At 38.5% G+C, this 72,089-nt stretch overlaps 4 protein-coding genes across 6 annotated transcripts; 3 read left to right on the forward strand and 1 right to left on the reverse strand.

The window, feature by feature from the left end:
- The first annotated feature begins 756 nt into the window (after window positions 1–756).
- On the forward strand, window positions 757–7,701 carry LOC107824781 (PP2A regulatory subunit TAP46-like). Its single transcript, NM_001425950.1, is given in 9 exon segments — window positions 757–1,017; window positions 1,111–1,233; window positions 4,571–4,657; window positions 4,759–4,863; window positions 4,996–5,157; window positions 5,997–6,032; window positions 6,123–6,194; window positions 6,757–7,037; window positions 7,162–7,701. Coding segments are annotated over 9 exon segments (1,212 nt in total). The 5' UTR covers window positions 757–924; the 3' UTR covers window positions 7,415–7,701.
- Window positions 7,702–14,748: 7,047 nt separating this feature from the next.
- On the forward strand, window positions 14,749–23,003 carry LOC107830194 (DNA (cytosine-5)-methyltransferase CMT3-like). 3 transcript variants are annotated; one of them, XM_016657675.2, is made up of 21 exons: window positions 14,749–15,285; window positions 15,504–15,544; window positions 15,671–15,770; window positions 16,144–16,251; window positions 16,333–16,452; window positions 16,540–16,639; window positions 16,998–17,188; window positions 17,575–17,640; window positions 17,717–17,983; window positions 18,152–18,210; window positions 18,296–18,362; window positions 18,469–18,798; window positions 18,877–18,945; window positions 19,027–19,113; window positions 19,220–19,307; window positions 20,628–20,716; window positions 20,801–20,905; window positions 20,984–21,027; window positions 21,124–21,193; window positions 21,288–21,391; window positions 22,640–23,003. In XM_016657675.2, the coding sequence occupies exons 1-21, from the start codon at window positions 14,815–14,817 to the stop codon at window positions 22,803–22,805; spliced, it is 2,742 nt and encodes a 913-aa protein (XP_016513161.1). In that variant the 5' UTR covers window positions 14,749–14,814; the 3' UTR covers window positions 22,806–23,003. The 3 variants fall into 3 exon arrangements, with proteins under 3 accessions (XP_016513161.1, XP_016513163.1, XP_016513164.1); XM_016657677.2 differs by having other exon boundaries at window positions 17,016–17,188; XM_016657678.2 differs by having other exon boundaries at window positions 17,124–17,188.
- A 757-nt stretch (window positions 23,004–23,760) lies between these two features.
- LOC107830196 (putative rRNA-processing protein EBP2 homolog) lies at window positions 23,761–25,945 on the reverse strand. Its single transcript, XM_016657679.2, has 2 exons — window positions 25,856–25,945; window positions 23,761–24,959 (listed from the first exon to the last, which is right to left on the reverse strand). The coding sequence occupies exon 2, from the start codon at window positions 24,944–24,946 to the stop codon at window positions 24,041–24,043; it is 906 nt and encodes a 301-aa protein (XP_016513165.1). The 5' UTR covers window positions 24,947–24,959; window positions 25,856–25,945; the 3' UTR covers window positions 23,761–24,040.
- Window positions 25,946–26,789: 844 nt separating this feature from the next.
- On the forward strand, window positions 26,790–55,247 carry LOC107773377 (uncharacterized). Its single transcript, XM_075236462.1, has 6 exons — window positions 26,790–26,957; window positions 44,313–44,512; window positions 53,847–54,156; window positions 54,368–54,453; window positions 54,711–54,802; window positions 54,991–55,247. The coding sequence occupies exons 1-6, from the start codon at window positions 26,790–26,792 to the stop codon at window positions 55,245–55,247; spliced, it is 1,113 nt and encodes a 370-aa protein (XP_075092563.1).
- The last annotated feature ends 16,842 nt before the right edge of the window (window positions 55,248–72,089 follow it).

The raw sequence follows: 72,089 nt of genomic DNA on the forward strand, positions 1-72,089 counted from the left end.
GTGATGGCAAAATGGTTAAAATAAAATAATTATCCACCCATACTGTCAATTAAAAATGTGTTGGATAATGAACTTTTTTAAAACGAGTCAAATATGAATAAGAATCATATTATACACTTAGAGAATGGATAACTAATAGGTTTAACTTTTACATTCGCAAAACCTCAAATTGGGGGTTCCTTAAGTTTGGGAGACTAGTAATTCTCCCAAAAGTGATCGTATTAAATAAGTCAGGTATAATATGAATATTTATATTATCCACTGATTAACCCGTATTTTATCTATATTAAATATGGGTCGAACCGGATAATTTATCTATTTTTTACATTACTCATTTTCGATCCGCCCATATCCAACCCGCTCGTCGGTTTGCCACCCCTGGTTACTAGATAATTTGAAATATGCAATTGACAAATTGTGCTAACTCTAAGGGTTTATCTAGGTTGGCTCTTAAATTTTCATCTCTTCCATTATTCATTTCATCCAATATGTAATTAACAATACACATATTATCAGAAAACAATAATTTGCCCCACTTAGAAAAGACACTAGTAGCTCATCACCAAACATTTTTTTCGATTAGGTGTAAAAGCATATATTGGGTTTATCCGTTAGGTGTAAAAAGCAATTATCACATTAAAAATTTCAAAATTTAAGTATCTTAAATAAAAAAATGAAATAGTGTAAATCACGATCAAATGTTAAAAAGTTAAAAATAGTGAAACATAGAGAGCATTTCCTTAGCCAGAATCGTACGATTTGCCGCGAAGATTACTCGAGCATCCCATTAGAAACCCGCTTTCTCTACAGATTCAAATCAAACCCTAATTTCAACAATTTCAGATCCCAAATTCAGGCTCAAATCTCACAAATTATTGATTTCTAGGGTTTGGCTATCCAGTTCGAAAGCTTATACAATCAGCAATGGGCGAACTGAGCATGCAAGAGATGCCTTTGCCAGCTCTATTCGAGCAGGGTTCAAAAATCCATGCTTCCGCGGAATCGAGCGTTGATCAAGTAATTTTTATTTATATTTGGGAAATAATACTGAAAGATCTGTTTTTTAGCGTGCTATTTGAATCTGTGTATGTTTTGGCTGTGGATTTGTAGGACACTGTGAGGAAAGGCTGCGAGATTTTGAGACAGTGTGAAGAAATGATCGGTAAATTAGGGTTGTTTTCTGTTAATGAGACTAAAGAGGACATTAGCACAGCTAATCTCAAATATATTCTGGTAAGTACTATCTGTTGTAAGCATTGTTTTTGATGTCTTGAAAGAGCTACACTTTTTTGGAATCGGTGCAGATTTAGCTAAAGATAAGGCACAATGGAAGAAAAATATCTCATTGAGTAACTCTTGGGTAAACTATTAAACTATCCATTTCATCATCAGGGATGGGAAAATATGGTTATGGGAGGTTCCTTAATAGAATTCCTCTAATAAACCATGACTTATTAAAAATCTCAAAGAGATTGCTTAGACAAATCTTTTTATGTGAGGCTCTGGTGTTCCCCACATTTCTTACCCCCTTTTTTTGGGCTTAAAATTCTGTCACTCATAAGCCCTCTCTATCTAAATATAGATGGCTAAAGGGCGGGTACGCAGTTAACTAAGATATTTGCTAGTTGGAAATATGTTTAGGTCTTGTTAGCACATTGATTTTGAACCTATTGCATTTCTAGGAGTAACTTGACCATATATATTTAGCATATTTATCACTTTAATTTTTATTTGGTATGATGATGACATAAGTTGAGCTTAAATGAAGAAACATGGCCAGTGAGGATCCAAATAGTCGATCCCAACTTGTTTGGGATTGAGGCATAGTGATTGTTGTTTACTTTTGTTATCATGGTATCTTATTATTTTTTGCTTTTCTAAAGTTTTAAGCCATGATAGGTACTTGTGGGCACTTTTAGTCCCCCCCCCCCTCAACTTTTGATGCGTAGAGTAATAATAAAATTGCACTGATGAAGCCGTGTATGTATGCTATTAGTAGATTGGGGTATGAATTATGAGCATCTACTTAGAGATAAACTAAAAAAGACAGCTTAAAGCGAAGTGATGAAGCTAAAACAGTTTAGTTTTTGGATTAATGACGTGTATTCTAAATCTCATGCTCCCTCTGAATTGGTTCTTGATAAAATTGGGGGGAGGGGGGTGTGGAAAACTGAAAACTGTGTGAAGTAAACTAAGAGCCCGTTTGGACATACAAATTTTTTGCTTCTTTCAAAAAAAAATTTGAAAACAATGTTTGGTTATCCCATTCTTATCAATTTTTCCTCTTTCACTTGAAAATGAGAATTTCCTAGTTTTTAGTTTTACAAATTTACCCCATATTTTTAAACAATAGCATTTTGATTGTTTATGATATATCTTTTATTGATTTTTTTTGGGCTGCTACTTCTTTTTCTTTGTAACATTTGCATCTTCTTGATGCCTTTGGTTAATAATATTCACTTACTTCATAAAAAAAAATAAAAAGCATTTTGATTGTTTATTTCAAGTAGGATAATCAAATTGAGGTGGTTTTGATATTTTTTACAAGTTGTGGGGTATAAATCATGTTTCATGGTTTTGAAAAAAAAGACATCCAAATATGTTGCAAAAATTATAACCAAACACAACTTCATCTTCAATTCAAATTTTATTGAAATTCCAAATTTGATTTTTTTTTTTTTTTTTTTGGAATTCATGTCCAAACGCCTACTAAAACTTTTCCACAACTTCATTGCTACTACAGAAGGTAAAGAAACTTGTAACTCATAGTAGGCCTTTTGTTCACACTTTCTCAGACTAGGGGTAGGCATCGGTTGGTTCGGTTCGGTTATAAATATTATCGATTTAGCATATCGGTTATCAGTTTATAAATTTGATAAACCAATAACCGAACCGATAATATATGTATTATCCGTTTATCCGTTATCGATCATTATCAGTTTACCCGATAAGATAACTCAATCTAGAGTTGAGCAAAAAAGAGAAAACAATTCCCTGGAGTTAAGCAAAAAAGAGAAGAATTCACATATAGTATACTACTCATTTCTGCGTTCTGTCCAGTGGCCACAACTGGAATAGTATTAATTCTTCAACAACAGTTGTCCAAATACATTAATAATAATACAAAACAGTAGCAATTTCACCTTAAAATTAACAAGTCCAAACATATAGTAATAACAGTCCAAGATAAACTAGACGTTGTTTGTCAAATGTCTAACCTGAAAAAAGAAACCATAGAACAAAACCTTGATCTGTGCATGGGCAATACTAACACAGAAATGAAAAACACCTAGAAGGCAAGAAAATGTTGTCCTGTTATCAAAGCTCAGCGTACTGTACAGAAGAATAATGTTAAAAAATATACCCGAAATTGACGAAGATTGTCGATTGAGAATTGATAAGTGCGAAGAGAAATTGGTAGTAGGTATAGGCTGCACAACGTGAGCTCACAAAATTAAGAAACGAAAAAAAAATAAAAATAAAGAATCATTAACAGTCAAAAATACCAATATGAAGATGAATTTTGTTATAAAAATTAAATGCCTAATGTATAAGACTAAATACTTACGCTAGGAGTAACTAGTAAGGTCTATGAAGAATAAAGATGAAGCAACTGAAGAGTGCGGCTGAGAAAGAATAGGAGAATGAACTGAAGGCCTAACATATGTATATACTTAAGGGTAAAGTCGTAATTTTATTAATTCTTATTGTGTTATCGGTTAATCCATTAACAAAATTGGCAAACCGAGGCTCGAACCGATAACCCAGTAGTGAAAAAATTCTAAACTGTTACCGAACCGTTAACCCAATAACCCGATACTAATAACCCAATAAACAATTAACGGTTCGGGTTATCGATTTTACCCGATATATGCCCAGCCCTATCTCAGACAGTGGAAAGGTTTTCAGCTAAATCATTTTGGTCATGCTGGTTATTGTGATTTTCTTCCATGACCACCCAAGAGTACTTCACCGCCACCTATTTCATCACCATCACCAAGTATTTTCTCCTTCTGTTGATCATGATTTTCTTCCACAACGTGCTTCCCCACACCCTCCTCTTCATTATCACTAGTTCTTTGTTTTTTTCCTCCCTTTTCTCTATCCTACCTGTAACATCATCATCGTCTGTATAAAACACCATCTCTTGTTTCCTCGTCTCTGTCTGGCAGTTTAAGCCTTGGCTTCCTCTGGTTCTTGATATGTGTGCTACCATTGCCCATGGAAATTCTAGTAAATTCGTGATTGTAAGGGAATCAACCTGTGGTTTGTCACTCTGCGGAACATGAACCTATTTTTCATCGGTCAGGGCTCGGAGCTCCTTCCATCAAGTTGTTTTGTGGTTGGAAGTGACTCTTTGGTTTCGATCTAACCTATTTTAAATGTAGGTCCATACGACAATCAGTTGCCTGAACACCTATTAGAATCTGCTAATATCAAACTTGATGTTCTTCCTTTATCCATTTCTACTTTTAGTTTGCTTCAATATTGCATAGAAATTCTACTTGATCTTGTTTTAGTTGGCTGGTTTACTCAATGGGTTATGGAGTCTTATATTGCGTTATTTCAGGTCCCCTATTATCTTGCAGAGCTAACAGAAAAAGTTGCAGACAATGACAGGATAAAAGTACTCAAAGCTTCACAAGCTAAGCTAAAGGTAAAGACTATAAGATGTGTAATAGATTATATCCTATGGAAAATAAAATTTATCTTTTAGTGGTATCTTCTCATTTTAATTTGCCTTTCTTTTATCTCTAGGAATTCATTTCATTTTGTGAAACAATGGAACTTGTTCCTGAAGAGGAGATAGAAACATCTACACAAGGTGGAGCTAATTCTTCTGTAGATCGTAGAGCTAAGAAGGTAGGCTGGATTTAACGGTTGAATTGCTGTATATGACAGTTACTTTTAGGGATTGGAACTTTATCACAAGAAAGCTTTGGTTCTTTTACTTTTTTTTAGTGAGATTGATTTACAAAGTACATGATGTTTTAGATTGCTCGTTTCAAACGGCAAAGAGCTGCTGAGTCGAAACTACTTGAAATTAAGGAGCGGAAAGAGCGTCGTGGACGATCAACTAAAGCAGCTGCATTGTCAAGTCCTGTTGAGACTGAAGAAGATGATGTGTTGGATGATGATGGAGAAGAAGAAAGGGAGGTTAGTTAATTCTCCCCTAGTTATGCATGGACATGAGCATTAGCACAAGCTTCTTTTCTTGTCAGCTGTTTCTTTATCTGGTGTTGCAACTTTTATGACACACTTGCTCTTAATTGGTGATCATCCTTATGGTTCAAGCAATTGCTCAAAACAGTTTTAGAAGCTGGTTAATCTTTAAATATATTATCTGATATAAGTTATAAAAAAAGTTATAGTCTATTGGATGATGTTGGTGAGCATCTAAGTAGTTGCTGCAATGCTCTTTCAGAGGTTGCCAAGTGAAGGTCACAACATTGGAGCCCAGGGGCGGATGTAGAGTTCAACCTACGGGGTCATCCAAACCCAATAGCTTTGGCTCGGACCTTGAATATGTGCTAAAAAATTCATAAATAAGTACAAATAATAGATTTGGAACTTGGTAAATCAAATGAGTTTTTGTAGAATCCCGAACTTGAACCCATAAATTTTAAATCTTGGATCTTCCTTTGTTGGAGCCTATTTTCTGTGGACTCTTGGATAGGCACTCATTATTTGTTTGAGTTATCTGCATGAAATGTTTATCCTCACCCTTTGAACCTAATTTCCTCACAAGATTTTGCTCAAGACATCATTGACTATCAATATTCCATTTTGGATGTGATTTTTTGGAAGAATCTCGTTTTGCTCTTTAGATGCCATTATATTGTTTAAACTAATATTATTCCTCTAAGATACACACACCCTGATTTGTGCAAAATTTTCTACCGCTTCTGTCAAGTTATTTTTAACCTCAAGTTCTGGCTTCTTTGTATTCACTTTTGACTAAATTTCTGATTCTTCAAAACTATTATGCATTGCAGGCATGGCTTACAACTATCTCCTTGGGCCTCTGTAAGGTCTGCTAAGATCTTCTATACTCGTTTTAATTGATCCTTTTTCTGTGTTTGATATCTTATGTTCATAGTTTCCAAAATACTGCCCTGCAGGCCTTTGATCTGCTTGAAATGCTGAAGAAAGAGGAAGAAATACTATCTGCTGTGAAGGAGAAGCAGCTTCAGGTAATGTTAAACAAGCTTAGTTGAATTGGCTTCCTTTCTGTTCTAATTTGTCATTGTTTTCTGGTAGCCTCTGATTATGGCTATTGCTCTTTGAACTTGTGTGTTCCATCCTTAATTATCTCTTCCTTAAATTAGTTCATATCATCGATTCATTTGATCCTGTGGCTCTGCCCCTATGCAATTTAGAGAACGAGGCAATTTTTCTAAGAGAGACCTTGTTAGAACTATTGTTCTGGAGCTTGTTGGGTGTGCAATTATCACACAATGCTAGATCAAGAGGAAGTGATACAGCTTTAAATGACTTCAACACTGCTTCTTGCAGGGTTCATTTTGATTTCCTTAATCTTCTGCCTTAGGGTGGTATCCTTGCCTTGGGTTGTGGGTTGTGGGTGGGTGGGTGGGTGGGGGGCTTTCTTTCCCTCAAGACTACCTAGAAGATCAGCATTAGCTTGCACCACTGTTTTTGACCATAATGATTCCGTATCATGTAAAGACAGATTTGTAGCATTGCTCTCTAAGGTTATGCTTTGCTTAAACATGTATTTTCTTACTTCTTTTGTAGGATGGGGAGAGAGAATTTTCTCAAGCAATACTCGATGAACGCACCAAAAAAGTAGAAACTTGGCATCGCGATGCTGCTGCTCGAGCACACCATACAAAACCTGCAGCACCTATCACCTGTGCCACTTTTGCACAAGATGTCATAGAAGGGAGGGCCAAGGTTTCACAGGCACATGAACATAAACATCAACCTTTAATTTTTGGACCTGCAAGTCTTGTTGGTAGGAACCCAACAACTGAACGGGAAAAAATAGCTGCCCAGGTCTTCCAGCCTCATTATAGGTATGCATCATCTCTTGAATACATCATCTCTTGAATACAAAGTTAATATGGCTACTCCAGTTTTAGATCCTTGATGGACAAGTAAGTTGAAGAACTAACTGTCATATCTTTATTCAAATGCTAGATTGCCAACCATGAGCATAGAAGAAGCTGGATTAACGGAGATGAATATGATGAACGAATGGCAAGAAAGGAATGTTAAGCTCATGGAAGAAGCAAATTCCTCATGGTACAAGGACACCCCCAAGTCGAGGCCAGGTGAAGATGATGAAGAAGATGATGATGACGCCGCCCAGGACAAGGCAAGAGCATGGGATGACTGGAAAGATGACAACCCTCGTGGTGCTGGCAACAAGAAGCTAACTCCTTGTGGTTAAGGAAGTAGTTGCTGCAGAGTCTTAAGAGTTTACAAAAATAACCTTTTTGAGGTAGCCTTCTAAATTAAAACTCATTGTCAATGCTACACCAGTTTGTCACTCAGTTGAAAACTACTATTTTATTGTTGTTTTATTTGTGCTTCATTTTTGTGTTATGTCTAGGTAGATGATGCATTGTAAAGTGGTGGTTATTGAAAGTTGATAATGTTAATTTTTCTAGTAGATGATTGGATTTGGTGTAACAACTGTATCTTGAGAATATGGTAAGAGGAGGATAACTAATTTCAGTACTTAAATTTTGTTCCAATGAATAGTACTACAAGCTAATATTTTAATGAAGCACATTTATAGTAAATGCTTCATTTACATGCCAAAGATTGCATAATCATTCCTTCAAGGGATGTCCACCAAGGGGTTCCATTAAATGCAGAAAATTTCTCACATTTCATGCCATAAAAGAATGAAATACTTCATAAAAGCAAGCCGATATATTTTTTAGCATTTTAGAAACAAATATTACTGATATTACCAGAAAAAATTCCATGATGCCAAATAAAGCGTGGCACACCATGCTTCGGCGTTTGTACCTTTTTTTGCTACTATAAATCAATTCGGCATTATCAATCTTGGAAAAATAATTTAATGTTATTAGGGTGTTTAGAATGATGGAATCATTTTACAGAAATGACTTATTTTCTGTAAACTATTATGATGAGATTCCCCCCCCCCCCCCCCCCGTATTTAGTTAGAGAGTGAAACATATTTTTTTAAGAGAAATCATATATTGGTAAAGACTGATGATAATATTAGCAAACCAAGTAATGTCTTACTGAAAATTTTAAATATTAGAGATTGATAGTTGTATGTCTCAAAATCTGATAAAAAAAAATCTACTTAAGGGAGAACGGCCTGGTGTCGGCCAAGCCGAAGTCACGTTTAGGAAGCAACACACCGGCAAGTAGTCTGGCTATGGTTGAAATCGAGCACTCATGAGGCTCGTACAGCTAGTTCGACACTTAGTCATTTTAAAGGATTATTCCACATGATATTCCAAAGATAAGGGTACACTGGTTAAGGACCGATGGGTAATGAAAGTGTTTTATATAAATACTAGGAGAGAGGGTAAAAAAGGAGGACAGTAAAAAGATCGAAGAAGAACACACCTTTCGGAGAGGAAAGATGGTCCATGACCTCAGACTTATCGCCTAAAGGAGAAAAGAGCTTAGAATCTTGATACTCATCTGTAATTCAACCTTCTCAAGAAAATACAGATCTGCCTAGCCCACAGTCGCGTGAATCGTTTCTGTTGCTATTTCTCTTTTCCATTTGATATTATGTAAATTGTCATTTTTCATTATATTGTGGAGTACAAGCAGGGCTATATTGGCCTTTCACGCTCAACTATAATAGTTTATACTTGTTTGTGATTCCTGATCTAGAAGAGATTGTCTTTGACTAAGATTTACCCTATATCTCCTTATTAAATTCGTTTAACAAAAAGGGCCTAAAACTTTTTGGTCAAACAATTTGGCGTCGTCTGTGGAGATTTCCTGGCCAAAGTTTTAGTTTTCTCTAGATCTAAACTTGGTTCTAGTTCTACTTCCCGTTCGTTGTAGCTTCATCATTTCATTACGAACACAAATTTGAGGAATTTGTAGGCAAGATCTTGAAATAACCAAACCAATTTTTAATCTAGACCCTTGCAGGAAATCGAAATTATGTCTGATATCTATACGAAAACTACGCTTCGACGTAGTTATAGTTTCGGCACGTTGCGAATGCAAGCTGTCAGACTAGGACTGTGGCCGTCACATATTTAGCATGTCCGCAATCCTATCACCATGTTAGCGCTGGATATCAATCTATACCTTGCGCATACATCCCCCTCCCTGTTAGAAAGAAATAATAACCTGTTGTGTAATTTCTTGAAATGACAAAACTCATTCTTGCCTGTGTGCTTGTGGTGTGGCTTATGTTTTCGTATCTTCACGCACTCGGGAGTGGATCGGATTGGGACTTAAACTCGAAGATCCCAACGGGCGAAGTAAGCCATCAGCCCACAAGGTGCCCAGATTCGACTAACACCGAAGCTAAGTACGAGGCGGATATCTGATCTGAAGCTAGCAATCTCAGTTCATTGTCAATCATATATAAGGGACTTGCCAGATCCAAGTAGCGGAGACGGCAAAAACACCAAGCCATAGACCCGCAAGATATCACCCGAGTTCGATGGATATCAGCTTAACCAATAATAGCAGCTACGAAGCATAGCCAAAAAAGGGAACACGGTCGCTCATTTCCACTCGTCAACCAATCAGTCGAGGTAACAAACGATTTCGTTTGCCTTTAACTTGTTATTTCTTTTTAGAGTGGGACAGGAACAAGGGCATCCTTACAAACACACGAACAGGGAACAAACGCCATCAAAATAGCACACCAAGAAAACGCTCTGCGCCATATCATCCTGCAGGTAACGGTCGAGCGAAACCCCTCCCCCCCATTACGCCATAAAGGAAAAATCTGTATAGACTGGGACTAGGTCACCAACCCGGAAAACATACGAACCTCTCCAACACACAAGCAGAACACAAGTGCGTGAACCTCACCCACGCGCTCGCGAAAGCCACCATGCGACTACACAAGTAGCTAAAATTCGATCGCGTACATACATTAAGACGTCCCGAAGCCTGAGCGAGACATTCATCGCCCGACCTATCAACTACCTCTTCAGGTCGAGCGATGAAGGGACTAGATAGACAAGGACTCCTCGAATGTATGTACGGACCATACAACAATATGTAATATTCTTCAGTAAACGAGTAACCGAAGCAACATACGGAATTTTTACGTAACTCCACCAAGTTTACACATCACGCCAACACAGGAAATGTACATTCGACCTCGCTCGAATTGCAAAATAAGACAAATTCGACCACGCTCGAACTGGCAAGTCAAATTCATCATCACTCGAATTAGTAGGACAAATTCGACCTCACTCGAATTAACAAGTCAAAATTCGACCTCGCTCAAACTGGCAAGACAAATTCGACCTCGCTCAAATTAGCAAGACAAATTCGACCTCGCTCGAATTAACAAGTCAAAATTCGACCTCGCTCGAACTGGCAAGTCAAATTCGACCTCGCTCGAATTAGAAAGACCAATTTGACCTCGCTCGAGTTAACAAGTCAAAATTCGACCTCACTCGAACTATCAAGTCAAATTCGACCTCGCTCGAATTAGCAAGACCAATTCGATCTCGCTCAAATTAACAAGTCAAATTCGACCTCGCTCGAATTGGCAAGTCAAATTCGACCTCGCTCGAATTAACAAGACAAATTTTACCTCGCTCGAGTTAACAAGTCAAATTCGACCTCGCTCGAATTAACAAGCTATATTCTACCCGTTCGAATTAACTACCGAAAGTCAGGGACTTATTGCAAGAAGATCCAAGAAATTCGAAAAGAAAAGAAAAGGAAAGGCAAAAGACGTATAATCAAGGACAAATCAACAGTTCCATTCAAAGGAAAAATAGTGTCTTACAAATGGCCAAAAAGGGGGGCCCATCCAACTAACTAAGTACATGAGGAAAAAGTAAGTACAAGAGCTTCACTAAGCATTATCCCCATCCACGCTGTCATCTCTCTCCCCGCTTGGTTCAGCGGCTTCACCTCCACCGTCACCCTCTCCATCAGAATGTTCATCATCAAAGGTAAGCCTGTTCTCGGCCTCATCGTCTCCACCGGCCTCCGGTGTCGCGGGGTCATAGTCGCAGGCAAGCCGGGCCTTACGCGCTTTAACACGAACTTCTTCGAAAGCGGCTTCAGGAACATTCATCGCTGCCAACAAGCCCTTATATATATCCCATTAGGTCTCAGCATGGATCCACATCTCGCACAAAGGGAAAGGAACGTCAACAGAGGCGGACGCAAGAGAAAGATTCGAAGCCAACAATCGCGCCCTCTCGGCCTCGAGAACAATAATTTGATCACCCAAGCTAAAGACATCTCTCTCAAGCCCACCAATTCGCTCATCAAGTCGCGCCTCCCTCAGAGCGGTCGTTTCCATCTCGGTTGTTCGTTCAGACCTGAGAACGCGGTCGTTACCACGCCCTTTGACCTCTCGCTGGCCGAAGAGGGAGCACATACCTGTTGTGAAGTCAATGGACCACTCGAAATGATCGCAGCGACCTCCGAGCTTTGCCCCTACCACGGTAGACTCCCCCAAGCCAGAAACGGGCACCACCTCCACTCCCAAGGGGGATACGGTCTCCTCGTCTAAATTAACATCACCATCAGGCTCGGACACTGCCAATACGGGATCGCCCCTCGAAGGCCCTTCAATCTCGGGTACCATATCAGCCTTTATTCTCCGCCTCTTTAATGGAGCTTCTTCGCCATCGTCCCGAGATGATTCGTCCACCAAATGAACTGCGGGAATCAAAGCTTCCGCCTGACAAAAAACCACCCGACGTCCGAGTCCGGGAGGGGCCGTAGTCTGTAAAGTAGCAGCGGCCTCAACGCTCTCACTTGCAGCCGCAATCGGTGCAGGTCCGATCAAGAAACTCGACTGACGAAAAGCAAGTATGGGAGCCCTCGCCCTCCTCGTGATACTCCAACCTACCAACGAAAAAAGCTTAAACCAAAAAAGAAATAAGGGGGATGAAGATATAGAACAAAGGGCAAAATGACCAAGGGCAAAATGAGATGACTCACCAGCAGAGGGTATACGCCCGAATCTCTCATGAAACGACGACCATTCATGAATCCCCATCGTATGGGGCAAAACCTGACTCACCCACTCACAGATATCAGCGACTAGCGGATGAGGTTCCTTCTCGATTGCAAAATAAAGAAAAAAGGAAAAAGAAGAACAATCAGATCACTGGAAGGGGACAACGAGCAGCCGTCTAAAAAGAAAAAAAACTTACGGGCATAATTCCACTCCTTAGAAAACCTGTTAGGATTTGACACCACGCGATCCGTCCTCACAAAGAAGAAGTTCTTTCAAAAGCGGCGATTGGTTTTATCATCCATATTCACCACCAAGCCCTTGGTCCCGCGGTGACAAAGATGTATCATAGTACCCCTGTAAAAGCTGGGTATGAAGAGGTGAAGCAAGTGATGGAGAAAAATCCCAAGGCAGGCCGGTTCCACGTACTTGGTAAGCATGAGGAAGAGCTTGTATATATATGAAGAGAGCTGAGCCGGACACACCCCATAATAGCGATAAAAGTCCTCCGCCAGGGAAGAAAGGGGAAGTGTGTAACCAATGACGAACGGGTATGCGTAAAACGCGCAATACTCTGGGTGATGTATTTGCACGACGTCGTTGCCCGCATGTATGAGTTCGACGTAGTTAGGATATCCTTGAGTGCAGCGAGCGCCACAACATCCATTTCGGAAACAACGGGTTCAGGCTCACCGTCAGGAAAGTACTTGAAATCAGTCCTGGTCTTCCCCGAACGTGGAATTATTTCATCCACAGTGGGGAAATTCCCATCTTTCGCTATGACTATCCCTTTTTCATGAAATGGTATATCAGTTTCCGATGTAGCGGCGCCGACGGCTTTATCAGAGTTAGAGGATTCACTAGCCATCTCCTTGTTGGTTGCGTAGATGACTAGTGCTGAGAAGAAGAGGGAAATTACGGCAGGAAACTTTATAGAAAGGGAGATGGGAACGCAAGAATCGGTAGAAGGAGGAGAGAAAGCTTGAAGCTCTTTGAAGGATTGAGAAACTCAGTAACCCAAATAAGAAATTTTCTTCTCTATTTATAAGAACACATTCATCTTGAGGGGAAAACCAAATGCCGCCACGTTAACTCCAGAATAGAAAAGGCACAGGTAACGACGCAACGCATCGAAAACGTACGCCATAATGACACAAGACAGATTGACGTCATTTAGAACTAACGTAATGGTCATGATCAACTCTCAAAGCATCACATCATTATCTCGCCATCAAGGGTTCGCACCTCGACCAAGATGCTCAGATTTCTCAACTCACAAATCGGCGGGGTTCGCCCATCAAGCTCGTACGAAGAAGACCTTGACAGGCGGATGGACTAACTATATGAGTCAAAATTTGATCAAAAGAAGTCTACTTAAGGGAGACCAACCTGGGTTCAGCCAAGCCGAAGTCACGTTTAGGAAGCAACACACTGGAAAACAGTCCGGTTATGGCTGAAGTCGAGCATTCATGAGGCTCGTACAACTAGTTCGACACTTAACCATTTTAAATTATTATTCTACAGGATATTCCAAAGATAAGGGTACACTGGTTAAGAACCGATGAGTAATGAAAGTATTTTTTATAAATACTAGGAGGGAGAGTAAAAAAGTAGGACAGTAAAAAGATCCAAGATGAACACACCTTTCGGAGAGGAAAGATGGTCCATGACCTCAGACCCATCGCCAAAAGGAGAAAAGAGCTTAGAATCTTGGCATTAATGTGTAATTCAACCTTCTCAAGAAAATACAGATCTGTCTAGCCTACAATCGGGTGAATCGTTTCTGTTGCTATTTCTCTATTCCATTTGATATTATGTAAATTGCCAGCTTTCATTATATTGTGGAGCACAAGCGGGGCTATATTGGTCTTTCATGCTCAACTATAATGGTTTATACCTGTTTGTGATTTCTGATCTAGAAATGATTGTCTTTAGCTAAGATTTACCCTCTATCTCCTTATTAAATCCGTTTAACAAGAATGGCCCAAAATCTTTTGGTTAAAAAATAGTAATGTCTAAGTGTTGGTTGAAAATTGAAATAGTGATATGAATTAAATAGTCTAAGCGGGACTATATTGGCCTTTTACGCTCAACTATAATGGCTATTATAGCCTGTTTGACCAAACTTTTTTTGGGCCCAAAAAAATAAAATACTTTTGGTAAAAAATTGAGGTGTTTGGCCAAGTTTTTGCAAGGAAAAAAAGTACTTTTGAGGAGAAGTAGAAACAGTTTTGAGAAACAGAAAAAATAGTTTCTCTCCAAAAGCACTTTTCTAAGAAACACTTTTGAGAATGCACTTAGAAGCAATTTTCAAAAGCTTGGCCAAATACTAATTACTGCTCAAAAGTGTTTTTCAAATTAATTAGCCAAACACAAACTACTTATCATTAAAAACACTTTTTTAAAAAGTACTTTTGAGAAAAACGTTTCTCAAAATAAGCTGATTTTAGAAGCTTGGCCAAACGGGCTATAAGACAATTGTGAAGGAAAATGATTTTACCCAAAAGTGATGGAATTAATTTTCCAATTTTTTCTTTCTAACAACCAAATATCACAAAATCAATTGCAATATATTTTCTGAATCAACATATTTCGAAAAATATCACCCATCATATCAAACACACCGGATCACTAACCGGACGTGACCCACAAATTCCAATCCACTTCCGAAAATGCCTACAATTCCGGGTTCCCGCTTTCATCACGACGCTTTAAAATTTTCAATAAGTCCCAAAAACTCTCCACATATATATAAACCCCTTCACACTTTCTCTATTTTTCACACTCTCCAGTCTCCACCCCTACCCCTTTCCTTTGGCGGCACAATGCCAAGCAAACGGAAGGCTTCTACACCGAAGGCTTCTACGGCAGCGGCGACGAATAAGAAGTCAAAGGGACATGCAGTGGAAAAGCAGGATCCAGTAGTAGAACCGGCTTCTTCTACAGTTGAGTGTGACTTCGTTGAAGATGAAGTAGAAGTTGAGGAAACAGAGTGCGAGAGCTCGAACGAAGAATCCTCGTCTGCTCAAAAGGTGAGAAGAGCTACGCAAGCAAATGACGATCAGGAGTGTGAGTTTTCTGGTGATTCTATTTCGCATGCAGAAGCTATGCAGAAATGGCCTCATCGCTACATTAATCACAAGGTTTGCTTTGCTTAATTGCACACTATTTTGCATTTCTTGCATATGATTACTGTTTGAGAAATAGTTAGCATTATAATACATTGATTAAGAAAACATTATGAGTAAATGCGTAATGTTTAGAGTCCATGAGGTCGTTAGTAGTAATATTGTTCTTGTTTATTTTTAGCTGGTATTTAACATTTATGTAATATTTTTTTTTTAAATTTACCAATGAGCAGGATAGGGTGAAAGCAAATGGTAAACCCATGACCTTAAATGAGTAAGTTTGCAAAGGCTACATAAACTTGATCATTGCGCAATAGATTTTGCCTCCTGTCTTTTAGCTTCATCTAGTTTATGTTGGTGACATCTGATCCTCATGTTATATATGTTGAATTTGGTCCAGTCAAGATGATGCTGACCAATTAATCCAGGCTAAGTGTCATTTTGCCCAGGCAGTGGTTGATGGTCAGATTTACAATCTCGGGGATGATGCCTATGTACAGGTAAATACTACAATGCTTAAGTATAGTTTAGTCTTTCAGTTCGGAATTAATTACACCTTTAAAAATTATTATATGTACTAGATACCATTATGTTATTTCGTTTGGAGTTTCTAGATTCTAATTGATTTTCTTACCATTTTGGTAAGAGGTTTTCCTTCACTATTTGTTTGTGAAAAGAAGGAAGAACAGAAAAAGTTGCTTGATTATCCCTTGAACTCTTCGGATTAAGTAATGTTTACATATACCTTAAAGTAGGAAAACAACCTTAATAAGATGCATAATGTTCCTAATATTTCCTTTCTAATTATATGCATACGATCATTTTATGGATCAATATATAGATCAGTCATTATTTGCATTTTTAATTTTATAGGCTTCAAACGATGAAGATGATTATATATGCAAGATTGTTGAATTTTTTCAAGCTGTTGATGGTATGCAGTATTTTACTGCTCAATGGTTTTACAGAGCCAAGGATACTGTAAGAAATTCTTAATTTATGAAGGCTAGTTCTTCTTATCCTTATGATGTTTGATGCTTCTAACCTTTGTTCTTTCATTAGGTAATTAAAGCTCATGACCAGTTTATCAACAACAAACGTGTATTCTTTTCTGAAATCAAGGATGATAATCCTCTTGGTTGCCTTGTAAAGAAAATCAAGATTGTTCCTATACCCTCAAATGTATGTTAGGTTTTGCTTAATAAGAAGATACATTGGCGCTCTTGGTTTTAACAAGCAACACTAATACGTGTTGGATTTTCTTTGTAGGTAAGGCTACCGCTCAAGGAAAGTTTGCGATCAAATTCTGACTATTACTATGACATGATGTACCTGCTTCCATACTCATCATTTGTTAGCTTACCACAAGGTATTTTTCAAGTGTAGTAATTTAAAGGCTTTGTTTGGTTTGTCAACACATTTTCTTGGGCCAAAATCACTTTCCTTTACAAGTATCTCAACTTTTAGTTTTATTTTCTCTGGTCAATACTTAGATATTATCATCAATTTTAAACAACACGCAACAATCAAATCAAATATTTAAAGCAAAGCACTACTTTAATTTGTTGGCATTGTTATCAATCTCTAACAATAGTTTTTCAGAAATTATTTTCTTTCTCCCAACCAAACACTAGAAACTATTTTTCAAGAAAATAATTATTGAAGAAATAATTTTCCTTTATACCAAGCACATAAGATAGATATTTCTCTGATAATATAGACAACAGGGACTGCTATTTTTGCAGATGTTTCAAGCCCCATTAGTGAATCAGATTCTACCATATCTAGCGATAGTGATACTGTAGATGTCAAAGAACAGAAGCTTGAAAAGAACCTCTTGGATCTCTATTCAGGTTGTGGAGCAATGTCCACTGGGTTGTGCCTTGGTGCTGATATTGGTGGTGTTAAGCTTGTTACTGTATGTTTTGTTACCTAATATGGTTGTTCTTGCCCTTCCCTAGTTGTATGTTTGCTTTTGTTGAATTGTGTAACCACCTTATCTAAAAGTTTGAACTATTAAAGATGACACACTTTTATTTACTTGAATGTGCCTTCAACATACCTCTTCACATGCACGCCTACTACTTTAACTAGCCAAGTTTGTGGAAGGACGTAGAGTGGCAGTGAGATTTGAATGCAATACTTTTAATGTTCTGATATCATATTGAAATGTGTGGTTACTTTATATTAAAGGTTAATCTACTTTATCTTAAAGATTAAGCTATAAAAAAAGATGCTTTTATATATTTTGTTATGTCTTCACTATTTTAGGTAGATTTATTTATTTATCTATCTTGACTGCAGAAATGGGCTGTTGACCTAAATCAATATGCCTGTGATAGCTTGAAATGGAACCATCCAGAGACTGCGGTAATGAGTGATAACACATTATGTTTATCTATCTTCCTTTTGTTCTTTAAATGAATATATTATATGTGTTATGCAGGTAAGAAATGAGTCTGCTGATGATTTCTTATTACTTTTGAGGGAGTGGAGGCAGCTTTGTGCATCTTGTTCATTGTTGAGAAATAATACCCCGACACACCCTTTTCTGAAAGTAAGAGATGAGGATGAGGAAGATAACAATGATAATGGAGATGAGGATGAGGGATCTGGTGATGATGAACAAGGTGAAATTTTTGAGGTGGAAGAGCTTTTAGAAATTTGCTATGGAGACCCAAAGGAAATAAATAAGCCTGGCCTTTACTTTAAGGTATTTATTCACCATGTTGGAACTCTTTGCATCCTAACTTGGCTACTTTACAGAGAACTCTTTGTTTATATCTTGTAGACTAATTCCGGTGAACAACTCAAGATTTTGTAGATAAGCTAGTGTGTTTCTGTTGGTTCCTTAAATCACTTTATTACTATTTATGACAAGGTACGTTGGAAGGGTTATGGCCAAGAGGAAGACACTTGGGAGCCAATAGAGGGCTTAGAGTATGAATTCCAAACTAACTACCATATTGTGAATCCATATTTTGAATTATTAATACATTTATCTAAAATTTATATTTACCTATAGTGGTTGCCAAGAGAAAATAAAGGACTTTGTGGCCAAGGGCTTCAAAGCAAGTATTTTGCCATTGCCTGTAAGTTGCCTCTCTCTATCTTTGCCTAGTTTTGGATCTCTACTATATGAATTTATCTTTGTGATTGTAATGCATTGAATCTAACTTTTCTATTGGTTGTACTTAGGGGGAAGTAGAGGTCATATGTGGGGGACCTCCTTGTCAGGGAGTAAGCGGGTTTAATCGCTTTAGGAACTCAAAGAATCCATTAGGAGATTCAAAAAATAAACAACTTGAAACATTCATGGACATTGTGGAGTTCTTGAATCCACGATTCGTATTAATGGAAAACGTAGTAGATTTGGTCAAGTTCGCAGATGGGTTTCTAGGAAGATATGCATTGGGCAGACTTGTTGGAATGAACTACCAAACACGGATGGGAATGATGGTAGCCGGGGCTTATGGACTTCCACAATTTCGTAGGCGTGTCTTCATGTGGGGTGCTCTTCCTTCAGAGGTAAAAGAATAATTAATTTGATATATTTATTTTCTTGTTCTTCCTTGTTCTCACTTTAAATCTCATCTTGTTTTGCAGAAATTGCCACAATATCCATTGCCCACACATAATGTTGTTGTGAGGGGTGGAATGCCCAAAGAATTTGAGGTAGTCTATTGAAATTATTTTAACACCATAGATTCTGTTATATTTGCTCTTTACTGAATATGAATATGTATTTGAATGCAGTTAAATGTCGTAGCATATGATGAGGCCTTGAAAGTCGAGCTAAAGAGAGAACTTTTTCTTAAAGATGCAATTTCAGATCTTCCTCCTGTATGTAATAGATATCAAAGTTGCCTTAAGGACATACTTCCAATTGATTAAGCATATGCCTAACATAATTGTGTTCCTTTCTTTATGGAAATATTTTTGAATTTAGGTGGAAAATGACGAACCAAAGGACGAGATGCCTTATATTGATGAACCCAAATCTGCCTTCCAACATTTCATAAGATCAAGGAGAGATGGTGAGTCCATTTATCTTGGTAGTAGTATGACATAGTCTGGAGTGACTGCTGTAGTGTGATATCATTGTACCCTTCTTGGATAATTATAGTTTCCAGGTCAGCTTGTGGCACATTAACTATTTCACCACCACCCAAGATACTAAGTCTTCCCATCAAAGATTGGGCAAATAAAAAGAAATCACCTAGCCTTTTTTATTTCTATTGGAAGTTGAACTACGGTGTCTCGTTCTTGTCTATTTCGTTGATTGCTAGGCTACAATATCTGCTGATTTTTACATTGGCCATGTTGCTATCCCTACACATTGATCAGTGATATTTGTAGCTTTACCACACGTACCTAAAATTCTATAAGTCAAAATCATTTGATATTTGCGATGCATAATAACCTGGGACGTTTCATTAGTTGTGCCCTTGGACTTGTTAATAAATGTGAAAGCTTGCAACTTTAGCTTATGTATGCCTGTTATGTGATCATGTATGATATCTTATTTTTATTCCTAGATCACCGTTTAAGTTTATTATTCAACTTTATAATTTTCTTCTTGAATTGTGTATTCTTCGAATTTCATTCGTTCCTTCTGTTAACTTTTGAATCTATTCTTGAGTTATCTTTTCTCTATTCGTTCAATAGTTCTTTAGAATCTTTGCTTTCGTTCATGCATGATCGTTGAACTTAATCTATTATAAGAGTAAAGTCATAAAACTAGTTTTTATGACATTAATATAACCGAACTTTACGCACTTTAACAGTAAAGTTGCAAAACTATTTTGTCATATTAAAAATAGTTGACCTTTGCGTGGATCTCTCAGAAAATAAAAATGACCGGAATGTCAAATTTCTAGCACAGAAAATACAAATGACAATAAAAAATTTATCATACAGAAATTTTGACTTCCCATGTTTTATGAAGCAAAAACAAATTAAGAAGGGGGAATCAATAATCAGCGCCGGAAATTTGTCCTATTCATTTGTATTATCCAACCAATTCACACATAGTTTAGTTGCTTTAATGTTACAATAGATAATTTTTTAACTTTCCTGTTATAAGGGGTAAAATTCAGTTATTTTGATGTGCTAAAATATAATTTTGTTATTTAATTTTTATAACGGGTAAAACATGAAATTAATCCTCAAAAAGTCACACCTTTTAGATGTTGGAAACTTTGGCAAAAATAATAACTCTCATTCTGAAATTTTCTATGGCTTAACTAGATTTTACCTGAAATAATTCAGCATTTTACCAAGGCATCTAGACCTTCAGATATGTCGGATGGTGGTGTAAGCCTTTTGTACATTTTGATAGCATTTTTATATTGTAGGGACATTAGGGTCTGTTTTGTATGATCATCGGCCCCTTCGGTTAAATGAAGATGACTATGAGCGTGTATGTCAAATTCCCAAGCGGAAGGTATTACACCTTTTATATCCTGCTATTTGTGGTAGTGATATGAACATGTCCCTAGGTTGTTGATTCCTTCTTCCATGATTATAGGGTGCAAACTTCAGGGACCTGCCTGGGGTTCGTGTTCGTGCTAACAATACTGTTGAATTGGATCCAGATGTAGAAAGAGTAAAAGTTGCTTCGGGAAAGCCTTTGGTATAATTTGCTTTTTGTGGGAGCAGTCTATTTTGACATTTTTTTTCTTCTATTTCTTATGATTTTTCAAACTCACAGGTCCCTGACTATGCGATAACTTTTGTTCGTGGTACTTCCACAAAGTAATGATACAATGTTTTCCTGATTTGATTTAGCTTGCACTACCCCTTACCTATCATAATGACTCTACTATTGTCATGGTATTTGAAATTATGCAGGCCATTTGGTCGTTTATGGTGGGATGAAATTGTTCCAACAGTTGTTACAAGAGCAGAACCCCACAATCAGGTACCTTTGCCTTTGCTAGTTGTCTCAAAATAAAACATGCGCTTCTTCACTTGGTGTGTTCTGATGCCCTTTGTCGTTCTTGATCTCCTTTCAGGTCATATTACATCCAGAGCAGGACAGAGTTCTTACTATCCGTGAAAATGCACGGCTGCAAGGTTTACCTGACTACTACAAACTGACAGGGCCAATAAAAGAAAGGTAACTATTGAATCAAAGTAGTGACCAGTTGGTGTTGTATTTGTGTGATCTACTTTAATGACTCATCTGCAAACACTTTTCAGCTTACTCTTATCTAACAACTGCTCATGCATGTTTTTATGATATGACATGTAGAATATAATCTAGCTCGAGTTGAACTCAGGAAACTAATACTGAATATGCCAAATTTAACTTAGAGATCAGCCTATAGTTTTAAGGGACTGCTCAGATGTAGAGAGATTTATTTGAGCTGTTTTGGTCGAATGCAATTTAGCCTTTGCTATATCAACATATAATTTGGACACGCTAAATTTTGTCCGAAAAATATCCTGCTTGAAGAGTCTAATTTCTAGAGGAATGTTTTTCAGTTATATAATGCGACAAGAAAGTGCCACCGATACTCAAGGGTAAGTTTTATAGAGCTGTGGTTAGACCGGCCATGTTGTATGGGGTGGAGTGTTGGCCGGTTAAGAACTATCATATCCAGAGGATGAAGGTAGCAGAGATGAGGATGCTGAGGTGGATGTGCGGGCACACTACGATAGACAAGATTAGGAATGAAGATATTCGAAACAAGGTGGGCGTGGCCCCTGTGGATGACAAGATGCGGGAAGCGAGGCATAGATGGTTCGGGCACGTGCGGAGAAAAAGCCTTGATGCTCTGGTGAGGAGGTGTGAGCGGTTGGCCGTGGTGGGTATGAGAGGAGGTAGAGGGAGGCTTAAGAAGTATTGGGGAGAGGTTATCAGGCAAGACATGGTACGATTGCAGATTTCCGAGGACGTGACCCTTGATAGGAAGGTCTGAAGGTCAAACATTATGGTTGTAGGTTAGGGGGTAGTAGAGCTTTCCTTACTTTATACCCGGGGTGAAGCGGAGTTGGATTAGGGTTGATCTTAGATGGCTTGCAGTTTATCTTAGCCCCGGGTGTTAGATACTGGTTACTGTTATTGCATGTCATTTATCTTTTGGTTGTTATACTTCTGTTACTACTACGGTTTCTACTGGAGTTACTAATGAATTGTCTTTTCTTGTTTTTTATTTTCATATTTCTGAGCCGAGGGTCTATCGGAAACAGCCTCTCTGCCCAATCAGGGTAGGGGTAAGGTCTACATACACATTACTCTCCCCAGACCCCACTTTGTGAGATTTTATTGGGTAGTTGTTGTTGTATAATGTTGTACTAGGAAATATATAGCAACAACCTTTTAATTGCAGGTTCTGACTTGAATTTGTTTTGTGTTTCATAGGTACATGCAAGTAGGAAATGCAGTTGCAGTACCAGTGGCTCGGGCTTTAGGGTATTCTTTAGCGCTGGCAATGGAAGGATTGTCGGGAGAAAAACCCTTACTGTCATTGCCACCTAATTTTCCATGTCTAGAGGAACTGGGCTCCAATGAGGAATCTATAGATTAAATTTAATTATTTGACCATCACACAAGCTATTCACCCGTAGGAAGATTTTGGGACTGATCATTCCAATATCAATCATTCATTGCAAAATTAGGTCAATGGAGAAGTTGAAAAAGACATTGATTTTTTGTATGTATCACTTACTGCTATATTCGTGATTCACAGTTTAGTTGATTTGGCATAAATGAATGCACAATTTAATGATTTTGATTATTCAACATATATGCACTTATAATGTTAAGATGTAATGATTTAAAGCCTGAAGGGCTGTGACATACATTTTGCTTTGATACTTGGAGAGTAAGGTGGCAACAAAAACCGTGGAGAAGTAAAGATGAGTTTTTGAAAGCTTTTGGTTTTGAATAACTTTTTGTCAGAAATAAAACACCATCTAACTTATCCATAATCCACTTACCTGATCTGCTACTCATAATATTCCCTAGCTGGTAGACAAATTGTTCTCTTGTATGCAATGTCCCAACTTTCTAGAGTGTGGTGTGCTTGCTCAAAGTCTGGAGGCAATGGCAGATGTAACATGTAAGTAACAAGTTAAACTGAATCTAACATTTTCAACATGAAGTATGGACATATAGGTGAAAAATCTCTCAAACTTAAGAAAATATTAAATCTTGAATGCATACTTATAAAGTGGAAGAAACACTATTAGCTTTGAGTGCTATCCATGGATAAAAATGTAGTGAAGGGCAATTAAATTTGGGTGAGTTTAGACAAAAAAAGCTACAATGACAAGATAATCATCGCTATAATGTCCTACTAGTGAAGGGCAATAAATTTGGCTGAGTTTAGAACTCACTGGTCAATCAGATGGCAAAGAACCCAAGGTTTCATCAACTTGTAGCCAGAACTGAAAGCTAAAGTTAATAACCTGAAATGCAATGACGATATAATGAAACCTTAGAGCGGAGACACATAAAGAGAGAAGTAGTACTACTAGAGAGAAAACAAAATAAATGAAATGACATTGAACAATAGACTCCTATCCGGAGGAAAAGTTACACTTCAATATGGTATATAATGCTAAATAAAGAAGACAAAGCTAATACATCATTCAGTTTCCAAGCCACAGTCAGATTGACCAACAATTTGCAAAAACTTTTACCACAAGAGACATTAATTCATTCTGTTTGAAAAGCTCTCAATTAAATCTAAATTTCATCCACATTACAAAGGAATAACTTTAGTCTAGTAGAGCAAACTCTAGCAAGTAATAAGCAGAATCATCTCTTTGCGCGTTTGTTTTTTCCAGAAACTTCACCCTTTTGGAATCCTTTGAAATCATTAGTAGTCTCAGCAGTGTTCTGCTTCTTTAAACCTTTTCTCCCACCAAATCCAAACTTGGAGTCCCTGAATTCCCTGGTTTTCCTCTTCTTGTCTGGACCCTTCCCTTTTCCACCAAACTTTTTCCCACCAAATGTCGCCCTTCCCCCTGAACGATCTCCAGGAGATACACCAGGTCTCTTCTTATTTGATCTCTGAAACGGTTTAGTCCCATCTTCATCAAAAGGCAAATCTAGGCCGGCAGCACCATCCTTATCAAACCCGCTCTGCTGCCTTTGCTTCCTCCACTTTTTAACGGACTCAATATCCTGCTTCTTCTGCTTTGCCCTATCTTTCATCTTCTGTGCTTGTACTTCCTTGGCCAGTTTCTTGTTATCTCTCGCCTTCCTCCTCTCTTCAGACTCCTCCATCTTCCTCTTCTCAGCTAAGAGTCGACCCTTAACTTTCTCCATGTGCGTGTCAGTCTTCACCATTTCCGCATAATAATCAGTGGGCCTCAGAAAAGGTTCACCCTTTGACTGAAAGCTGAGGTACATTTGGCGTGCACCATCCAACGCCTGCGTGAAGAAAGAGTGCTCCCTCGCCAAGTCATCATTCACATCCACCACTTCTTGCTCTTCCCTGTCGATGTTAAGCCTGTGACTCCAATCTACATTATCGGGCCAACTGATATCTGCCAGCCTTTCAAGCAAACCGTCCCTGTTATATACAGCAGTCTTTGAAGGTTCAGCCAACTTCACAACTTGCTGATTTTCTTCTTCTTCATCTTCTTCTTCTGATTCGGTTTCTGGGTCGGAATCCTCATTCTCTGGGTTCATCACGGCCAATTCATCCTCAACCATCATACACTCGCACTTTCTGATAAGAATAAAGAAAAGACAATATTAGAGTTACCAACTAACTCCTGTGTGAGCTTCACATCCTAGCTCAAATTGCCCGTCCCAAGCTCAAATAAAGGGAGGCGGGTTGGGGATGATTTGACAGTAAATGTTTATTCAGATTAAATGGGTTTTTCAAATTCTCATTTATGAAAAGGGTACGATTTGTAACCCATTGTTTAGAAACTAGAATGCTTTTAAGTAAATGAGAGAAATTTACAACTTTCAACCCAAGAACGGAACACTAAAAATCCAACAGAACACTAATAACATAGCAACAAAAAATTATCCTTTTTTTCCTTTGATAAGTAACACAAATGATGCAAATAAAATAGTTATTAGGTGAAGTTGTAGGAGTTAGCCATACTACATGGATACATGAGCTAACAATAATAACCAATTACAATATGAGTTGACTAACTAGATTAGCATTAGTGCTAGCTAATTAGCTAAATATTGGGCCTATAATATACACTCTTGTATTATATGTTGCAGTATGAATTTGCTCGCAACAAAAAACTCATCTTTTTAATAAACCCATATATTTTCTTTGTTTTCATTTTCCCTTTTTCACTCCATATTTGCAAATGATTAAAAATTTTAATATTCAACCAGGGAACTGAACGCTATAAATACACCAACACAAATTGAACTTTACAAATTTCACACAGGAACTGAACACTAACAATACAACAACAAAAAACTAGTTTTTTTTAACAAACCCAGATCTTTTCATTGTTTATTATTCCTTTTTTCACTCTAAATTTGCAAAGATTATTCAGTTTCAAGCCATAACCATAAGAGAAGCAAATAACATACAAATTAAACAGTAAAAATCATCAAAAAAACATAATTAAGGTGAGCGAAAGAACTTACAACAAATGGAAGAATTCGAAAGAGATGAAGAGACAAAGTTCTGAGATTTTTAGAAGGGTTTAGGGTTTAGTCTTAAATACAATTGGTGGGCTGTTTTCTCGATTTTGGATTTTGGGCCAGAAAATAGAGTAAACGGGCTTGAAGGTATTTGGGCTATACATTGAAACTCAAAAGGCCCAGGAATAGGCCCAGATGGCTAGATTCTCTAAATCTGATTCTAACCGTTTTTAATTTTTAATTTTTAGGATAGTTATTGCACATAATTTTATTATTACATATTCTTTTTGCATAAAAACACGTCGAAAAATTAATATTGATTGTCAAATGATATTTAAAAAGAGCTAATCTTTTAGTCGTTGATACATTTTTTAATTATATTTGAAGAGTTATAATTAGAAAAAGATTGTTGAGGCTGTCACTGATGTATGCGTCAAACCAATAGTATATTTTTGTGTCATTTTTTTACATTAATTTTTATCATATAAGTAAGGATAAATAAAAAAATTAAAAGAACTTCAAATATTAGAATAAAATACTTTAAAATTCATAGTAATAAAATGAAAGAAAAACTATAAGAAGAAAAGGCAAAAGAAAAAGAAGCATATATTAAGCTATGGACCATGAAAATGAACGCTAGCTAGACCATAATACATAAAAATAAATATAATAAACAATTATTAGTATTACCAAAAATAATATATTTTAGTTTTTTAATATTAGTTTCTAGAGTTAAATCATCGTATTGGAGTGGGGTGGATGAGATGGAGGCTTGCCTCGAGGGTTTTTGTGTGATAAGAATGAGCCACCTGGACTCAAGGGCAAGTTCTACAGAATGGTTGTTAGACCGACTATGTTGTATGGAACTGAGTCCTAGCTTGTCAAGAAGTCCCATGTCCAGAAGATGAAAGTAGCTGAAATGAGGATGTTGAGATAGATGTGTGGACATACCAGGAAGGACATGATGAAGAATGAAGTTATTTGGGACAAGATAGGAGTGACATCTGTGAAGGACAAGTTGCGGGAATCGAGGCTGAGATGGTTCGGGCATGTGAAGAGGAGAGACATAGATGCTTCGGTCTGGAGGTGTGAGGGGTTCTCCATGGTGGGTCTGAAGAAGGGAAGGGGTAGGCCTAAGAAGTATTGGGGAGAGATAGTTAGGCAAGGCATACCATTGCTCCAGCTTACCGAGGATATGACCTACAATAGAAAGGCGAGGAGGTCGAGGATTAGGGTTGTAGGCTGACAGATAGTAGTATATTCCTCCTAGGCTTACCAGTAGAACTATGACTATTTTGTATTATCTTATTCATGATTCTTTACTATTATTATGCTGCGTCATTCGCACCGTTACCATAATATATTGTTGTTACTATTGTTTGCTACTTGTTGCTTTGTCTCCACTGTTGTTTGAGCCGAGGATCTATCGGAAACAACCTCTCTATCTCTATAAGGTAGGGGTAAGGTCTACGTACACACTACCTGTCAAGACCCTAAAACCGACCCGGTCGTGATGACGCCTATCGTGAAACTAGGCCAGCCGACACAACTTCCAAATTAACCATTTATCAATAAGAATCATGTTTAAGCCTTTAATTTAAACAAATATTTTATAATATAAGTCTAAATGAACAGTGCAGAAATAATATACAAGCCCGACATCGGGGTGTCACAAGTCACAAACATCTACTAAGGTCTGAATACAACGGAAAAGTCTGATCAGTGTACTGAATACAGTCTAACGAAAACAAGAGGGAGAAAAGCGGTGCTGCGAACGTCGGGCAACTACCTTGCTAAACTCTGATGACTCTGCCTTTGAGCAATCAACATCCGCTACTGGGTTCAGAAATACGTGAATCTGCACACAAGGTGCATGAATTAATGTGAGTACTCCAACTCAGTGAGTAATAAAGGTAAATGAAAGCTGAGCAGTAAAAAAGCACGCAAATCACGTCAAAATGTTACAACAAATACATGATATTTCCAACATAATACAGAAATCATTTACTTCGTAAATCATGCTCAGTTTCGGAGAAAACCTTTTAAAAATAATTTTCAATAGTTTCAAATGAGTGATAAAATAGTGAGCAAACATGATAGAAACATAAGCATCCCTTCGGCAAAACATGTACCATAAACCGTCCCTCGGGCATAATATCAATAGAACCAACCCCTTGGGCTACCTCACAATCACTCGTAATCAGCCCTTCGGGCTACCTCACAATCACTCGTGATCAGCCCCTATGGCATAACATAAATCAAGAACTGCCCCTCGGGCAATAACATGGAACAACATCAGCCCCTCAGGTTATATCACATAACACACTAGGTACCCGCGCTCACTGGGGGTGTACATACTTCGGGAGGGCCCCCTTATGGCCCAAGAGCAATATCAAGCCATCTCGTGGCATAATCAATAGGCTGTCGGCCTCATATCAAGCTGCCTCGTGGCATAACAACTCAGGCCCTCGGCCTCATAATCACAAATCAGTACAACACTGCTACGGCGTGCAACCCGATCCCATAATAATCCTCACAACACAGGCCCTCGGCCCTACTCAGTCAGAAATCTCTAAAAGCCACTTGGGCACAGTAAAATATGATGTTCAGCCCAAAATATCATTTAGAATATTAAAACAAAGTAAACATGGTTGAGTTATGAAATAGTATAATATAGCACGACTGAGTACAAATATAAAATCAAAACAATGAGAAAATAGCAGTAAAAATTTCCTAAGGGTCCAAATAGTTGGCACGAGGCCCAAATATGGCATTAAGCCCAAAACATGATGATAGCAAATAATTTTTAATCAAATACGCGGTAAAACAGTCATTCGGGATGGACTAAGTCACAATCTCTAACAGTGCACGACCCCACGCTCGTCATCTAGTATGTGCGTCACTTCAATATAGCACAACGATGTGAAATCCGGGGTTTCATACCCTCAGGACAATATTTACAATCATTACTCACCTCGATCCGGTCCAAACTCTAGCCCGTGATGCCTTTGCCTCTCGAATCAGTCTCCAATTGCTCTGAATCTAACCAAAATCAGATTCATACCATCAAAATATGCTAAAGGAATAAAGCCCACTCGAAAATATCCAATTTACATCAAAAATCCCGAAATTGCTCAAACCTGGCCCCCAGGCCCACGTCTCGAAATTCGATAAAAATCACATCAATAAAATCCTCATCCTCTCACGAGTCTACCCATATAAAAAAACATCAAAATCGGACCTCAAATGGCCCCTTAAATCCCCACTCAAAGGTCTCTTAATCTCAAGCCATAATTACCCATTTTGCACTGATTTTTTCCAAAATTTCACCACTAATTAGGCCTTTAATCACATATAAACGAGTTATGAAGTCAAAAATCTTACCTCCAAGAGATTACCCTTTGGTTTCCTCAAGAATCCCTCTCAAAAGCTTCAATCCCGTTCAAATATGGTGAAAAAATGAAGAAGGGTCGCATATTGGCTATTTAATACTGCCCAGGTTTAACCCTTCGCGAACGCGGCCACACACTCGCGTTCGCGTAGCACAATTTGCTACTGACCAAAGATCCTCCTACGCGGACGCGAGGACCATCTCGCGAACGCGATGCACCACTGAACGAACCTTCGCGATCGCGACTCCCAATTCGCGAACGCGGAGCACAAATCCTCCCTTGCCTCCAGTTCCCCTTCGCGAATGCATAGAACGAAAATCATCATCACACAAAATACCCTTCGCGAGCGCGATGAACAAAAATGTCTGCAACAAAAACCAGCAAAACTGCCAAGTCCAAAGTCCAAAATTTGATCCGTTAACCATCCGAAACTCACCTGAGGTCCTCGAGATCTCAACCAAACATGCCAACATATCCCATAACATCATTCAAACCTGTTTCAACCTTCGGAACACTCAAAACAATATCAAAACACCAAAATTACATCGGATTCAAGCCTAAGAACTCCAAAAACTTCCAAATTCCGCTTTCGATCAAAAAGTCTATCAAAACTCGTCCGAATGACCTGAAATTTGCACACACGTCACAAATGACACAACGGACCTACTCCAACCTCCGGAATTCCATTCCGACCCCTAAATCAAAATGTCACCTATCAACCGGAAAACGCCAAAATTCCAATTTCGCCAATTCAAGCCTAAACCTTCCACGGACCTCCAAAGTACATTCCGATCGCTCCTAAGTCCCAAATCACCTAACAGAGCTAATCAAATTGTAAAAATTCCAATCCGAGATCATATACAAACAAGTCCAAACTTGGTCAAACCTTTCAAATTTTAAGCTTCAAACCGAGAACTATTCCTCCAAATTCATTCCGATTACCTTGAAAACCAAAACCGACGATTTATATAAGTCATAACTCATAATACATCACACGAGACTAGTCATGCCCGAAAACTGGCGAGCGAAGCGCAAAAGCTCAAAACGACCGGTCGGGTCATTACACTACCCTCCCCATACCCCATTTATGAAAATACACTGATTTTGTTGGTACGGCTGGATGAAAACCTAACTAAGCATGTTATAATTGAGAAAGTTTACTTTTTTCATATTTATATAATTTCAAGCCCCCGATAAATATATTATACGATCGTTTATCTTCAAAAGAATAATATACAAAGTTCTTCACCGAGCTTTTTCTTAATAATAGTTCCATAATAAAATATTAATTAAGGAACTATATTTTCAATGACATACATTTTCTCATTTTGACTTGTCACATAATTATCAGTAAATATATCAAAGAAAAGCTAACTCTCACATTAATAATTACGTCTGATTTTGTGAATTCACTCTCGATGTAATTCAGCAAGTATTAAGCCAATGCTAAAACCCATTCACTCTTCTTTTGTGATGACCTTTTGCTTTAAATTAAATTCTGTGTTTCCGAGGCCTTCAAAATCTCATTTAGAGTCACTTCGATTTGCGTACGCAGTCCGGACGCGTAGCCAAAAAGCTTAAATATAAAAATCTGTGAAAAATGATAAGCTTTGAATGTAAAATAAATAAATTTGACTTCGGTCAACGTTTTGGGTAAACGAACCCGGACCCGGACCCGGACCCGTAATTTGACGGTCTCGGAGGGTCCGTAGGAAAATATGGGACTTGGGCGTATGCCCGGAATCGAATTCCGAGGTCCCAAGCCCGAGAAATGAATTTTTAAAGGAAATTGTTTTCTGAAAATTATTTAAGAAAAATTGAAATGAAATTTGCTTAGAACATGATGGTATCGGGCTCGTATTTTGGTTCCTGCACCCGGTACAGGTCTTATATATGATTTAAGACGTTTTTGTGGAATTTGGTGAAAAACGGATGTCATATGACGTGATTCGGACTTAAATTGCAAAGTTGATATTTAAAGAAGTTTTGAGAAAATTTCGTTGATCTCGAGATTTAATTTGATGTTCATAATGTTATTTTGATGATTTGATTACACGAATAAGTACGTGGATGTTTTTGAGGTTTTGTGTGCGCTTGGTTTGGAGTTTCGAGTGCTCGGGTGAGTTTCGGGTAGGTTCCGGGGTGTCTTAGGCTTAAAAACTGAGATGTTGCAGGCTCAGAGAAGTTGCAGGTCTCTGAACCCGCCAGTGCGGTCCGCACAAAAACGTGTGCGACCGCGGAAGGGGGCCAGTACGGTCCGCGGTCGACTTTGCGCGGTGCGCGGTGGAGGCCTGTGCGGCCGCAGTCCATTTCGTGCGGTCCGCACAGGGCACTGGACCGCAGTACCCTTAGGAAGGCCTGTGCGGCCGCAGTCCATTTTGTGTGGTCCGCATAGGGGGTCTGAGAGGGGTATAAATAGACGGAATTTTCAGTCATTTTTCATTTTTCAAAACCCCAAAAACATAAGAAGCCATTTTTCAAACAACCTTTCTTCTGCAAATCAATTGTAAGTCATTTTTAACTAGTTTTCTTCAATCATTAACATCTTTTAACATGATTTCAACTTCAAATCAATGATTTTCATGGGAGAAATTGGGTGTTTTGGGTAGAACCTAGGTTTTTCAAAAATTGGGGATTTGGACCTCGATTTGAGGTCCGATTTCAAAACAAATCACATATTTGAGCTCGTGGGGGAATGAGTAATCGGTTTTTGGTTCGAACCTCGGGTTTTGTCCACGTGGGCTCGGGGGCGATTTTGACTTTTGGATAAAACTTTGGAAAACTCATCTTCATGCATTCAAATTGATTCATTTAGCGTTTATTGATGTGATTAAGTAACTTGTGGCTAGATACGAGCGAATTGGCGGAGGAATCAAGGGGTAAAGCTATAATTGAACTTGAGTTGTGTTCGAGGCATCGAGGTAAGTGTTCGGTCTAACTTTAGCTTGAGGGATTAGGAGTTGAGTCCTATTTGCTAATTGCTTCTTGTTGAGTATGACGTATAGGCATGGTGACGAGTATTTATACGTTGGTGTCGAGCATGACCGTGAGTCCTAAATTGATACTTGTTGTATTCTTAAATGATATTACAAATGCTATAGTGGGTGAATTCTTGATAATGAGTAAATTCTTAAGTTTATTTTCGTGGAAGATATTTATGATTGAGAAATGGTGATAATTGAGATGAGTAGGAGTTGAGTTAATATTGATTATAACTAATTCTCCTTTGTCGGGACGTATATACTTGTACTGTTGAATTCCCTTGCCGGGATAGTGTAATTTATTGTTGACCCCTTGCCGGGACTGTTATTATGATCACTGTTGACTGTATATTGGGACGGGTTGCACGCCACAACAGATATTATATATATTTATAGATCGGTTGCACGCCGCAACAGATATTATGTTGGACCGGGTTGCACGCCGTAACAGATATTATGTTGGATCGGGTTGCATGCCATAACAGATATTATATTGGATCGGGTTGCACGCTACAACAATTATATATGTGGATCGGGTTGCACGCCGCAACAATATTAAATGATAAGGGATCGGGTTGCGCGCCACAACAGTATTGTTATTGTATTGTTGTAGCTATTGAATTGTCCTTTCATATCTTATTAAGTTGCTGTTGGATTTGATATGTTCCCCGAAGCATGTACCCCCTCCCATTTAAACTGCTTATTCTTGTTTATTTTCTGCCATATGTTATATAACTGCACAGGTTTATCTGGAGTCCGGTCCTAGACTCGTCACTACCTCGCTGGGGTTAGGCCAGACACTTACCAACACATGGGGTCGGTTGTGCTGATGCTACCCTCTGCACTCTGTGCAAATTCCGGAGCAGCATTGGGTCAGTAGCTTGGGAGCCAGCCTTTAGTCCACAGAGATTCCGAGGTAGTCTTGCAGGCGTCCGCAGGCACGACGTCTCTTCTACCTATTACTATGTTCTGTTTTCACTTGTATCCGAGACATATTGTGTTTCTTTCCTTCAAACATTTGTATGTAGTAGTCATAGACGCTCTGTGAATGTTGTGACACCGGTTTCTGGGTAGAGACATATGTTGACTTTTCGTATCGATTTTGGTATTATATTCATCTAAGTCTTCCGTTTAATTTCATCTTCCTCTATTATTTAAATGTTTATCACCTGTTAATGCAAGTTGTTAAAAGGCTTAAAATAAAGTAGTTAAAGATTTCCAAATTTTCCCGGCTTGCCTAGCTTCTACGAGTAGGCGCCATCACGACTCCTGAGGGTGGGAAATCGGGGTCATGACAAGTTGGTATCAGAGCTCTAGGTTACATAAGTCTCACAATTCACGAACCAGCTCAGTAGAGTCTGAGGGATCGGTACGGAGACGTCTGTATTTATCCCCAGAGGCTATAGAGTTAGGAAAACTTCATGTTTGTTCTTTCCTGTCGTGCGATTTTGTTTCTTAATGCTAATTGAATTTCTACTCTGTTCCTTCACAGATGGCGAGAACACATGCTTTCTCATCTACCGCTCAGCAGCCCGAACCCCCAGCAGTAGCTCCCACGAGGGGCAGAGGGCGAGGTCGAGGCCATGCTAGAGGTCGAGGTAGGGGCAGAGCTCAACCTCGAGCAGCACCACCAGTGATGGAGCCTCAGGTTGATTTTGATGAGGAGGTTCCGTCCCCAGCAGTTCCGGTGGGCCCAGCTCAGGTCCCAGAGGGGTTTATTGCTACCCCAGTTCTTGAGGATGCTCTGGTACGATTATGGGTCTTATGGAGAGTGTCACCCGAGTAGGCTTGCTTCCTGTGGCACTAACCGTCTCTCAGGCTGGAGAAGGGGCCCAAACTCTTGCTACCCGCACTCCGGAGCAGGTAGCTCCCCAGATTCAGACTCTAGTGGTTCAGCCAGTTGGAGCAGTTCAGCCGGGTGTGGTAGCTCAGACCGACGATGGAGCAGCTATGTCTGCCGATGCTTTGTGGAGGCTGGATAGGTTCACCAAGCTCTTCACTTCTACTTTCAGCGGTGCATCTACTGAGGATCCCCAGGAATATCTAGACAGCTGCCACGAGGTTCTCAGGAACATGGGTATTGTTGAGACAATGGGGTCGATTTTGCTACATTTCGCTTGTCTGGATCCGCCACGACTTGGTGGAGAAATTATTGCTTGGCTAGGCCAGCTGGATCACCATCTTTGACTTGGAGCAGTTTACAGTGTTGTTTCTAGAGAAGTTTCTCCCCATTACTCATAGAGAGGCCTATCGAAGGCAGTTTGAGCATCTCCAACAGGATTCCATGACGATTACCCAGTATGAGACCAGATTCATCGACTTGGCTCGCCATGCCCTTGTCATCCTTCCTACCGAGAGAGAGAGAGAGAGAGAGAGAGAGAGAGAGAGAGAGAGAGAGAGAGAGAGGGTGAGGAGGTTTATTGATGGTCTTATTCAGCCGATTCGTCTTTAGATGGCTAGGGAGGCTGGGAGTGAGATTACTTTTTAGGAGGCGACCAATGTGGCTAGGAGAGTGGAGATGGTTCTGTCGCAGGGAGGTGGTCATGGGTCGGATAAGAGGCCCCATCATTCGGGTAGATTCTGTGGTGCCTCGTTTGGAGGCAGAGATTTATATGGTAGAAGCCATCCTCCTAAGCCCTTTCAGTCAGCTCTTCAGGTTTCTCACAGTGCTTCAGGTAGTCGTGGTCTGCAGATGTAATATTCTGATCAGTAGTCCTATAGTGCACCACCACCGCCGCTCCAGAGTTTTTGGGGTGGTTATTTGGGTCACCAAGGTCAGTCTCAGTTTCCTCAGCCACAACACTCAGGTGGATGTTTTGAGTGTGGTGAGTATGGTCATATCAGGAGGACTTCTCCGAGGTTAATGGGTACTCAGTCGCAGCAGCAGGGTTCTCGCGCTATGGTTCAGGTACCAGGTGTTCCATAGACCGCCCAACCAGCTAGAGGTGGGGGTAGAGGTGCTAGAGGTGGAGGTAGAGGTTCTAGAAGTGGATCTCAGGCCGCTAGAGGTGGAGGCCAGCTAGCTGTAGGCCATCCCAGAGATGTAGTTCAGGGTGGTGGGGCCCAACCCCGATGTTATGCTTTTCCAGCCAGCCCGAGGCTGAGGCTTCAGATGCAGATATCACAGGTACGGTTCTGGTTTGTGATAGAGATGCTCCAGTGTTGTTTGATCCAGGGTCTACATACTCGTATGTGTCATCTTATTTTGTACCGTATTTGATCATGCCTAGTGATTCATTGAGTGTTCTTGTTTATGTGTCTACACCAGTAGGTGATTCTATTGTGATCGATCAAGTCCATCGTTCTTATGTTGTGGTGATTGGGGGTCTTGAGACTCGTGTAGATTTGTTGCTTTTAGACATGGTCGATTTCAATGTTATATTGGGGATGGATTGGTTATCACCTTACCATGCTATCTTAGACTGTCATGCCAAGACTGTGACTTTAGATTTACCGGGTATGCCTCATTTAGAGTGGAGAGGGACTTTTGGTCATTCTACCCGTAGTGTTATCTTGTATGTGAAGGCTCGACGCATGGTCGAGAAGGGATGTTTGGCCTACTTGACATATGTTCGTGATTCTAGTGCCGAGGTTCCTTCTATTGATTATGTGCCTATTGTTCGTGAGTTCCCTGAGGTATTCCCTTCAGACCTGCCGGGTATGCCACTCGACAGGGATATTGACTTTTGCATTGATTTGGCTCTGGACACTCAGCCCATTTCTATCCCGATGTATCGTATGTCCCCGCCTGAGTTAAAGAGTTGAAGGAACAGTTGCAAGACTTGCTTGAGAAAGGTTTCATTAGACCTAGTGTTTCGCCTTGGGGTGCGCTGGTGTTGTTTGTTAATAAGAATGGTGGGTCGATGAGAATGTGTATTGATTACCGGTAGTTGAACAAGGTTACGATCAAGAATACGTATCCATTGCCGAGGATTAATGATTTGTTTGATCATCTTCAGGGTGCAAAAGTATTTTCAAAGATTTACTTGAGATCTAACTACCATCAGTTGAGGATTAGGTCATCCGATGTCCCTAAGACAACTTTCCGTACTCGGTACATGCATTATGAGTTCTTGGTTGTCATTCGGGTTGACAAATGCCCTAGCAACTTTTATGGATTTGATGAACCGAGTGTTCGAGCCTTATTTGGATTCGTTCGTGATAGTCTTCATTGATGATATTTTGATATATTCCCGCAGCCGGGAGGAGCACGAGCAGCATCTCAGAGTGGTTCTTGAGACTCTGAGGGATAGTCAGCTATATGCTAAGTTCTCGAAGTGTGAGTTCTGGCTGAGTTCAGTTGCATTCCTGGGTCATGTTGTATCAACAGAGGGTATTCAAGTGGATCCGAAGAAGATTGAGGCAGTCAAGAACTGGCCTAGGCCAGCATCAGCTATAGAGATTTGGAGTTTTTTGGGATTGGCAGGCTACTATCGCCGGTTCGTAGAGGGGTTTTCATCCATTTCATCCCCGATGACCAGGTTGACCCAGAAGGGTGCCCAGTTCAGATGGTCGGATGAGTGTGAGTTGAGCTTTTAGAAGCTCAATACAATTCTGACTACGACACCAATGTTGGTTTTGCCCACATGTTCAGGGCCTTATACAGTCTATTGTGATGCATCTCGTATTGGACTTGGTGCAGTGTTGATGTAGGATGGTAAGGTCATTGCTTATGCTTCGCGGTATTTGAAGATTCATAAGAAGAACTACCCGATTCATGATTTAGAGTTGGCAGCCATTGTTCACGCATTGAAGATTTGGAGACATTATCTGTATGGCGTGGCATGTGAGGTGTTCACGGATCACAAGAGTCTTCAGTATTTGTTCAAGCAAAAGAAGTTGAATTTGAGACAGAGGAGGTGGTTGGAGTTGTTGAAAGATTATGATATCACTATCTTATATCACCCGGGAAAGGCCAATGTGGTGGCCGATGCGTTGAGTAGGAAGTCAGCCAGTATGGACAGTCATGCTTATATTCCGGTCGGTGAGAGACCACTTGCTTTGGATGTTCAGGCTTTGGCCAATCAGTTCGTGAGGTTGGATGTCTCTGAGCCCAGCCGTGTGCTAGCTTGCACAGTCGCTTGTTCTTCGTTATTGAAGCGTATCCGTGATCGACAATATGATGATCTCCATTTGTGTGTCTTTAGAGACACGGTGCAACGCGGAGGTGCCAAGCAGGTTGCCTTAGATAATGATGGAGTTTTGAGATTGCAAGGTCGAGTTTGTGTGCCTAATGTGGATGGACTCCGAGAGTTGATCTTAGAGGAGGCCCATATTTCTTGGTACGCTATTCATCCGGGCGCCGCGAAGATGTATCAGGATTTGCGGCAGCATTATTGGTGGCGTAGAATGAAGAAGGAAATCATTGCATATGTGGCTCGGTGTTTGAATTGTCAGCAGGTTAAGTATGAGCATTAGAGGCCTGGTGGTTTATTTTAGATGATTGAGCTTCCCGAGTGGAAGTGGGAGCGAGTTACTATGGATTTCGTTATTGAACTCCCGCAGACTCGGAAGAAGTTCGACGCAGTATGGGTCATTATTGATAGGCTGACCTAGTCAGCGCATTTCATTCCTGTGGCACTCTCCTATTCATCCAAGAGGTTAGCTGAGATCTATATCCGGGAGATTGTTCGTCTTCATGGTATGCCTGTGTTTATCATTTCGGATCGAGATACGTAGTTTACCTCACGTTTCTGGAGAGCAGTTCAGCGAGAGTTGGGCACTCAGGTTGAGTTGAGTACAACATTTCATCCTCAGACGGACAGGCAGTCCGAGCTGACTATTCAGATTTGGAGGAAATGCTCCGAGCCCGTGTCATCGATTTTGGAGGTTCGTGGGATCAGTTCTTGCCTTTAGCAGAGTTTGCCTACAACAACAGCTACCAGTCGAGTATCCAAATGGCTCCTTATGAGGCTTTATATGGCAGGCGATGTCAATCTCCGATTGGATGGTTTGAGCCGGAAGAGGCTCGGTTGTTGGGTACGGATCTGGTTCAGGAGGCCTTGCATAAGGTCAGGATTATTCAAGATAGGCTTCGTACAGCTCAGTCCAGGCAATAGAGTTATGCATATCTGAAGGTTCGAGATATGGCTTTTATGGTCGGTGAGCGGGTATTGCTCCGAGTGTCGCCTATGAAGAGCGTGATGGGATTTAGGAAGAAGGGCAAGCTTAGCCCTAGGTTCATTAGTCCGTTTGAGATTCTTGATCGAGTGGGGAGGTGGCTTATAGACTTGCATTGCCGCCGAGCTTATCAGCCGTGCATCCAGTGTTTCATGTGTCTATGCTTCGGAAGTATCACGGGATCCATCCCACGTGTTAGATTTCAGCATTGTCCAGTTGGACAAGGACTTGTCTTATGAGGAAGAGCCGATAGCTATTCTAGACCGACAGGTTCGTCAGTTGAGGTCGAAGAGTTTTCCTTCTGTTCGTGTTCCGTGAAGAGGTTAGCCTCCTAAGGCATCGACCTGGGAGTCCGAGTCTGATATGCGAAGCCGTTATCCCCATCTTTTCCCCGACTCAGGTACTTCCTTCTTCTATCAGTTCGAGGACGAACGGTTGTTTTAGAGGTGGAGAATGTGATGGCCTTAAATTAAATTTTGTGTTTATGAGGCCTTGAAAACCTCATTTAGAGTTACCTCAATTTGCGTACGCAGTCCGGACGCATAGTCGGAAAGCTTAAATGTAAAAATCTGTGAAAAATGATAAGCTTTGATTGTAAAATGAATATATTTGACCCCGGTCAACGTTATGGGTAAACAGACCCGGGCCCAGACCCATAATTTGACGGTCCCTTAGGGTCCATAGGAAAATATGGGACTTGGGCATATGCACGGAATCGAATTCCGAGGTCCCAAGCCCGAGAAATGAATTTTTAAAGGAAATTGTTTTTTGAAAATTGTTTAAGGAAAATTGAAATGAAATTTGCTTAGAACATGATGGTATCGGCCCTGTATTTTGGTTCCGGTACTCGGTACAGGTCTTATATATGATTTAAGACGTTTATGTGGAATTTGGTGAAAAAAGGATATCATATGACGTGATTCGGACTTAAATCGCAAAGTTGATGTTTAAAGAAGTTTTGAGAAAATTTCATTGATCTCAAGATTTAATTTGATGTTCATGATGTTATTTTGATGATTTGATTACACGAATAAGCCCGTAGGATGTTTTTGAGGTTTTGTGTGTGCTTGGTTTGGAATTCCGAGGGCTCGAGTGAGTTTCGGGCAGGTTCCGGGGTGTCTTAGGCTTAAAAATTGAGCTGTTGCAGGCTCAGAGAAGTTGCAGGTCTCTGAACCCGCCAGTGCGGTCCACACAAAAACGTGTGCGACCACGAAAGGAGGCTAGTGCGGTCCGTGGTCGGCTTTGTGCGATGTGCGGCCGCAGTCCATTTCGTGCGGTCCGTACATGACACTGGACCGCAGTACCCTCAGGAAGGCCTGTGCGGCCGCAGTCCATTTTGTGCGGTCCGCACAGAGGGTGAGAGGGGTATAAATAGACGGGATTTTCAGTCATTTTTTATTTTTCAAAACCCCAAAAACATAAGATGCGATTTTTCAAACAACCTTTCTTCTCCAAATCAATTGTAAGTCATTTTTAACTAGTTTTCTTCAATCATTAACATCTTTTAACATGATTTCAACTTCAAATCAATGATTTTCATGGGGGAAATTGGGTGTTTTGGGTAGAACCTAGGTTTTTCAAAAATTGGGGATTTGGACCTCGATTCGAGGTTCGATTTCAAAACAAATCACATATTTGAGCTCGTGGGGGACTGGGTAATCGGGTTTTGGTTCGAACCTCAGGTTTTGTCCACGTGGGCTCAGGGGTGATTTTGACTTTTTGGGTAAAACTTTGGAAAACTTATCTTCATGCATTCAAATTGATTCATTTTGCATTTATTGATGTGATTAAGTAACTTGTGGCTAGATACGAGTGAATTGGCAGAGGAATCAAGGGGTAAAGCTATAATTGAACTTGAGTTGTGTTCGAGGCATCGAGGTAAGTGTTTGGTCTAACTTTAGCTTGAGGGATTAGGAGTTGAGTCCTATTTGCTAATTGCTTCTTGTTGAGTACGACGTATTGGCATGGTGACGAGTATTTATACGTTGGTGTCGAGCATGACTGTGAGTCCTAAATTGATACTTGTTGTATTCTTAAATGATACTACGAATGCTATAGTGGGTGAATTCTTGATAATGAGTAAAGTCTTAAGTTTATTTTCATGGAAGATACTTGTGATCGAGAAATGGTGATAATTGAGATGAGTAGGAGTTGAGTTAAGATTGGTTATAGCTGATTCTTCCTTGCTGGGACGTATATACTTGTACTATTGAATTCCCTTACCGGGATAGTGTAGTTTATTGTTGATCCCTTGTCGGGACTGTTATTATGATCACTGTTGACTGTATATTTAGGACGGGTTGCACGCCGCAACATATATTATATATATTTATGGATCGGGTTGCACGTCGCAACTGATATTATGTTGGATCGGGTTGCACACTGCAACAGATATTATGTTGGATGAGGTTGCACGCCGCAACAAATATTATATTGGATTGGGTTGCACACCGCAACAATTATATATGTGGATCGGGTTGCACGTCGCAACAATATTAAATGATAAGGGATCGGGTTGCGCACCGCAACAGTATTATTATTGTATTGTTGTAGCTATTGAATTGTCCTTTCATATTTTATTAAGTTGCTGTTGGATTTGATATGTTCCCTGAAGCATGTACCCCCTCCCATTTAAACTGCTTATTCCTGTTTATTTTCCGCCATATGTTATATAACTGCACAGGTTTATCTGGAGTCCGGTCCTAGCCTCGTCACTACCTCGCCGGGATTAGGCCAGACACTTACCAGCACATGGGGTCGGTTGTGCTGATGCTACACTCTGCACTCTGTGCAGATACCTGGGCAACATTGGATCAGTAGCTTGGGAGCCAGCCTTCAGTCCACAGAGATTCCAAGGTAGTTCTACAGGCGTCCGCAGGCCCGACGTCTCTTCTATCTATTACTATGTTCTGTTATCACTTGTATCCGAGACATATTGTGTTTTTTCCCTCAGACATTTGTATGTAGTAGTCATGGACGGTCCGTGAATGTTGTGACATCGGTTTCTGGGTAAAGACATATGTTGTCTTTTCGGATCGATTTTGGTATTATATTCATCTAAGTCTTCCGTTTAATTTCATCTTCCACTATTATTTAAATGTTTATCACCTGTTAATGCAAGTTGTTAAAAGGCTTAAAATAAAGTAGTTAAAGATTTTCAAATTTTCCTGGCTTGCCTAGCTTCTACGAGTAGGCGCCATCACGACTCCCCAGGGTGAAAAATCCGGATCGTGACATCTTTAGTTCCATATTTAATTACAGAAGCTAAAGCCGATTGAGGATTTGAATTTTATGTTACATTAATAATTAAACCAATATTCTAGATTTTGAACTAAATATTCTTATATATCCGATGAATTTTATGTTACATTAATAATCGGACCAACATACTAGATTCTGAACTAAATATTTTATTATATCTAGTGATTTTTTATACAATTATAGAGTCGAAGCAAATGCTACTAGGTTTACGTTAACCTATACCTAGTAACCTAATACTATAATCCCGCTCTATGTTTAAAATTTTACACATTTAATTTGCGTATAAAAAGGTAAAAAAGTAAGAATTCCTCTAAAGGGTGCCTCGTACTATTTTTTTATGCACGTGGTGAAGTAAAATTTTATCCATTTTAGGTTTTATACACCTTTCGAATTTTGTTTAGTGCATGTGTGTCCCGCTTTGAAATCCTTTCACCCTATGCACCCTCTCTTGTATGCTTCAACAGGAATCACACAAAAACCTAACCTAACCTATAAAATAGGGGTATATATGGATCGGGTTGGTTCGATTTTATCAAAATCAAACCAAACCAACTATATTGGTTTGGATTTGTCCGATTTTGTCGGATTTTCCGAATTTTCGATTTTTTTGTTACATGAATATTATTTCAATCTTACTTTGTTAAAATTAAAGCTTTGATATGTGAATATATGTTTAGTAAATATGGAAAAAATTAACAAACATATGATCTATTAAAATATTCTAATGGGAGCATTTTTTTAGTAACACATGATTGTTATTTTCTTAGTCGTCTAACAATAATTTTAGTTAATTTACGCTTTCAAGGTTAGAGAGGATCCCAAATATTTCTACATTTTCTAAAGAAAAATCACTATAAAGTCTTAAAAATATAAAGAAAAATTTATATATTTATATGTCGGTTTGGTTCGAATTTTTTTACTCAATACCAAATCAAGTCAAACCAAACCTAGTCGAGTTTTTTAATCGGTTTGGTTTGGTTTTTCGGTTTGGTACGGTTTTTCGGTTCGGTTTGAACACCCCTACTACAAAGTATGTATCACTAAAAAGACCAACAAGGGTTGTGGTGGAGTGATAAGTACTCCTTCATCCTAGGTCTCAGGTTCGAGTCTCTCGATATGGAATCGCCTTTGTTAGGGAGCACTTTACCCTCCAATGTGGGACTTTCCGGTGCAAATCCGAATTTAGTCGGGCCCCAATATAAAATCGGGCACCTAGTGGGAAACCAAAAAAAAATGTATCACTAAAATTACTCTACTAGAGGTAATCTTTTCCACTCTTCTTATATTTGTAAATCCAAATCAAAATACCCATGGAGGGAGGGAATAAAAAATAAATAAATTAAAATATCCCAAGAAGTGGTGAAAACTCCATATACATTAATCTGTAGCATTTAAAGAAGTGATTAATTAAGACTAGCATTTAACAAATGATAACAAAATTTTATAAGTACACGAGTTGGTGTTGTTGTAATTAATGTTTACGTTATATTTTGCTAGTAGTTTATTTTCATATTTACTTTTTATTTTCTCATTGCTTTCTCCTCCTTCTTCTTAGCAAATTTCTTAACACGAGTTACTTTTTATATAGCTTCATTTTTTTTTCTTCCAAATTTTTTAATTACTTCTGGCAAATTTCCTTTGTTCATTTCTTTAGAGTTTATCGATGTTTAATTTCTAGTTTGTGTTTACAATTTTGTCATAATATAAAACAAATTTTAAGATGACACTTTTTGACTTTCATGTCAACTATAGTTTTAAATGTATGTTAATCTCTACAATTAAATCTACTTCAGATTATGTAAATCTTCAAAACCAATTTTTTAGTAAGTTAATACAAGTGCTAACTACTTGCCAATGGTTGATTTTGAATTGACAAAACCAAAGAGAAGTCTAGTAAAATTTTGTTCTTGTGGTTGTGAGGAAAAAAAATACAATCAAAATGTTTTCTTCTTCCTTTGAATTCTTGTCAAAAAGGAAATCAAATCAGATGTCAAATCTCCAGAATTTTCTTCGGTCAGTAACACCCGTCGTAGCTTCAAAACCTCTACCAAGGGTAATTCTTTTTTTCTTCCCCCAAGAAACATCTCAATATTTGTTTGAGACTGAGGCATAGTAATAGATTGATATCAAGTTTTCTTGTTGGCTTATTTGTATATGTTTTTCATACATGATACACTCAAATATATCTTAATTTTTTTTTTATATACTTTTCATTTTCTTTCTGATGAATTGACTTAAAATCTTTTTAGCTTATATATAAATCTTTTTAAAGTAAATGAGATCCAAATTATAACAATAATAACATGTTTTTGCCTTGCAAGACATGTTTAGTTCTACCTCCGTTTGCTAATCTAAGTAGAAAATTGGAACAGTCTACGATTTTGATGGCAAACTAGACTTTATTTTTGTTCCTTTTTAATCGAATGTTTTTTTAGTCCAATAAATTAAAAGATATCAAATCTCTAATACTGGTTAAGAACTACATTTCTTGAATGCATCTATATCAATCAATCTCTTTCTAAATTTGCTTGATGGTTCCAAAATGTATTTCCTACGCACTAGATATTTTTTCTAAAATTGTGAATATATAGACTCTTTTATCACTTGTCACTTTTACATATTTCCCTTCTCTCTCTCTTTCATTTTGTTTTCTTTCTTTTTACCATTTATCTCTCATTAGTTTGCTTTCTTTTTAAAATGTTGTAGAATTACATGAATGATCCAATTGCCAAGGAAAAATCTGAATATTTCACACTTGGAGACTTGTGGGATTGTTATGAAGAATGGAGTTCATATGGTGTTGGTGCTTCTATTGCTCTAAAAAATAATGAGAATGTTGTGCAATACTATGCTCCTTGCTTATCAGCCATCCAAATCTATACCATCAAATCTCCAACCATACTTAGGTATATCTTAATTATACTTAGATTCTCTTTACTACTTTCATTAATTACGTACTTCTTTGATAATTTATCGTAATATTTTTTTGTTGGTATTATGATCATAATATTTTTTGGCGGTATTACAATCCTTTAAGCATGCACGAGTTTTAGAATATTCTCGTCATTTATTGTTGATGAACTGCATGTACATTAAACCTATATATTACCCTTCCTCTCCCCCGTATTAGGACACTTGCTTCCCTTTTCTTCCTTCCTTCTACACAACAATATTTTCTTCTTTCCTTTTTTACTATTTTATTTCACACCATCTCCTAATCGAATATTAATCTACATTTATTCCTATTGAACTCCTATTTTTTTCTATTTAATTAAGTTCTCTTATTAGATCCATACTCTTTATCCAAGACATTGATCCAAAGCTCGTTTGATAATAAACACAAGTTTTAATTTTTATTTTCACTTTACTCCTCCATTACCACCATGCAATTATCCTTCACCCATGAATCTTGAATTCACTCTATTATATTTTAAGATTTTTTCTAAAAGAATGAGAAGTAACCAAAGGATGAAAGAGTACTACTCATTGGAAGAAAAGCATATAAAAAAGTGGAGTGAGTATGAGTTTGTAGAGAAGAGTCCACGGCAAGGTAATTAGTGGACACCTCCAAACCTTATACATCTTAGATTAATGTCATTTGATTTTTGAGAACAAAAGGGACATAAGTCATAATTAGTTTAGAATAGAAGGAGCTCTAAATTTCTAAAAGGTATTAAGTTACCAAAAGCTAACTCACAATAGTTAACAAATGGAATCATGCATAAATCAAATCTAAAGGGTAGCATTCCATAGTTGTTCTATCCATTATAATTCTATATATGTACGAATAAAATGCTTAACATACGCCACGTGTCTTACAAAAAGCCCCCTCTTCTTTAACTTTTTGATCCTTTTCAATCATTTTTCCTCCCACTCTTGGAAATCATGCACACCTCAACATACTTACTCAATCTAATAATTTACCCTAAAAGAATATTCAAATTGAGGCATTCACTTGATCCGAAATCATAAAGTCTTTTTGTTCCAAAAGAAACAAAGCAAAAGATATAATAGATCAATTATGATAGTTATTGGATGAGGTCCACCCAACGATAAATGGAGAGGCACATATAATAGATTTATATGAACGTCATGTGTTGTCCACAGTAAAATAAGTTGTTAAAATCGATAGGTATGAACATTTTAAGTGCATTTTCAGAATAAAACTTTACGCACTTAACATAGAAGTATGAAAGTACAATTAATTCACGTAAATTTATTAAACAATTTTGATTCGGGAAAACCCTAAAGGTAATATCAGAGGTGGCTGTTGACATAATATATAAGAAGGTGCATGCCTTAGTACGGGACACACGATAGTTTATGGTGGTGCTTTAGGACTCCAATGTAGGGCTGTTCATTCGGATCGGATATCCGAAATCCGAACCGATCCATTTAGTTTTGAATTTCGGATTTCGGATTGGATCGGATTTCGGATTATGTTTATTAAAATTTTGGATTTCGGATCGGATTTCGGATTGGTATATTTTAATCCAATCCAATCCGAAATCCGAAATTATTAGGACATGTATAAATACTACACTTTAATTTACATCAACCTCCAAGTTATTACCTTTACAATTGCTAGATTTAGCTAATTGGCACCATAGTACTCTCATAATTGCATAAACATGAATTTTTCTTAATGTATTGCATCTTTTACAAAGAAAATATACATATTAGTTTAACTTTGAGGCATAATAATACGATCCGATATCCGATCCGATCCAAACTTTAAAATCCGATCCGATCCGATATAATTCGGATCGGATTCGGATTGCATTTTCTAGAATCCGAAATTCGAAATTCGAATCCGAAATATGCTAAATCCGATCCGATCCGTGCACAGCCCTACTCCAATGCACTATGTCTGTAATATTATATGATTAATGAAGGTAAGATTGGTCATAAATTTGGAGGAACTTCATTTACACAGAAGTGAATACCTTTTAAATAGTATTGGACCTTGAAAAAAAAGAGATAAAAGGAAAGTCTAAGCGCATATGACTCTCTCTCCTGCGTGTGCGTGCGCATGCACATACTCTCTCTTTACTACGTATTTTAAAATCGATAACCTCATTATTGATGGTGGAGAAAATGGGTAAACCGACTCATCCAACTCAAAAATATTTTTATTTGTTTATTTATCTATTGTATTTTGCTTAGTTACGAAACTAAACTAAAAGAAAAAAAGAAGCATTTCTTGCTCTCTTTATTATGGTTAATTATCACGACTCACAATCCCACCACAAGCGTCGTGATGGCACCTAGTCTTTAAGACTAGGTAAGCTGATTACTTACAATAATTAAGCCAGTTTAACAATGATAATTTAAAACAGAGTTTAATATGAATACCGATACAAAAGCAAAATAAACCTCGTGACAATAATCATAACAACCTCCCAATACTAGGTAATACAGAGTCACGAACTCTAGCTGAATACATGGAAAGATCTCAAAGATCGAATACAATACTGTTCAAATAACAAGCTGACAGTACAATTTAAAGAAAAGACTCCAAGGGACTGCGACGATCAAACAGATCTACCTTGAATCCTCGCAATCGATAAGCTAACTCTTCTTGATTCTGATATCTCAAATATCTGGATCTACACAAAAAAGTGCAAAAGTGAAGTATAAGTACACCACGATCGATACCCAGTAAGTATCAAGAGTAACCTCAGTAGAGTAGTGACAAGGTACGAGTCAAGACACCTGCTAGTCAAAATAACCTATGCAATATAGAAACATAGAGCTAATAATGAAAGTAGGAATCAGTAAATGGAAACAAGAATCAACATGTGATATAAAAAGTAAAGTAATAGGAACACCGTGAAAGTACCATTGAAACCAAATAAGAAAAACAAATGACAACCAATTAATCAAGTCGTTCTAACACAAGTCTCACAACAAAATTACTCCGAGACACCTCATCTCATAATCACAAATTATGAGTCTCAACCCACAAACATATGCTCACGGCACAACTCACGTTCCAGTATCTCAATCCGTCCGTCATGATCACAAGCTCACAATCACAATCCTCCCTGTGTGATCACAAGCTCACTATCAAAATCCGCTCGACATGGTCACAGACTCAATATTAACATGAAAGCAGATAATACAAGAATACATGTGCATGATCAATAAATATTAAGTTTCATACTCCTGAACTAGTATAAGTGACATGCTACGGTGTATGCTTGTGCGAGTGTACTAGTACAACCCAAGTCAACAAGTAATATCAAAGACACCGAGTAGCTCATTGAAAGCAACACAATAAGTCATGTAAGGTGTATGACATACACAAGAAGAATCGCCCTATCACACGAATATTGTCAACATAATGCCCTCAGGCATTCATACATCATCCCTGATATTGCCACCCTTATCTCTCTAATAGCCACCCGTATCACTCTGCCCTGATAATATAATTAGCCACCTGTATCACTCCACATAATATCCACCCTTATCGCTCCGTACAGACAATAACAAAATAGCCACCCGTATCACTCCGTGCAATCAACAACAGTAAGGTGCAACCCTTATGCTCCGCATAACAACAACAATAAGATGCCACCCTTATGCTCTACATAACAACAACTAATCCACACAACAATTCACATGTTCTAATATCACAACAACACGATATATCAACTCGTACCACAAGTGCCCATAAGGCACAACCTTTTCAAAAGAACCAACAATATGAATATGTTCACAACAAATAGCCCAAGACTCAAACACAATGTGTATAGAATCTCAATAACAATAAAAATTAACGGGAAAGTAATTCAATAATGAACAACACCCCCTTTAAACATAACGTCAATTCAAATAAAATAATGACTTTCAATAACTTCATCTTCAATTAATTGCTTAAGAATAAACTCGATAATGAAGGTATTTCCATGAAATGACAAACTTTGGATCATTGCGTATGAAATAGTCTAACAATGAAAGAGATGTCACGAACTAGCAACTACGTCTAAATGCATGAGAATAACTAAGCAACAAAAGGATATCATGTAACAACAATTTCAATTAAGAATAACTTAACAATAAAGTAAGTCACATAATGATAAAAGAGGTAACAATTTCAAATAAAGCATATAAGAATAAACTTGACAAGTAAAGAATATGACATATGCTAACAACTTCAATTAAAGCATGTGAGAGTAAACATGACGAATAAAAGATATGACATGTGCTAACAACTTCAATGAAAGCATGTGAGAGTAAACATGACAAATAAAAGATATAACATGTGCTAACAATTTCACACCAATATATGAAAGAAGCCTAAGAATCTAAACTAGTCAATTTCCACATATAAGCCCGAGTACGCACTCGTCACCTCGCATACACGGCTTCCACATAACAAAAATAGCACAAACAATTCAAATTCTAAGGGGTAGTTCCCCCCCCCTCCACAAAGTTAGGTAAGACACTTACCTCAAAGAAGCCAAATCAATACTCTAAAACGACCTTCTCGTGTGAAACAAACCTACAGACGGCTCCAATATAGCCAAAATAACTTAATCTCATAAATAAAAATCATAGGAAAAAATTTCGGATAATAAGGCTTCGATCTTTTGTGAAAACTAAAAAATCAACCCAAAAAGTCAACCTCGGGCCCGCATCTCGAAACCCGACAAACTCATAAAATTCGAACACCCATTTTGATACGAGTCTAACTGTCACAACCCAAATTCCATTATAGGCCGTGATGGCGCCCAACACCATTATTAGGCAAGCCAACACTGATCAACTAATGAATTCCCATTTCAAATAATTTAGTAAGTGATAGCTTCTCCTTATTTGATAAAATTTAGGAGTTTGAAATTTTAACATAAATAAATGGAAGCAATAAATACGAATCATAACCATGTAAGTAAACCAAAATCATAAGTCTACTAGTGTGTGCGCCAAAACCCGATGTCACAAGTATGTAAGCAATCTAGTAGAATATACAAAACCATACTAGCCTACTGTTTGAAAATAAATAGACAAAAAATAAAGGCATAAGAGAGCCTCTAGCTGTTGTAGAGCGGTGGAAAGCTCACCGAAAAGTCTCAAGCTGGGGAATCAAGTCTACGCGTCAGACCGGTAGCCAGATGCACCTGCCTCAAATCCTGTACAATCAAGTACAGAAGTGTAGCATGAGTACAATAAATTATGTAGCCAGTAAGTATGTCGTCTAACCTCAAAGAAGTAGTGACGAGGAATCGGCTCCGACACTTACTAGGGCCAACAATATAATAATATGAAGTTCCCATTTTAAATCATAATGTACGTAGATAACAATAAGCTCAAAACAAGAATAATAATTGGGAAAATCCTTTCATCATATTTAAGAATTCAAGGCACTTTCTTCATTTAAAACAAGTGACCTTTCAAGTAGCAAATTACACAAACTATAAAAAGCTTCAGTTCTATTATCACACACAAATACCAGCGAGGAAGTTCGGCCTGATTCAACAGAAAAGTAAACTGTGCAATGCCGATGGTCGAATGGCGGAAACCATAGATGCATCTATTCACTCTGCTTGCGAATCATACATGTGATGCGGTCAAAATATAACCCCACTCGCGGATCATACGTGCGATGCGGTCAAGTATAATTTTATCATTTAAATCCTAATCCTTTCTTGATTCTTTTAAAAATGAAGACGATTCAATTTGAAGCCTTTAAATCCTTAGAAATCCTCAAATGGATTCCTTTTGTTACAATTAGCACGTATAATCAAATAATAGTGACCACAAAGCATAGTGTAAACCTAAAACTACCCGGACATGACAAAAATAGTAGCTACGTACGGACTCTCGTCACCTCGTGCGTACATAGCCCCCACAAATAATCACATATTAATTAAGTTCACCTATTGGGAAATTTTTCTCTTACAAGATTAGAAAAGAGACTTACCTTGTCTCAAGCCTACTTCCAATTCAAGAATGCGCTCAAACCCTTAAACCGGATCCGAACAATCCAAAACTATTCAAATAGTGTACAAACCAATCATTATAGGTTCAAAAGTTTATATTCTAACTATTAAAGTTATTACCCAACCCTAAAGGCAAGATTCCTAAAATTCACCCCCGGGCCCACGTGCCCGGATTCCGAATTATTTTGAAGGAAGTTGTTACAATGACCTAAGGAACATAATATATGATTTTCACTAAGTTTCATGATCATTTTCGTGGTAAAATCCCATTTTTATCAAAACCCTAGGTTTTTCTCTACACCTATGATTTCCACAATTTTATCCATGTTAATCTACCCATAATCTAAGTACTTAACTCACATATGGTAGAAATTACTTACCTCCAAAAGTTAGATGAAAATCCCTCTCAAGAAGCACAAAAAATCGCCCAACAATGGAGTGAAAATGAATCAAAATGCCTAAGTCCCGTATTAAATGAAGTGCATTGCCCCAACGATTTTCGCACCTGCGGTCACGCTTCTGCGAGCATGGGTCCGCTTCTGCGAGCATGACTGGGCCGGCTGGGGATCGCTTCTGCGGATGGCTCTTGCTCATGCGGTCCCGCTTCTGCGAAAATGGAGTCGCATCTGCGGCACCTAGGCTGCCCTTCCTTGGCCGCTTCTGCGGTGCTTGGCCCGCACCTGCGAGCTTGCACCTGCGGCTGACCAACCACAAGTGCGGTTATGACAGCAGCTGGAGTTTTAGCTCTTGCTCCAACTTTTAACTTGGTCCGGGCCTCGTCCGATTGACGCTCGGGGCCCCGCCCGAACTTACCAACAAGTTTGGAATCATAAAATTAATGGACTCGCTCGAACTCTCGGAACGCCCAGAAAAACATTAAAACTAAGAATCACACCCTAAAACCGATTGAATCCAATTTATGAACTTCAAGTTCTTCAATTTACTTCCAATGTGCCGAAACGTACTTATACTAATCGGAATGACACCAAATTTTGCGTGCAAGTCTTAAATGATATTATGGAATTATTCCCGGTCTCAGAATTCTGTTTGGACCTCGATATTACCAGAACCCGCTCCAAACCAAATTTAAAGAACGTTTAAAAACCTTCAAGAACCAACTTTCACTATTAGATGCCAAAATGCTCGGGTCATCCAAAATCTAATTCGGATATATGTCCAAGTCCGAAATCAACATAAAAACCTATTGGAACCGTCAAATCCCGATTCTAAGGTTGGTTACTCAAAATATTGACCGAAGTCAAACTTGGCCTTTTAGGCCAACCTTAAGGAACCAAGTGTTCCAATTTTAACCTAAACTCTTTCAAATCCCGATCAAACCATCCCCGCTAGTCATAATCAGTAAAAGCAAGTACGAGAAGTCTTATTTAGGGGTATGGGGTTCTAGAAAGAAAAATGACCGGTCGGATTGTTACACTAACCATACCAACATTATCCAATTCCGACATCAAATCGAATTTCAAATCCTTATTTTATATTTTGAAAGTTTTTACAATAAACCTCAATTTTTCCAATTTAAATCACTAATTTAATGATAAAAGTAAAGATGGAATCATGAAATATAATCAAATCCGAGTGAAGAACACTTACCCCAATCTAAAACATGAAAATTCCCTCCAAAATCGTCCAAAACCTAGCTCTCTGACCCAAAAAGTGATAAAATATCAAAAGCCGTCGAAATAGAGTAAATATAGGTCTACCCACATGTTCCTCTTTGCGATCGCGGAACATGCTCCGCGATCGCGAAGCACAAAAATATAAGCTGCCAAATATGTTCTACGCGAACGTGTCAGCACTTGTGCGAACGCGGAATACAATCTCCAGCAGTGGCGGACCTAGGATTTTTACCATGCAGGTTCAAAATACAAAAAAATAAATATACAAAAGCGTCAACAAAATGAATTGTTAAAATGATGCAGAGAACATAGGGGAAAAAGTGCTGTATATAGCTGGGAAAACACCATGCGTAGCTGACTGGGTTCGAACTCTGGACATCCCAGAAAACTTGAATCCACTTTACCAATGGGCTAGACAATACCTTTGTGCTAAACGGGGTCAACAAACATTATATAACAACATTTTCTTGAAGAAAGGTAAAATATACCTATATACGCAGTGTTATTTTTTAACGAAGCGGATTCATATGAATCCGCTTGACCCTACGTGGGTCCGCCCCTAATCTCTAGTAAGTATCGCAAATGCATTGCTCCATACGCGAACGCTGAGACCAAAATCCCTGATGACTGCTCCCAGTCTTCCTTCTACGCGCTCGCGTAGCATCTCTCGAATGCGATGGCTACAATACACATGAGTCCACAATAACACTACGCGAACACGAAGGAACAGGCGCAAACGCGATTAAGAAGACACCAGATGACAAAACATCTATCCAAATCAAAGAGAAGTGGCCTGTAGCTATCCGAAATACACCCGAGGCTGTCGGGGCCTGCATAAATATACCAACAAGTCCCATAACACAATATGAACTCGATCGAAACCTCAAATCACATCGAACAATAATAAAACCACGAATTTCACATCGATTCAAGCCTAAGGAACTAATGAGCTTCCAACTTCTAAAGCTAACGCCGAAACATATCAAACTAATTCTAAATGAGATCATCAAAATTTACATGCAATTTCTAAATAACACAACGGAGCTATACCAACTCCCGAAATCATAATCTGAATCCGATACGAAGCTATTGAAATCCAAATCCAGGTTTACGCCTATGTCCAAAATCACCATACGAAGTTATTGAAATCATGAAAACACCATTCCGAAGTCGTCTATACAAAAGTCAAACTTCGGTCAACTCTGTCCACTTAAGCTTCTAAAACAAAAATCATTCTTCCAAATCAATCCCGAATCATCCGAAAACTGAACCCGAACACACACGTAAGTCGTGATATATAATACGAAGCTACTCAAGATCTTAAGCCACCAAACGGTATGCTAATTCTCAAAACGACCGATCGGGTTGTTACATTAATATAACAAACCAAAATCGAGATAACTTTTATTTTGCAATGGTTGGATTAATTTTCTACAATTCCTTTTTCGTTCTTGGGGCCAATAAGTATTTATTTTTGATATTTTATTTATATTTAACTATTTAAAATTTGATAGTAGTCCATAAACAAGATGTATGGTTACTGACCCGTGCACGTTACGTGCTTGGTTGGTGACATATTTGTGCTAGCCAAATCTTTAGATTTTCGTGAATCAATATATAATAGTGATATGTCATTACTGATACTCTTTCATTTTCTGCAGAAACTTATCAGAAAACCATGCTATTGATGGACTTGATCTTGAGCTGGAGTCAGTGAGTGAAGTAAGTGGTAGTGAAAAACTCTCAAGGACTTCCAGCAATAACTCAACAGACTCCACTTTTGAGCCTGCGGAGGGTTCAAGAGATCCTCTTTCGGGATCAGTCTCATCCCGAGATGTAGTAGTTAATCAACAAAACGTTCAAAGAAGCTATGCATCTTCAATGAATGTTAACGAAAATCGCCTTGGCTATATGTATTTTCAACATTCTGAAATTGCCTCTCCGTGTTGGAGAATTCCCTTGGTCGAGAAGGTGTGTAAACTTAATTTTTCTAATAATTAGTTAGAAGTTTTTAAATAACATGAGAATGTGGGACGTTAAGTTAGGGTTTGATGAACGAGAGGTTTTCCTTCTTTTTGATAAGTTGAGACTATTTTTGAAAAGAATATATTTTTAATAATCACTCAATATTCTTAATTTTGTATTTTAAAATAATATTTTCTGTTTCTTTTGGATGTTTCAGATATATGAATTTAGTGAGAAGCATCCAGGACTTCAGACACTGAAGAGCGTTGACTTGTCTCCTGCAAGTTGGATGGCTGTTGCTTGGTATTTTTTTCTTCTTCCTATTTTTACCTTTGTAATAATTTCAAGTGAAATTCCTATAATGCATTGATGAAATAATTAAATTTATTTTTTTCACGTAGAAATAAAATTTAGCAATTCAGTATCATATAGAAATTTGGAATTGATGTTAACGATAATTTTTTTCTAGAAATTATTATTAAGGAAAAAATTCTCTTCATTATTCATCTATTTATTCAATTCAGAAAATTTGAGTTAATTTTCTCTAATTTTATTGTTAGGTACCCAATCTACCATGTACCAATGAAGGGAATTACCAAAAATATATCGACATACTTCCTTACTTATCATACATTATCAGCATCATTTCAAGGTACATCTTTCAATTTTGCTATTCGCGTAAATATAATTTTTTTTTATCATGATAATAATAAACTCTGGTTCTTGGTCGTGCACGTTATCTGCTTGGTCAGGGACATATATGTGCTTGTCAAATTTTAGTTTTTTTTTCGTACTTAAATCAGTATATATAAATTTTAATTATTATAAATTATATCGCAGATGACTTTGATGATGACATATGTAAAGATCTTCCTATTGAAAAGAAAGAAAAAGGTGGAATTCCTCTTCCACCTTTTGGGCTTGTACCATACAAGATGCAAGATGACATTTGGTTAAATAAAACACAAGCCTATGAAAAATTCAATGATCTTTATAGTGCTGCTGATTCTTGGCTAAAGCAGCTTAACTTTAACCACCAAGATTTCAAATTCTTCACCTCAAATTCCTATAATATGGACCATGTCTTTTTATATTGAACTTATTTAAAGTCAAGGTCATGTTATATTTTTTATTTGATGTTGTATTATCATTTGAGAACTTATTTTAATTGTAACATTTTTGACTCGATAATATGGGAAATTGAGTTATTCGTATACATTTTTCTATTGTATGAGAATTAGTTTATTGTTGTAAAATACTTTGACTCGATACATTTTTCTATTGTATGAGAATTAAAAATTGTGACTTAAATGATCATTTTTCCTTGTATTGACTTAGATGACTTTTTCTTGCATTTGTTAAATATGTAAATTTTACTTTTAAAAGTATAAAGAGCCAATGTATGATTTTTATAGCACTCAAATTGCAAACGTCATTTTTTTTATTGGGACTAAAGGAGTAATTAACACCAAAATTCATTTCAAAAAGAAAAAAATAGTATAGATTTTGGCTCCATAAACTTCCTGTTTTGGGTGATAAGGTGTTCTATCTTGAAAGTAAACAAAACGTCGAATACAAAAGTTATTAATCTCTACAAAAAAAAATAAAAAATAAAATTGGGGCCGATATTTTTTCATTTCATGGTTAAATTGACGTGGTTATTAAGAAAAAGGGGCATGACATGTTCTCAAATTTTATGTTTAAACTATTTCGAATTTGATAGTAGTCCATAAACGAGATATATGGTTACTGGCCGTGCACGATACGTGCTTGGCTGGTGACATATTTGTGCTTGTCAAATCTTTAGGATTTCATGAGTCAATTTGTATATGTCGTTACTGATACTCTTTTATTTTATACATTAACTTATCAGGAGACCATGTTATTGATGGATTTAATCTTGAGCTGTAGTCAGTGAATGAAGAGACCCTCTTTCGGGATCAGTCCCGTTCCGAGATGTAGTAGTCAATTAACATAACATTCAAGAACCTATGCACCTTCAGTAAATGTTAATGAAAATCGCCTTAGACTATATATATTTTCAACATTCTGAGATTGACTCTCCCTATTGGAGAATTCCTTAAGTGGTGAATGTACGTAAAATTAATTTTTCTAATAATTATTTAGAAGTTTTTAAATAACATAAGAATGTGTGACATTGGGTCAGGGTTTGATGCATGAGGTATTTTCCTTCTTTTTGATAAGTTGAGACTATTCTTAAGATAATTTGTTTGGTTAAAAGTCAGTATCAATTAATATTTTCTGTTGTGCGATATACCTTATTTTTACTTTGACGATGAATATCACTCCAATATTCTTAATTTTTTTTTATCTTAAAGTAATATTTTTTGATTTCTTTTGGATGTTCCACATATATGAATTTAATAGAAGCATCCAGGACTTCAGACACCAAAGAGCATTGACTTGTTTCCAACAAGTTATTTTATCTTTAAAAAAAGTGCGATGATCCGAAAGGTCACTTTATGAATTAAAATCAAAATCTGTATTTTGAAACATTAAAAACCTTTTTTTTATTTCTTTTTGGTTTACGTGCACAGTCAGGGCGTATTTCCGGAAACCTTTTGTGTTTAAAGTTGATAAAAATAATAATTTTTGATTTAAAAACTTCATTTGAGTTGACTTCGGTCAATATTTTTGGTAAACGAACCTGAATTCGTATTTTGACAGTCCCGGTGGGTCCATATTAAAATATGGGACCTGAGCGTATGCCCGGAATCGGAATCGGAATCGGAGGTCCCTAGCTCGAGTTATGAATTTTTGTTGAAAATTGTGAGTCTGAAAATTCAATGATTTTTACGAAATTCTTAATGTTTGATCTTGTCAGTATCGAGTTCGTATTTTGGTTCCGGAGCTCGGTATAAGTTCACTATAATACTTAAGACTTGTCTATGAAATTTGATGAAAAATAGAATTGGTTTGACGTGATTCAGACATTTAGTTGAGAAAATAGAAATTTCAAAGTGTTCTTGAGAATTTCATTTGATTTGGTGCTAAATTTGTGGTTCTAGGTGTTATTTTGGCGAATTGATCACGTGAGCAAGTTCGTATGATCTTTTAAGACTTGTGTGCATATTTTGTTTGGAGCTCTGAGGGCTCAGGTGAGTTTCAGATAGGTTACGGAGTGAAAACAAGACTTAGAACACTGTTGGTTTTTGTTGCAGGCCTCAGACCTCGCAAATGCGAGGTTAATCATCACATTTGCGATCTCTGAAGATTTCACCATTGTGAGCTTCTCATCGCAAATGCGAAGAGAAGCTGGGCCAGCTCATGTTCGCAAATGCGAACATTCCTTCGCATTTGCGATAGGGATATGGGGAGGCAACCTTCGCAATTGCGATCCTTTCATCGCATTTGCGACCAGCTTAGTTCGCATTTGCGAAAAAGGCAGGACTATGGGAATCTTTGCAAATGCGATGAATTTCTCGCATTTGCGAAGCCCAAGTCGCATTTGCGACATCTGTAGTTGGGTAAATGAGACATGAACGAGATTTTTCATTCGTTCTTCAAATTTTCAAAACCTAGAACACAAGAGCGATTTTCCAAAGACTCCTTCTTCCCAAATCATAGTTAAGTGATTCTTAACTAGCTTCTTTCAATCTTTCACTTTATTTTACAACCCTAGAATCTAAGGTTTTCATGGTGGAATTGGGGATATTTGGGTAGAAATTAGGGATTTCGAAAATTGGGGATTTAGACCTCAAATTGAGGCCGAATTCTAAAACTAATTGTATATCTAGACTCGGGGGGTGAATGCGTAATTGAGTTTTGGTTCGAATTTAGAGTTTGGACCAAGCGGGCCCGGGTGTTGACTTTTCTTGACTTTTTTAATAATGACCTAAATTGAGTCCTTTGTTATCGTGGGTGATTCCTAAGGCTTATTTTGAAACGTTTGAGTGGTAATTTGCTAGATATTGTTGGTTCGGAGGTGTGTTTGAAAGGCAAAGTTGTGATTGAGCTTTGAGTGGCCTTGAGTTTGAGGTAAGTGACTTGTTTAACCTTGTGTGAGGGAACTCCCCTTAAGATTTGGTACTGTTTGATATGTGAACGCCGTGTACGTGAGGTGACGAGTGCGTACACGTGCTATTTGTTGAAAAACCCATTTCATTAAGCAACTATCTATTTTTCCTTTAATTGAGTAACATTTGCATATTGAACTATCCTGTTTAGTTTAGGAAAGCATGCTTACGTGCCTTAACTGTCTATCTGAACACTGTGCAACATGTTTTAATGAAATTTCCTATTCTTCTTTGACTCGGACTTGGACAAAATTGTGGTTTTCTTGTTGTAATCTGTTATCTCTGTTGGTTGAGCTGCATATTTATTTTGGGACTACAGAAGGATATTTCGGGAGATCCCCCTGTACTGCATATTTACTTTGGGACTACGAAATGGTATTCCGGGAGATCCTCCAAACACTGTATATTTACTTTGGGACTACGGAATAGTATTCCGGGAGATCCCCCTGCATATTTTTGTTCGGGACTATGGGACATTATTCCGGGAGATCCCTTGTTACTATTACTGTGTTCTGAGCTATTAGCTTTTATTGAGTTCTATTCGTATTAGATTTCCGTATTTATTTTACTTCAATATTCTTTTGTCTTATTTCGTTATATTTATATCAGTAGGGCCCTGACCTGATCTCGTCACTACTCGATCGAAGTTAGGCTTGGCATTTACTGGGTACTGTTGTGGTGTACTCATGCCCTTTCCTGCACATGTTTTTCATGTGCAAATCCGGGTACCTCACATCAGTTGCATTACCAGTGAGACAAAATGACTATAGAGACTTCAAGGTATATCTACCGCGTCCGCAGACCTCGAAGTCCCTATCTATTCCACCCTATGTCAAACCTTCTTGTATTTTCTTCTTTTATTAGACTTTAGAGTATGGGAGTAGTATTTTCTTGTGACTTATGACATTCCGGGTTTTGAGAAAGTTTATGTACTATTCGAAAGTGATTATTGTATATGCCGATTGGCATCGCATTTCCTTATTTAAATTTACTTATTAGTTGATAGCTTTTACGTTTTTGTTCCTTAATCCGCAAATGTTAGGCTTACCTAGTCGTAGTGACTAGGTTCCATCACGACGGTTCACGGAGGGAGAACTAGGGTCGTGACAAGTTGGTATCAGAGCTCTAGGTTCATAGGAGTCGTGGGTCACAAGCCGGTTTATTAGAGTCTCGCGGATCGGTACGGAGACGTCTGTACTTATCTTCGGGAGGCTATGAATTGTTAGGAAAATTCGACTTCATTTGATTCCTTGTCGTGCGAGATTACTAACTTCGAAACTCTAAACTTCTGTCTTCTATTCTCTCACAGATGGTGAGGACACGTGCTACCGGAGATGACCAGGCACCCCCGCCACCTACTAGAGCATCCAGAGGTTAGGGACGGGGTAGAGGACGAGGAAGCGCATGTGGTGCAGCCAGAGCACCCGGGCAAGCTACTACAGAGGAGCCACTAGTAGCTCCAGCCGGAACACATGCACCTGATATGCCTACTACTACTGCTCCAGCTCTTCAGTAGACCCTTGCATAGTTCATGAGCATGTACAACACTCTAGCTCAAGCAGGGTTGATTCCCCTTGCTGTAGCCATATCTCAGGACGAGGGAGGAGCACAGACTCCTGTCGCCCGCACTCTAGAACAGCGAGTTCAGGTTAATCAGATTCTAGAGGTAATACCGGTGCCGCCTGTAGCCCCAGTTTAGACTGAGGGTAGGGCAGCAACTTCAAATGAGGAGCATCAGATGCTTTAAAGGTACAAGAAGTACGACCATCATACATTAAGTGGTTTAGCATCAGGGGATGCTCAGGGATTTCTGAAAGAGTGACACCGTATTCTCCGCACTATGGGCATAGCAGAGTTGAGTGGGGGTTTCTTTCACTACCTTCTAGTTTCGAGGGGCAACTTATCAGTGGTGGCATACTTTTGAGTTGGACAGTCGGCTGAGGCAGCTTCCCTTACATGGACTCAATTCTCGGATATGTTTTTGAGGGAGTATGTCCCTCAGAGCCTCAGGGACGCATGGCGAGCGGAGTTTGAGCAGTTGCACCAGGGTACTATGATTATTTCAGAGTATGCAATCCGTTTAAGTGACTTGGCTAGGCATGCACCGACCGTGGTTTCTATAGTTTGAGAGAGGTTTCGCCGGTTTATTAAGGGGCTCATTCCCAACATCAGGTCTAGCATGGTCCGGGAGTTAGAGATAGATATCGCGTATCAGTAGGTAGTGAGTATTGCTAAGAGAGAGAGGCCAAGAGGTCTCGGGAGTCGGGATATTATTCTGGTGCCCGTGCCCCAGCTGTAACTCATCATGGTAGGGGTTATGTGAGTCGCCCCGTTCATTCAACTCTTCCAGCCGCCAGTGGTATTCCAACTCATCTTAGACCTCATGAGCCATATTATGCACCTCTAGTATCTAGTGTGCCTCTTGCATGGGGTGCTTTTAGTGGTCAGTCTAGTGGACCTGGCCCGAGCCAGTCACCGCCACCACGTCCTCCTAGAGCTTGTTTTGAGTGTGGTAACACTCGCCATATGGTGAGGGATTGCACCAGACTTAGGAAGGGTGCACCTCCATAGACTTCTCAGCCATAACGTACTCCACAGGGTTCCCAGGCTATGATTACAGCTCCAGCTGCCACTCCACCTACTCAGGCCACTAGAGGTGGAGGTCGGGGAGGTAGAGGTCGCCTTAGAGGGGGAGGCCGGGCTAGATACTATGCCCTTCGTGCTCGTACAGAGGCTGTTGCTTCCGATTCTATCATTACAGGTATTGTTCCAGTCTGTCATAGAGATGCATCAGTTCTATTCGATCCAGGCTCCACTTATTCCTATGCGTCCTCTTATTTTTCCCCACATTTGGGCGTATTTCAGGATTCCTTGAGTTCCCCTGTTTATGTGTCTACTCCTATAGGAGAATCTCTTGCTGTGGACCGCGTTTATCGGTCGTGTTTGATTACTCTTAGTAGTTTTGAGAACCAGATCCGATTTATTGTTGCTCAGCATGGCAGATTTTGATATTATCTTAGGCATGGACTGGCTGTCGCCCATTATGCTATTCTTGATTGTCACGCCGAAACCGTGACGTTGGCTATGCTAAGTTTACTGCAATTATAGTGGAGGGGTACCTTAGATTACACCCCCAACAGAGTTATTTCATTTCTTAAGGCTCAATGAATGGTTGATAAAGGGTGTGACACATATTTACCTTATGTGAGAGATGTTAGTATTGATACCCATATAGATGATTCAGTGCCGGTAGTGAGGGATTATCCTAATGTATTTCCGGCTGATCTTCCGGGCATGCCACCCGACAGAGATATTGATTTTGGCATTGATTTATTGCTGGGCACTCAGCCCATCTCTATTCCTCCGTATCGTATACCCTCTCTTGAGTTGAAGGAGTTGAAGGAACAATTGCAGGAATTGCTTAATAAGGGCTTCATTCGGCCCAATGTGTCACCTTGGGGTGCTCCTGTATTGTTTGTGAAGAAAAAGGATGGTTCTATGCGTATGTACATTGATTATCGTTAGTTGAACAAAGTTATAGTAAAGAACCGGTATCATTTCCCTCGTATTGATGACCTATTTGATCAGTTACAGGGTATCCGAGTGTTTTCCAAGATTGATTTGCATTCAAGTTATCACCATTTGAAGATTCAGGAGCCAGATATCTCGAAGACTGCTTTCAGGACTCGGTATGGTCATTATGAGTTCCTTGTCATGTCATTTGGGCTGACCAACGCCCCATCAACATTTATGCATTTGATGCACAATGTATTTCGACCTTATCTTGATACATTCATCATTGTCTTTATTGACGACATTTTGGTATACTCCTGGAGTCGGGAATATCATGAGCAACATCTGAGGACTGTGCTTCAGACCTTGATAGACAATAAATTATATGCAAAGTTCTCAAAATGTGAGTTCTGGTTAGATTCCATGGCATTTTTGGGTCATGTGGTATCGTGTAAAGGGATCAAGGTGGATCTGAAGAAAGTGGAAGTGGTGCAGAGTTGGCCCAATCCATCCTCAGCTATAGAGATCCAGAGTTTTCTTGGTTTGGCGGGCTATTACCGTCGATTTGATGAGGGATTCTCATCTATTACAGCACCTATGACCAGGCTGACCTAGAAGGGTGCTCCGTTCAGGTGGATGGAGGAGTGTGAGGAGAGCTTTCAAAATCTCAAAACAGCTTTGACTATAGCCCCAGTATTGATATTGCCTATAAGTTAGGGTCTTATACAGTCTATTGTGATGCGTCGCGAGTTGACCTTGGCCTGGTGTTGATGCAGGACCGTAGGGTGATTGTATACATGTCCACGCAACTGAAGGTGCATGAAAAGAACTATCCTGTCCATGACCTTGATTTAGCTGCTACTGTTCATACTTTGAAGATTTGGAGGCATTATTTATACGATATCCCTTGTGAAATCTATACTGATCACGAAATTTGCAGCATTTGTTCAAGCAAAAGGATCTTAATTTGCGTCAGAGGAGGTGGTTAGAGTTGCTTAAGGATTATTACATCACTATTCTATATCACCCGGTGAAGGCCAATGTGGTGGCCGATGCTTTGAGTCGCCGGGCAGAGAGTTTGGGGAGTTTGGATTATCTACCAGCAGTAGAGAGGCCCATGACATTGGATGTTCAGGCCTTAGCCAACCACTTTGTGAGATTGGATATTTCTGAGCCTAGTCGAGTATTAGATTGTGTGGTCTCTCGATTTTATTTTTATGATTGTATCAGGGATCGTTAGTATGATAACCCCCATTTGCTTGTCCTTAGGGACATAGTCCAACACGACGATGCTAAGGAAGTCACCATTGGGGATGATGTCGCATTGAGGATTAAAGGCAGGCTATGTGTGACTAATGTTGATGGTTTACGTGTGTTTATTCTTCAGGAGGCTCACAACTCGCGATACTCTATTCATTCGGGTGCTGCGAAGATGTATCAGGACTTGAGGTAGCATTATTGGTGGCGTAGGATGAAGAAGGACATATTGGAGTATGTTGCTTGGTGCCTAAATTGCCAGCAGGTGAAGTATGAGCATCAGCGACCGCGTGGGTTGCTTCAGAAGTTAGAGATTTCGGAGTGGAAATGGGAGCAGATCACTATGGATTTCATTATTGGACTCCCACAGACTCAGTAGAAGTTTAATTTAGTTTGGGTGATTGTGGATAGATTGACTAAGTTAGCTTATTTCCTTCCTATGACGACCACCTATTCTTCTGAGCAGTTGGCTCAAGTTTATATTTGTGAGATTGTCAGACTTCATGGCATGCCGGTATCTATCATATCTAATCGGGGAACACAGTTCACATCACGGTTCTGGAGAGCCATACAACATGAGTTGGGTACTCGTGTGGAGTTGAGCACAACATTTCACCCTCAGACGGACAGACAGTCCGAGCACACTATTCAGATTCTTGAGGATATGCTCTGTGTGTATGTGATGGAGTTTGAGGTCTTTGGGATCAGTTCTTTCCACTTGCGGAGTTTGCCTACAACAACAGTTATTAGCCCAACATTCAGATGACACCATATGAGGCTCTGTATGGTAGGCGGTGTCGGTCCTCGATGGGTTGGTTCGAGCCGAGCGAGGCCAAATTATTGGGTACAGACTTGGTTCAGGACGCTTTGGAGAAGGTTAAGGTGATTGAGGATAGACTTCGTATAGCCCAGTCCAGACAGTAGAGTTATGTGGACCGGAAGGTTTGCGATATTTCATTTATGGTTGGAGAGCGGGTCTTGCTTCGAGTTTCGCCTATGAAGGGCGTTATGAGATTCGGAAAGAGGAGCAAGTTGAGCCTAAGGTTTATTGGTCCCTTTGAGGTGTTGCGGCGTGTTGGGGAGGTTGCTTATGAGCTTGCCTCACCTCCCAGCTTGGCAGGAGTTCATCCAAAATTTCATGTTTCGATGCTCCTAAGGTATCATGGTGATCCATCTCACGTTTTAGATTTCAGCTTTGTCTATTTGGACAAGGATCTATCTTATGTTGATGAGCCAGTGGCTATATTGGACAGGCAGATTCGAAAGCCGAGGTCAAAGAACATTGCATCAGTAAAGGTTCAGTGGCGAGGTCAGCCGATCGAGGAGGCGACTTGGAGTCCGAGTTGGACATGCGGAGTAGATATCCCCACCTTTTTACTAACCCAAGTACTTTTCTATGTCCGTTCAAGGACGAACGATTGTTTTAGAGGTGGAGAATGGGATGACCCGATAAGTCATCTTATGAATTAAAACAAAATTCTACATTCTGAGGCCTTAAAAATCTCATTTTATTCCTCCTCGATTTGTGTGCACAGTTCGGGCGTATTTTCGGAAAGCTTTTGTATTGAAAGTTGATAAAAATAAGAATTTTTGATTTAAAAACTTCATTTGAGTTGACTTCGGTCAACATTTTTGGTAAACGGACCGGATTTGTATTTTGATAGTCCTGGTGGGTCCGTATTAAAATATAGGACCTAGGCATATGCTCAGAATCAGAATTGAGGACTCAAGCTCGAGTTATGAATATTTGTTGAAAATTGTGAGTCTAAAAATTCAATGGGTTTTAAGAAATTGTTAATGTTTGATCTTGTTGGTATTGGGTCCATATTTTGGTTCTGGAGGTCGGTACAGGTTCACTATAATGTTTCAGACTTTTTTGTGAAATTTGATGAAAAACGGAATTGGTTTGACGTGATTCAGACATCCGGTTGAGAAAATAGAAATTTCAAAGTGTTCTTGATAATTTCATTTGATTTGGTGCTAAATTCGTGGTTCTAAGTGTTATTTTGGCGATTTGATCACGCGAGCAAGTTCATATGATGTTTTAAGACTTGTGTGGACATTTGGTCTGGATCCCCGAAGGCTCGGGTGAGTTTCGGATAGGCTACGGAGTGAAAATAGGACTTAGAACACTATTGTTTTTTGTTGCAGGCCACAAACTTCGCAAATGCGAGGTCAATCATCTCATTTGTGATCTCTGAAGAGTTCGCATTTGCGAGCTTCTTATCGCAAATGCGAAGAGAAGCTAGGCCAGCTCATGTTCGCAAATGCGAACGTTCCTTCGCATTTTCGATGGGGATAGGGGGAGGCAACCTTCACAATTGCAATCTTTTGATCGCATTTGCGACTAGCTTAGTTTGCATTTGCGAAGAAGGCAGGACTGTGGGAATCTTCGCAAATGTGATAAATTTTTCGCATTTGCGGGCTTCGCATTTGCGACATCTGCAGTTGGGTAAATGAGACTTGGACGAGATTTTTCATTCATTCTTCAAATTTTCAAAACCTAGAACACAAGAGGCGATTTTCCAAAGATTCTTCTTTCCCAAATTATCGGTAAGTGATTCTTAACTAACTTCTTTCAATCTTTCACTTCACTTTACAACCCTAGAATCTAAGGTTTTCATGGTGGAATTGGAAATTTTTGGGTAGAAATTAGGAATTTTGAAATTTGGAGATTTAGACCTCAAATTGAGGTCGGATTCTAAAACTAATTATATATCCGGACTCGGGGGTGAATAGGTAATCAGGTTTTGGTCCGAATTTTGGGTTTGGACCAAGCGGGCCCGAGTGTTGACTTTTGTTAACTTTTTCAATAATGACCTAAATTGAGTCCTTTATTATCGTAGGTGATTCCTAAGGCTTATTTGAAATGTTTGGTTGGTAATTTGCTAGATATTGTTGGTTCGGAGGCGTGTTTGAAAGGCAAAGCTGTGATTGAGCTTTGAATGGACTTGTGTTTGAGGTAAGTGTTTTGCCTAACCTTGTGTGGGGGAACTTTCCTTAGAATTTGGTACTGTTTGATATGTGAGCACTGTGTACGTGAGGTGACGAGTGCGTACACGGGCTATTTGTTGAAAAAAAACCTATTTTCATTAAGCAACTATCTATTTTCCTTTAATTGAGTAACACTAGCATATGTAATTATCCTGTTTAGTTTAGGAAAGCATGCTTACGTGCCTTAACTGCCTTAACTGTCTATCTGAGCACTGTGCAACATGGTTTAATGAAATTTCCTATTCTTCTTTGACTCGAACTTAGCCTAAATTGTGGTTTTCTTGTTGTAATATGTTATCTCTATTGGTTGAGCTGTGTATTTACTTTGAGACTATGGAACGGTATTTCGGGAGATCCCCCTATACTGCATATTTACTTTAGGACTATAGAATGGTATTCTGGAAGATCCCCCAGCATTGTATATTTACTTTGAGACCACGGAACGGTATTCTGGGAGATCCCCCATTTGGGACTACGGGACAGTATCCCGGGAGATCCCCTGTTGCTTTATTGTGTTCTAAGTTGTTAGCTTCCATTGAGTGCTATTCCTGTTATATTTCCGTATTTATTTTACTGCAATATTCTTTTGTCTTATTTCGTTATATTTATACCAGTAGGGCCCTGACCTGATCTCGTCACTACTCGATCGAGGTTAGGCTTGGCACTTACTGGGTACCGTTATAGTGTACTCATGCCCTTTCTTGAACATATTTTTCGTGTGCATATCCAGGTACCTCATCCGTTGCATTACTAGTGAGATGAGATGGCTGTAGATACTTCAAGGTATATCTGCTGCGTCCGCAGACCTCGAAGTCCCTATCTATTCCACCCCATGTCAACCCTTCATGTATTTTCTTCTTTTATTAGACTCTGGAGTATGGGAGTACTGTTTTCGTTCTTTAGCTTGTGACTTATGACACTCCGGGTTTTGGAAGAGTTTATGTACTATTCGGAAGCGATTATTGTATATGCCAAGCGTTATCGTATTTCCTTGTTTAAATTTACTTATTAGTTGATAGCTTTTATGTTTTTATTTCTTAATCCGCAAATGTTAGGCTTACCTAGTCGTAGATACTAGGTTCCATTACGACGGTTCACAGAGGGAGAACTAGGGTCATGACAAAAAGAAAAGAAAAATGGAACAGTCATCTTGACTCAAGAAATGGAATCTCAACAAAAAGTCAAAGTACTTGAACTGAAAGAACTCTTAAACCTTTTTGTTGCAGGTTAATAGAGCACATGGAAGCAAAAGCTATTTGTTCCCCTGCACTCAATATTTACTTTTTTGCTTCTGCTAATACCTCTAATATATAAACAAAGAGACAACTTAGGAGATAACTAAATTTGCTAGAAATTCACTGATCAAATATGGCTGCAGCTGAAGCTGATGATGCTTCAAAGCATATTTCCATGTCACATTTCTTCAAAAGACAGAGATTCAATTTCCCATGTGAAGATTTTCAGGAGAAATGGAGCTGATGATCTTCTCAAAGAAAAGATCAAATCTTTTATTCAGCTATTAGATTTTGTTTCAATTCCAACTTTAGTGTAATTTTGGGCTTCTGTGAGAACTCAAAGGAAGTGTTTTCTTGATGTTAAAGATCAGCCTTTTGGTCTTAATATTTTAAAAAAAAGGGCTTTTTTCTTATAGAAAACACTATGAAGAGTACAATTATAGTGTTGATATTGGTCCTCTTGGTAGAGTTTTTAGAAATGGTGTTCTTGAATTTAGTCTATATGTGAATTTTTATAGCAAATATAATACCCTTTAAGGGATTTTGCTCAAGATTGTGGGATTTGCGGATATTTAGCTGTAGGAAATAGAGTTCGCCCATGGTGGTCTTAGGATCACGGGCAAAACACAATAATTTTAGTAATTGCACTAATCCTAGGTATCCCTACAAGTACACATACCGTGTACTTCTAAAGATATTTTCTATGCTCTTTTCTCGCTCTCAATCCGAGCTAGGGTTTAGATTGTGGTATATGAGGTTGCTCCATCTTAATGTGACAACCGCCATCAGGGGTAACTCCAGTCATGGTTCGTTTCAGATTTTCGCATCCGCTTTACGAAGAACAAGTAAGTGATGGGATCAAACCTTGTTGTACGTGAAAGAAAGAAAAGTAGACAAAAAAATATAAAAAAGTCAAAGAGAGAAGAAAAAGTAGTATGAAACAGAATGATAGGCGGAAGAATTCATCTTTGAATTCTTTTCTTATGACATAATGATTACGTCGGCAGGGCATTCAAATTCCTATAAAAGGGGTCTGACTTTTCATTTGCAGATCATCCCTCAACCTCTTCTTTCTCTTCAATTAATAAATAGTTATTCTTTGTAAGACCGTAGAGTAGGCAAAAATTTCCAAACCACATATATCTTGTCTTTTCTTGCCTTGTGCAATTTATAATTTTTCTCTTTTAAATATTTTTCTTTTCTATTATCCAGACACGCTTCCCAACAACTGCTATAAGAGCACATACAATATAATTCTGTTAGAAAAGTACGGTATTGGTGCACGTACTATTGATCATCAATACTAACACTATTCACAATAGTGAAGTACTATTCATTAATAGTGATAGTACTGTTCACCCATAGTGACTGTTGTCTACCTTATACGGTTGAGATATTTTTTCTTACACGAAGTAGCATTCACCGTTACTATTCACATATTTTTTTATGAAAAATAGCATCAGAAGAAGGGAAAGTTAAGATTGAAAAGTTCAATGGTAAAGATTTTGGATTCTGAAAAATGCAAATAGAGGATTATTTGTATAAAAAAATTACACTTACATCTGACCAGGGTAAAACTAGAAAATATGGCCAAAGCAGATTGGGATCTATTAGATCTCTAAGCTCTTGGTGTGATTCGTTTGACGCTAATACGGAATGCAATATTTAACATCATTAACGAGAAGACCACTACTGGCCTAATGAAGGCGTTATCAATATGTACGAGAAGCCATCTGTCAAATAAAGTCTATTTGATGCGTCGATTGTTCAACTTAAAGATGACAGAAGGTGGATCTGTTACGGAACATATCAATTACTTTAATGTAATATTAACTTACTTGATTTCTGTTAATATAACATTCGATGACGAAGTCAGGGCGATAATTCTACAATCTATCACGACCCAAAATACAACTAGTCGTGATGACACCTAACCCAACCTGCTAGGTAAGCCAATTAACAACTATCCAATTCCAATGAAATTTATAAAACAAATATATAAAAGAAATTATCTGAATCTTGTACATTTCCCAAAGACTGGTAGTACAGATCATGAGCTTCTAAGATTAGAATTTACAAAGCTTGTATGAAACAAATACATCATTTGTTCGAAAAGTACATAAACAAATTTTTATATTCTAAGGCTACCATGAACAAGAGGCAACTACCACCGGAATGTAGGTACGTCTTTAATTCCAGCTCCCATCAATCACAGTAACATCAGCAGCCAACATCTGCTCGCAAGGTGCAGAAGTGTAGTATGAGTACAATCGAGCCTATGTACTCAATAAGTAACAAATCTAACCTTAGGTTGAAAGTAGTGATGAGCTAGAACAAAGGTCGGGTCCAACACCAATGGACAATTCATAATAACGTAAAACAAGTAATAAAAGAAGTAACTCTGAGATAAAATGCTTAGCCTTTTCATAGTTTCCCAAAAAATAGTTCCACTTTTCAAGTATATCAGTGAAAATCTAAATCCTTTACCGAATCATCGAAAATATGAGTAAGTTTGAAAAATGTAATTTTTTCCAAAATTCCTTTCCACAATAAATCAGATGTTTCATTTTCTTTCTAGATAGCAAGTGTAAAATACCTCTCTATGCCTATATGTCGATATGTGTGAGAAGTCATGAATGATGTGATACCGTACAACATGAGGTAAATGCATCTCTATGCTTGTATGTCATGTGTGTATGTCAATGCAATGTATCTCAGAGATGAACTCAAGTACTCATGCTCTCAGAGTACTCAATCTCACTATCTCACACTTTTCACTCATCATGCTCAATGACCTAGTACTGTATATGGTCAATTCGGCCCACGGAAGATCCATCCCAGAATATATACATCAATTAACCATCAGTCACTCAATACTGAGTATTGTCAAATCTAGCCTGTGGGGAAGATCCATCCCTCAGTATAATCAACCGCGCTTACTGGGGGTGTGTGCAGACTCTGGAGGTGCTCCTTCAACCCAAGCGCTATCATAAATCAGTATAACCGCTGCGGCGTGCAGCCCGTCCCATAAATATCACTCATAATCAGGCCCTCGGCCTCACTTAGTCATCAATCTTTCCAGTCTCTCGGGCTCACAATGCTATGAAACTAGCCCAAAATGATATGATATGTCAATAAATGGTAACAGAGCCTGAGATATGATATGCATATGAATGCGTATGACTAAGTATATAAAGTAATGAAAACAAATAACTCAATAGCAGAAATGACCTCAGTGGGTCCTAATAGGATAAAAATGTAGCCTAGACATGGTTTCTAATATGGATCACAACTCAATAGCTCAAGTACGTTGAAATTTCATGATTACAAGTAAGATCAGGAAACTACACAGTACCACAGAAGTAACGAAGTCACAATTCACATGGTGCACGCCTACACGTCTGTCACCTAGCATGTGCATCACCTCAACACCAATCACACAACACGTAATTCAGAATTTTATACCCTCAACACCAAGTTAAGAAGTGTTACTTACCCAGAACAAGCCAACTCCAATACCGAGCAACACAAACGATGCTCCAAAAATGCTATCCCGCACGTACCGACCTTCGAACAGCTCGAAACTAGTCAAAAGCAACTCAAATACATCAAATAATGCCAAAGGAAACAAACCTAATCGGTAAAGGTCGAATCTTTAATCAAAATTCCAAAATCGACCAAAAAGTCAAACCTGAGCCTGTGCCTCGGAACCTGATAAAACTCACAAAATCTGAAAACCCATTCAATTATGAGTCCAACCATAGTAGTTTCACTCAAATTCGACTCCGAATCGATGTTCAAAACTTAAAAATTCACTTAATGAAATTTTAGACAAAACCCCAAAATTTCACTTTGAAATCATCAATCAAATACCAAAAACGAAGATAGATTCATGAAATATAACCAAAATCGAGTATAGAGAACTTACCCCAATCCATATGATGAAAATCGCCTCTAAAAATTGTCCAAATCCGAGCTCCAAACTCATAATATGACCAAATAAACAAACCTTTCATATTAAGTATTTTTGCGCAGTTGTTCTGCCTCGTTTTGTATGCCAAACGATCTCGAAACTTGCTTTTGATGCCTTCAATGGGTTCCTTGTAAAATTTCAGTCATTTTAGGCTTTTTAATTACTCCATTTGACCATATAATGAAGGAGATATGTTGGTTTTAATATTTAAAAATAGTGCAGATTTTTAAATATGAAGTTAGTGGCAACTTCGTAAGTAATCTAGAAAATCTAGCACCCTATTCTTAGTAAAATAACCATAAAATCCTAGTATGATGTCCAAATTCAATAATTCTTTTTGCTATGGCTCCGTAATTATGATACGGATCTAATGCTTCAACAAAACAGAAATCGAAGCTCATTTGTTCAATGTTGTACCATTTATGCTTGAAGAAACAATGTCAAAATATAAGAAAAACGAGCACAACACAATCCAAACCTATCTGAAACTCACCCGATCCCCTCGAGACCGTACGAACATACCAACAAGTCCCATTATATAACACAGACTTACTCGTGTCCTCAAATCACGCATAACAACATCAAAACGATTAAATGCACCTCAAATCAAACTTAATAGACTTTCAAACTTTCGACTTCCAAAAACTTGCACCGAAACATATCAAATCAAATTGGAATGAACTCAAATTTTGCACACAAGTCCTATACATCATATGGAGCTACTCATACCCCAAACTATAGGGCGAAATGCAAATTCTCAAAACAACCGGTCGGGTCGTTACACAATCATCTCTACTAGAGAGTTAGTCTGCAATAGTAACTGCAATTAGCAGTTCATAGGGAAGTACCAAACTCAAATTGGATGATATTAGAGACTTGGTTCTAAGCGAAGATATTCACCAAAGAGAATGAAGTGATTCCCTAGGATCT

This window comes from Nicotiana tabacum, chromosome 18, assembly GCF_000715075.1.
Source record: "Nicotiana tabacum cultivar K326 chromosome 18, ASM71507v2, whole genome shotgun sequence".
In the NCBI taxonomy this organism is placed as follows: Eukaryota; Viridiplantae; Streptophyta; class Magnoliopsida; order Solanales; family Solanaceae; genus Nicotiana; species Nicotiana tabacum.

What these genes read in the sequence shown, in the direction of transcription:
- LOC107830196 (XM_016657679.2), bottom strand. Translation starts at nt 24,946, where the DNA reads ATGATGGTTGAGGATGAATTGGCCGTGATGAACCCAGAGAATGAGGAT.
- LOC107773377 (XM_075236462.1), top strand. Translation starts at nt 26,790, where the DNA reads ATGTGTGGACATACCAGGAAGGACATGATGAAGAATGAAGTTATTTGG. An exon ending in GGTGTGAGGGGTTCTCCATG is followed by an intron (nt 26,958 to 44,312) that starts GTGGGTCTGAAG and finishes AAAATGTTGTAG; the next exon opens with AATTACATGAATGATCCAAT. An exon ending in GAATTCCCTTGGTCGAGAAG is followed by an intron (nt 54,157 to 54,367) that starts GTGTGTAAACTT and finishes TGGATGTTTCAG; the next exon opens with ATATATGAATTTAGTGAGAA.
- LOC107830194 (XM_016657675.2), top strand. Translation starts at nt 14,815, where the DNA reads ATGCCTACAATTCCGGGTTCCCGCTTTCATCACGACGCTTTAAAATTT. An exon ending in GTGGTGTTAAGCTTGTTACT is followed by an intron (nt 17,189 to 17,574) that starts GTATGTTTTGTT and finishes TCTTGACTGCAG; the next exon opens with AAATGGGCTGTTGACCTAAA. An exon ending in TTGCTTCGGGAAAGCCTTTG is followed by an intron (nt 20,906 to 20,983) that starts GTATAATTTGCT and finishes TCAAACTCACAG; the next exon opens with GTCCCTGACTATGCGATAAC.